Source organism: Triticum aestivum, chromosome 2D, assembly GCF_018294505.1.
Source record: "Triticum aestivum cultivar Chinese Spring chromosome 2D, IWGSC CS RefSeq v2.1, whole genome shotgun sequence".
Classification (NCBI taxonomy): domain Eukaryota; kingdom Viridiplantae; phylum Streptophyta; class Magnoliopsida; order Poales; family Poaceae; genus Triticum; species Triticum aestivum.
The window spans coordinates 72,776,181-72,848,269 of record NC_057799.1 but is presented as its reverse complement, the minus strand read 5'-3'; the positions used below and the strand labels follow the sequence as shown (position 1 = coordinate 72,848,269).

General features: G+C 45.2%; 3 protein-coding genes and 1 pseudogene across 3 annotated transcripts; all 4 read right to left on the bottom strand.

The window, feature by feature from the left end:
• Positions 1 to 21,063: 21,063 nt before the first annotated feature.
• LOC123055663 (uncharacterized) lies at positions 21,064 to 21,755 on the bottom strand. The gene is made up of 2 exons (XM_044479577.1): positions 21,513 to 21,755; positions 21,064 to 21,405 (listed from the first exon to the last, which is right to left on the bottom strand). Exons 1-2 carry the CDS (start codon positions 21,690 to 21,692, stop codon positions 21,064 to 21,066), a joined length of 522 nt encoding a protein of 173 aa, XP_044335512.1. The 5' UTR covers positions 21,693 to 21,755.
• Positions 21,756 to 31,824: 10,069 nt separating this feature from the next.
• On the bottom strand, positions 31,825 to 33,514 carry LOC123048770 (probable pectinesterase 66). The gene is made up of 3 exons (XM_044471804.1): positions 33,450 to 33,514; positions 32,723 to 32,920; positions 31,825 to 32,641 (listed from the first exon to the last, which is right to left on the bottom strand). Exons 1-3 carry the CDS (start codon positions 33,512 to 33,514, stop codon positions 31,825 to 31,827), a joined length of 1,080 nt encoding a protein of 359 aa, XP_044327739.1.
• A 2,199-nt stretch (positions 33,515 to 35,713) lies between these two features.
• Positions 35,714 to 36,805, bottom strand: LOC123048769 (probable pectinesterase 29; annotated as a pseudogene).
• A 1,507-nt stretch (positions 36,806 to 38,312) lies between these two features.
• On the bottom strand, positions 38,313 to 39,811 carry LOC123048768 (probable pectinesterase 66). The gene is made up of 2 exons (XM_044471803.1): positions 39,469 to 39,811; positions 38,313 to 39,395 (listed from the first exon to the last, which is right to left on the bottom strand). Exons 1-2 carry the CDS (start codon positions 39,747 to 39,749, stop codon positions 38,594 to 38,596), a joined length of 1,083 nt encoding a protein of 360 aa, XP_044327738.1. The 5' UTR covers positions 39,750 to 39,811; the 3' UTR covers positions 38,313 to 38,593.
• Between the last annotated feature and the right edge of the window lie 32,278 nt (positions 39,812 to 72,089).

Here is a 72,089-nt window from a genome sequence, read left to right as displayed (position 1 = left end):
CCGTGGTGCGTACGAGGATTTGAACGCATGCCCGGTATGCGGTGCATTGCGGTATAAGATCAGACGAGATGACCCTGGTGATGTCGACGGTGAGCGTCCCAGGAAGAGGGTTCCTGCGAAGGTGATGTGGTATGCTCCTATAATACCACGGTTGAAACGATTGTTCAGAAACAAAGAGCATGCCAAGTTGATGCGATGGCACAGTGAGGACCGTAAGAAAGATAGGAAGTTGAGAGCACCCGCTGACGGGTCGCAGTGGAGAAAAATCGAGAGAAAGTACCGGGCTGAGTTTGCAGGTGACCCAAGAAACATATGGTTTGGTTTAAGCGCGGATGGCATTAATCCTTTCGGGGAGCAGAGCAGCAATCACAGCACCTGGCCCGTGACTCTATGTATGTATAACCTTCCTCCTTGGATGTGCATGAAGCGGAAGTTCATTATGATGCCAGTTCTCATCCAAGGCCCTAAACAATCCGGCAACGACATTGATGTGTACCTAAGGCCATTAGTTGAAGAACTTTTATAGCTGTGGAATGGAAATGGTGTACGTGTGTGGGATGAGCACAAACAGGAGGAATTTAACCTGCATGCGTTGCTGTTTGTAACCATCAATGATTGGCCTGCTCTCAGTAATCTTTCAGGACAGACAAACAAGGGATACCACGCGTCATTTCAATCAAAAGGCCCTCAATAAATTAACGGTCACTTGCTACTGTCTGTAAGTACTACTTCTGTCATTAAGTCTCTATATATAGCTCAGCTCTTTCATTGCATGTATATATAATTATCCTCACTATATTATGCAGATTGAAAATCGTCGAATGTAGAAAAGCAGAAATCTATGATATTGGGTTCATTAACACAAATCTCATAGACGAATTTACGGTTTAATTTCATCCCAAAGAAACCGAGGCCAACTTGCTGCGATCGTTGGTAATAAATCAAAACAAAGATAAAAACTCTTTCTTTACAACTTCAAGTGAGTGTTACTGTCTTGTGCATATTCGTTTTCCCTTATTACTCGAGGTTATAGTAATGTAATTGATGAGTTATGCATGCGTGCGCAGTTTCCACTATATTCTCCTAGAGATTAAGCTTGAGCAGGGACTAGTAACCGTCTTAGACTCGAGACGAAAAGATCCCGAGGACTATGCGGACATGACTAAAATGCTCAAGTAGTAAGTTCAATTGATTATTATCGCACCATATCGGCAACTTTTTTCATTTCCTGATATGAAGTAATTGTTTTTTTTGTCTCGCAGGGTTTGGAAAGTATTCACCGCACAAGCTCCGGGACTGCCGAAGGAGCTGCGATTTACATACCCGAAAGTAAGTACTACTAGCTAGCTAGTTCCGCGCATCTCCCGTTGATTCTAGCTACTTTCATCAATGCCATTTATAATGCTTTATTATCAATTTGATTGACCTCTATTTCTCGTAAAGTGCTTGTGGCAGGAACCCGGGAATAATTACCGTGGATACTACGTTTGCGAGTTCATCTACAACGCGACGGCCAAGAATAAGTGGGGCTACTCTAAAAGACAATTTGAAGTGCGTAAGCAATAATATTCACAATTTCATTTTATTACCATCATTTGTGTTGAGTTTCATTCATATATATGTATTGACCCCCTTCTTCAAATTAGATGTGGCAGATGCGGGATGAACTCTTACCACAAGATCGCATAAAAGCAATTCAAGAGGAATTGGCGGGATTCTTTCTTGACCACGTCATCAGTAAAGCCGGAAAATACCATGTGGAACTTGAGTTCCTATGCTAGGGGATTGTAAGAGATCTTATATTGTATATATGTAGCCAGTAGCGTCGGTTAGATATACGAAAACTTGTTGTTCGACCAATCTCGAGAAGGAGTGGTCGATCACTTCTCTCTGTATATGTTCATGACGATCGACTTAATGGTTTCGTTCATTTGCTTACTAGTTAGCGTGTCGAGTCCTCTCTATACGTATAGTACGTAGCGTCGATCAAGCACGGAGATAAGAGAGGACACTTCTCTCTATTAGCTAGCTAACACAATATATGAAACCCCTAAATTAACCCTACAAAACCCCCCAAAACCCCCAATCCCCCCACCCCTTTCAGAAAAAAAACAAAAAGCCTAACCCCTGAACTGCTGACGCGTGGACGCCTTTTGTTCCCGGTTGGTGCTACCAACCGGGACAAAAGGCCCCTCTGCCTGGGCAAGCCGCAGCGGTCACATGGAGGCCCATCTGTCCCGGTTGGTATAAGAACCGGGACTAAAGGTATTGGGCTTTAGTACTGACCCTTTAGTCCCGGTTCGGTAACCGGGACAAATGGGCCTTATGAACCGGGACAAATGGGCCTTTTTCTACTAGTGTAATATAAGAGGTAATTTATGAAATTGGGTGCATCATGAAAATGTCTAGTATCTATGTATGTTGATGAACACCGTGTGATGATTTTTGGAGCAATTGATTGCTCTGAAATTCAGCACTAGAAACTGAAGGCATGTATGTTTACAAAATTGTGTTTCTGTGTACTTGAGAAAGCAGAGGATCATTTGGCTGGCAACCATGAGCTAGTCTGGAAGGCCATTGATCTTGTACTTCTTGACATACATACATACAACTCCTCTGTTTCTTTCCCACGATCTGATCGAGCTAACGCTGCTGTGGATTATATAGACCCCACATTCTTTTGTTTAATTTGTTATGAATCCAACACTGCAATAGCATGCATACAATGAGAGTTCTCTTTTCATCAGTGCATTGTACATGATGGTCGTTGCACCACCACATCGGCACCACTGCATGCTGCTCCAGTTCAGGCGCCCGCCACTACTTCACAACGAACAGAAAGAATGATAAGGTTTATGCTCCTCTCATGCCGCAAAAGACTAACAGAACACACACGCGCACGAACCAATCAAGAAGGTGGTCCAAAGCAGCACCAATTCAAGGCCAGTAAATAGTAAGAAACCTCGATGATTTGGAGCGTGGCACGTGGCCTGTTCTTGAGGTCGACCTACACGCAAGGGGATGGAGGCGACGAGCACCCATGCCGTGAGGAAGAGGATGGGTACTGGACCCTATCAAAATTTCTTAGACTATGAAAAAAAACATACATCTGAGTTGAAGTTAATACAATAAATATCATAGACCCATGTATACTGGACCTTATCAAAATTTGCTACTTGTAGCTTCACGAACACTTGAGTAGTGGATATATAACGCAGAACCAGAAAGCATGAAAGTGTGAAACTATAAGATAATCTCATATTTACAGTGACAGGCAAATTTGGTTGAAGTAACACTTATGAGCAAGTATTACATGCTCTGAGGAAATTGTGGAAAAATGTATATACAAACCATAAATAAAGAAGACCAATGTATTCCACGTATCTAAGTTGGTATCTACTGGGAACGAGTTCTTCGAGACTAATTAATTGGGGAGTAAAATCAGAAAACGCATAGCATCTGAGGAACTGGTAGCGAGTTAAGGAAAATATAAGGAACTGGTAGGTAGAAACTGAGGGAAGGTCTTACTCTACTGACCTAACCCAATGGGCAGTATACGTAATATGTGACTTCCAAGTTGATTAACGACATAGCACCTGCAGAATTCATAACACATAGTCCCTGCTGAAAATTAAAAAACTGTTATATTCCACCGCTGATGCAAGCAGAGGGATGGTTCTACATGTTGGGGTACATCACAATACACATTTCTGAAACCAGTTATCATTTAGGGTACTTAATCAGAACACCTAGCATCACAACGAACAGAAAGAATGATAAGGTTGTTCAAATGCTAATACCTGGTTCTTCACAGCCTTGGCCATCTTGCAGAACTCCTTGTGCATGACAGTCTAATGGTCGAAGGCGACAGGCTTGTCCTTCTATTCTCAACCAGAGAATCTCCTTATCAGCAACTACTAGCTTCTAATCACCGTGAGTTGAAGAAATATAAACATAGTTTGTAACCACCGTGAGTTGAAAAAATATAAACATAGTTTGTAACCACCGTGAGTAGAAGAAATATGAATAATACACTCGTTGCCTGCTAGTGGCTATCCAATCAGCTTTCATTTGCGCATGTGTTGCTAATCAATCATTCAAGCCACCGGCTAGCTTTGGGTAGTTAGTCTACCATAAGATTCAATCCATCTCATGGCAAGTAAGGTTTGCTACGTGCATGTATTGTCATCTGCCAAAGGCACCGACCAGGTTAAACAATGTTTTCAGAATTTTATATATGCTAGTGCTTTTATATATCTTGACCAAGGATTTTCTGATATGAACCTGTTTGTTAGAGGGACAAATGATCCACCTATTACATGTAGGTATAACTTCACAACTTGTTACCATTACAGGTAACGCAAACATGTTTCCAAACATTTTATCCAAAAACATGATAAATTATATTAATAAAAGAAAGGTGTAAGCCTTTTCCAGGTTCATAACTATTAAGGATTTTTTATTTCAATTTGCAGGAAATAATTATTGATCCAACAATTCTCAATGTGTGTTTTTACAATGGTTTTAATCAATCTGCTATCAGACCCAGGGCATATATTTCTGTTGAACAAAAAAATGCTGAAGAATCATTTATTCTCCACTTGATCTGAAAATCATTCCTCCACCGAAATTGCAATCTGCACCAAATTAATCTCACGACACAACTCCGAAGTCAAAACGCCCAATCAATCATGGTTGTTTCAAAGACAAGGCAAGGAAGATCCCACTAAACATTTAAGAGGTAGAGGATCACACGGTGTGCTACTGGAAGAAGATAAGAATGGCACAATTTATCGAAATTTCTGGAATGCAAGAGCATCAGGCGCTACACGCACGGGCAGGAGAATCACAAAAACAAATGTGAGGATCGAGATCAACGCACCTTTGACATCACGTCCTGAAGTCCGGGTTGTTGGTCTGCCTAGCGGCACACGCCTTCACCGCAGCTACCGGCGAGATGCTGTAAGCACATGCGGGTTGGCTTGCTTGGTCCCTCTTGATGGCTCCGACAAGTGTAGCCGGGCCATGGGTCTCGGTGAACTTGCCGACTCCTCTATCTGCAGCGGAAGACGTCTCGGGGCAAGTGGATGGCGGGAGGAGACGGAGCAGGGGTCGGCGGCGTGGAAGTGAGTGGCCGTGGGTGGGGCGAATAGCTCCCATGCGACGTCGTTGGTGTGAATTGTCTCTCATGCGACGTCGTTGGTTGTAATAGCTCTCATGCGACGTCTCCCAGCGCAGAAATAGCTCAAGCAAGACAACCCGTTTACGCGGCTAGTTGGCTGTTAGTTAGGCTGAGGTTTGGTTAGGACACCGGGGGTTATGTGCTCTGACTGGTGGGGTCCACCTAGAGCCACGTAGTCAAGAGTCAACCGTCCACGACTCGACCGGTGACTGTGTGACCGTGCCCGTGCTGGACTGGGCGAGCGGCGCCGCCGTAAGCATCTTCTCCGGCAGCGGTTTCTTCTCCGCGGTGGTGGAGCGCATTTCTCGGTAGCGGCAGAGCTATTGCGAGTGAGCCCGAAACCCTAATCCCACTTCCCAGAATTTTGGGGGATCTGTGGCCTCATGCTGCCCCTCTGTGCCCGTTTCTTGGCGATTTAGAATCTTGATTGGATCCGGGGGCTGTTTCTTCTCCGCGGCCCGCCCGGTGGTGGAGCGCCTTTCACGGCAGCGGCTATTGCGAGTGAGTATTTTCCAAATTCTAGTCCCATTCCCCAGAATTTTGGATAAATCTGTGGCCTCATGCTGCCCATGTTTCTTGGCGTTTTAGAATCTCGATTGGATAGGAGCGCGGGGGCTGAATGAGATGGAGCGAGGAGACAGTGCTTCAAATCGGTAATGCCGCCCTCTTTTCTATTTTAGCTGTTATCGAACTCGATTTGGTAGTGACTGTCGCTTACACTGCTGCCGCTGCCTGCCATTGACAAAACAAGGGAGGTTTAGGTTCTGCCACCACATTCGCAATTATAGTGGAATTTTTTCCCTGTAAATCCAAGCTCAATGATGGCAGTGTTCAAGACATTGATAGAGATACCACCGTGAGGTTGGATGTCGAATTTGCAGATGTTGATCCCCAGGAATTGGAGAGCATTGAAGGCCGTGGGCAATTTGGTGGAGAGAATTGGGGAGAGTATTGTTTGGGGTCCAGAACAAGAGGTATCTCTGCAACGTTTCGATAACTATAATGGTGAATATGTGAGAATTGAAGATGGAGAATCCATGGTTGCTGAAATTGATCAGCAAGAAGGGTGGGCAAGCAAACAAGTAACATTTTATGCTGAGCTAATTGATCTGCAAACTCATTCCAGAGTTGGTTATGTGCCATCAAAGATGGCTGCACAGGTGGAAGATAATGAGTGGGTTTCACAAAAAAAAGATGTTGGCATTGTTGACTGAACCAACTGTAGTACCTGAAGATACAGGGATTGATGCAGATGGAGAGGAGGGAACCCATGGTGCTAGGAAGATTGTTGTTGACTGGAATGTAGTAGAGTTGAATGAAAAAACAGATTTGGTCATTACACCAATATCTGACATTGATATGGCCGAAATGTTTGGCATTCAAGTTGATGACAAAGATAAGGAGAAGGATGACAGTTCTTTGCCTGCTGATGGTAACACATGCCCTAGAAATGCAAATGAGGATGAAGAAGAGCTGATGAGAGAGGCTGCAGATGATGTGGATGATGTAGATGATAATGAGTTGGTTTGTTTGTATGACAAAGAGAACCCAGTTATTGAGGTGGGAAAGTTGTAGCCAAGCATGAAGGAGTTTAGGATGTCTTTCAGGACCTATGCAGTGAAAAAAGAGTTTGATGCCAAGACTATGTGGACTGATCGAAAGAAATTTTATGCTCGGTGCAAAGGTTATGATGGTGGTGGCAATCCTTGCAAATGGTACTTGTCTGCCAGACTACAACCTGATGGAAGTACAGTAAGGGTAAATCAAATACCACACCAGCATACATGTATGACCACTTCACAGAGAGTTTCAAAGATGACATCACAGCTTTGGGTTACAGAGAAGATTACTCCTATTTTAGCCAAGACTCCAAACACTACTGCAAAGAGGCTTAAAGTTGACTTGGAGAAGCTGTACCCCATCCAGCTGCAATATACCACAGTGTGGAAAGCAAAACAAAGGGCCATGAAATCATTGTATGGTGACTGGGCAAATACATTTAGGATGTTGTATAGTTTTAAAGCAGAGGTGGAGAAGAGGTCACCTGGAGTGTGGTGGAGATAGATACAGAGGTAACAGAGGATGGCAAGGTTTTATTCAGCAAGTTTTTTATGTGTTTGAAGCCTTGCATAGATGGATTCAAAGCAGGTTGTCGTCCATATTTGAGCATAGACTCATCTTTTTTGACTGGAAAGTGGAATGGTCAGTTGGCTGCATGCAATGCTCTAGATGGACACAACTGGATGTTCCCAATTGCAATAGGAATGTTTCAATCAGAGACAGAGGCATCATGGATATGGTTCATGATGCAACTGAAAAGATGCATAGGGCCAGTTTCTCCTTTGGCCATCCACACAGATGCATGTAAAGGGTTGGAAAATGCAGTAAAAAATGTTTTCCCCCATGCTGAGCAGAGGGAGTGCTTTGGACATATGTGGATGAATCTGATAAAAAAATTCAGAGGAGATGAATTTGGGCGCATGTGGCCAGCAGCAAGATCCTACACCAGACAGACACATTCCTATCACCTTGGTAAGATATTGGCATCATGTAGTGATAATGAATTTGCTTCATGGTTGAACACCCACCATTCTCTGTTGTGGTATAGATCAGGTTTTAATACTGCCATAAAATGTGATCATATCAATAACAACTTGGCAGAAAGTTTTAACAACAAAGTGAAGGATTTGAAAGACTTGCCTGTGCATGACATGGTGGACCAAATAAGGATCATGATCATGCGTTTGTGGGAGTTGAGAGGAAAAATTGCTAATATTTTGGAAGGGGACAAGCTTCCAGCAGTGGTACAACAGGTGGTCAACAGGAGTAGAAATCTTTCACATCTATCTGTTGAGAAATCTTCCTTGTGGGGTGCTGAAGTTAGAGATACAAAGAGTGGCAAGAGGCATGTGGTAAATACTGAGTTGCATGAGTGCACTTGCCAAGAGTGGCAACACACTGGAAAACCATGTGAGCATTCCATACTTTTTTTGGCATCTAAACCCAGGTTAAATATGCACCCATATTTGCATGAGTATTATTCAGTACAAAAATTCAAAGCTGCATATGCAAGTCCAATTCCTGCACTGACTGACCAATCTCAGTGGCCTGAGGTGGAAATAGAATTTACCTTGTGTCCCCCTGTCACTAGAAGAAAGGCTGGGAGGCCAAAACAGAGCAGATTCAAAGCTTGGTTTGAGAAAGGTGGTTGTAGTAAGAAGGGGAAAAGGAAAAGGAAAAGAATGATAAGCCCAAAAGGGCTCAAAAAGGTAACAAAAATAGGTGCAAGTTGTGTGAGGTACTTGGGCACAGAATTGGTTCATCCAAATGCATCTACACTCCTCAGAGGCCAAAGTATGTTTATGTTACTGTTTTTGCAAGTTTTTGATTTTGCTACTTGTTCTAGTATCTAACCAAGTCAAATGCTTTATTTTTTAGGAGGAAGCGTGCAGAAAAAGCCCCACCTCTTGTTGTTGAACAATGCTGGCCAGTGAAAAAAGCAAGACTCAATGGCTTTAGAAGGAAGAGCACTAAGCAGATAATGTTTGGTGACAAAGATATGGAGCAACTGAAACTGTTACTGCTGAACATGAGCTAAGTGTTTCTGTTTTGGACGATGTGATGCATACTGAATCTGTTTTGCAGGCGCTAGGGCAATCTGAAACTGTTGCAGATGAAGCAACTGTTGTGCTGCCATGCGAATCTGCTTTGACAGCTGTGTTGCCATGTTTGGAGGTTGTGCTGCCAAGTGTTGAGTTGCAAACTGAAGTAGTTGAACAATGTGTGCCATCTACTCAATCTGCAGAAGTGCAAACTGAAGAAGTGGGACATGGTCAGGTGCAAAAGTTGAGGGGGCCTAGTGGAGTTGGCAAGAAAACCAAGGGGCCAAAAAGCAAGAGCATCAGCATCAACAAACTATGCGCCGTGGAACCAAACGGTGGAAAAAAGGAGAAGAAATCGAGTGGTAGAAAGAGCAAAAGAAATAGAGTCGAAATCATTCAAATTTGATGTGAAAACTTAAGTTTGTTGTCATTTGATGTGAAAACTTATGTTCTTTCATGTGAAAACTTATGTGCTATGATGTTGATTTGACTTGAAATAAAATTCAAATTTGAACCGACATTCAAATTTGAACCTATCTCCAATATTTTTGGAGTTCATTTGTTTGTTCTGTGATGTTGCATTGTTTTATGTACTACTATGCACTTTAGTTCATAAATCCAACCCTTTTTGTGAAGTCCAACTCATAGTCACTGAAAATGTTGTCCAAACAGGCTCCAAAGTAAGGGAAAACGGCCCCATTTCTAAGCAAGTTTTTTTCGACCTTCTCAAAATCACCCAAAAAAGATTTTCTTAGCTTATATTATACCTATATAGGATCAATACGAAGTCTCACCTTTTTTGAATAAGTATTCATATTATTTAATTTATTTTTGAAAAAACACCCTTTAATACAAAGTCAGCAATAAAACAAGTTTAAAAATTTAAAATGCAAAAATAACTTCAGATCCTCCTTAGTCACTCCAAAATGAAGCTAAGGTGAGGTTTTTGATTTTTTTGCATTTTCAAAACCTCAAACCCTCTTCTCACTCCTTTGAACTCTATGCAACCTCAGTCGAGATAGTCCAATTTGTGAAGGTTTTTTCATGAAAAGATCATTAGATCAAGTTTATCATTTTATATCATAACTATGTAACATAAAAAGACTATATGCGCAGGTTTTTCATTTTTTAGATTTTTTTTGAATTAGTTATACACATTTGAATGTTCGGTCAAACCTTTCAAAACCCCGTTGACTGCCTCCAAAACCCATGTAACCCTAGCGCCAAACGTCCACCGTCGATCTAACCCTAACGCCAAACTGCGGCCGTCGGATAGGCCTTTTAGAAGGATTCTGTGGGGGCGATCCGTGGGAGCCCTGATTCTCCAATCTGATTGGCCACCGTTTTTTCTCTCTGACGAACAGATAACGTTGAGCGGGGGAGCATCTCAGTGACCGTTGGGCCGAGCGGATCGGGCCCGGCAGAGCCTGGCGTGCGTGCGCACGGCCGTCGAGAGGGGGGGATGGGCTGCATGCGAGAGGGTCAATGACATGTGGGCCATCCCTGTCCCATGCATGCCATGCAACGTCGCAGCCTAGCTATTCTGTGCTCGTGAACGCTGTGACACAGCCTAGCCATTTGCATGCGGGCTTGCATGCACGCATCGACGCAGTAAAGCAGCGGCAGGGGCGCAGCGTATAGGTACGTCGCATCTAAGCTATTTTAACAAATGCATGTTTGAACCTGAGACGGAACGCGTCGGTGGTGCAGCTCCTTTTTCAGTGTCACGCGCGGATGAACGGGCTTGTTTCCCACGCGGCGTCACCGCCGATGCAACGCCGATGCAAGTGCACGAAACGATGCATCTCGCCTGTGCCGCCCGTGCCTCTTTGGATGCTCTGCCCGCCGTTTTTGAATTAATGCCCGCAATTACTTATGCCAGTACGAACGGAGAAGAGAAAACGATCGAGAAGGCACCATGTACACATTGACCACGGCTGCAACGCGGCTATAAAAGGGCACCATTTCCTCATCCCTCTCACACTCATCTCTCAAGCCTCCTCCGCTTCTTCTTTTCGAGCCAAATCCACCACTCGAGCCACCATGCAGTTCAACGGCCCTACCTACCGTCGTCCGCGCACCGTGCCGGAGAGGGAGTACCCGGCCGGAGTCATCGTCGAGAATAGCCTGAGGGTGTGGGCCATCTCAAGGTGGAGGGGCCCTAGAGAGCTGGCTCGCTTCTTCCTCCAAGCCGGCTACCGCCACCTCCCTCCGGGCACTCCGCCCATGTTCCACCTATTGGAAATATGCCCTAGAGGCAATAATAAATGGTTATTATTATATTTCTTTGTTCATGATAATTGTCTATTGTTCATGCTATAATTGTGTTATCCGGAAATCGTAATACATGTGTGAATACATAGACCACAACGTGTCCCTAGTAAGCCTCTAGTTGACTAGCTCGTTGATCAACCGATAGTCATGGTTTCCTGACTATGGACATGGGATGTCATTGATAACGAGATCACATCATTGGGAGAATGATGTGATGGACAAGACCCAATCCTAAGCATAGCATAAAAGATCGTGTAGTTTCGTTTGCTAGAGCTTTTCCAATGTCAAGTATCTTTTCCTTAGACCATGAGATCGTGCAACTCCCGGATACCGTAGGAGTGCTTTGGGTGTGCCAAACGTCACAACGTAACTGGGTGACTATAAAGGTGCACTACGGGTATCTCCAAAAGTGTCTGTTGGGTTGGCACGGATCGAGACTGGGATTTGTCACTCCGTGTGACGGAGAGGTATCTCTGGGCCCACTCGGTAATGCATCATCATAATGAGCTCAATGTGACTAAGGCGTTAGTCACGGGATCATGCATTGCGGTACGAGTAAAGAGACTTGCCGGTAACGAGATTGAACAAGGTATTGGGATACCGACGATCGAATCTCGGGCAAGTAACATACCGATTGACAAAGGGAATTGCATACGGGATTGATTGAATCCTCGACATCGTGGTTCATCCGATGAGATCATCGTGGAACATGTGGGAGCCAACATGGGTATCCAGATCCCGCTGTTGGTTATTGACCGGAGAGGCGTCTCGGTCATGTCTGCATGTCTCCCGAACCCGTAGGGTCTACACACTTAAGGTTCGGTGACGCTAGGGTTGTAGAGATATGTGTATGCGGAAACCCGAAAGTTGTTCGGAGTCCCGGATGAGATCCCGGACGTCACGAGGAGTTCCGGAATGGTCCGGAGGTGAAGAATTATATATAGGAAGTCAAGTTTCGGCCACCGGGAAAGTTTCGGGGGTTACTGGTATTGTACCGGGACCACCGGAAGGGTCCCGGGGGTCCACCGGGTGGGGCCACCTATCCCGGAGGGCCCCGTGGGCTGAAGTGGGAAGGGAACCAGCCCCTAGTGGGCTGGGCGCCCCCCATGGGCCTCCCCCCTGCGCCTAGGGTTGGAAACCCTAGGGTGGGGGCGCCCCACTTGCCTTGGGGTGCAAGGCACCCCCCTTGGCCGCCGCCCCCACCCTAGATGGGTTGTGGCCGGCGCCCCCCCTCCCAGGGGGCCTATATAAAGGGGGGAGGGAGGGCAGCAACATCACAGCCTTGGGCGCCTCCCTTCTCTCCTGCGACACCTCTCTCTCTCGCAGAAGCTCGGCGAAGCCCTGCCGACATCCCGCTGCATCCACCACCACGCCGTCGTGCTGCTGGATCTCCATCAACCTCTCCTTCCCCCTTGTTGGATCAAGAAGGAGGAGACGTTGCTGCACCGTACGTGTGTTGAACGCGGAGGTGACGTCCGTTCGGCACTCGGTCATCGGTGATTTGAATCACGGCGAGTACGACTCCGTCATCCACGTTCATTGGAACGCTTCCGCTCGCGATCTACAAGGGTATGTAGATGCACTCCTTTCCCCTCGTTGCTAGTATACTCCATAGATGCATCTTGGTGAGCGTAGGAAAATTTTAAATTATGCTACGATTCCCAACAGTGGCATCATGAGCCAGGCCTATGCGTAGTTACTATGCACGAGTAGAACACAAAGAAGTTGTGGGCGTTGATGTTGCCAATTCTTCTTGCCGCTACTAGTCGTTTCTTGTTTCGGCGGCATTGTAGGATGAAGCGGCCCGGACCGACCTTACACGTACGCTTACGTGAGACAGGTTCCACCGACTGACATGCACTAGTTGCATAAGGTGGCTAGCGGGTGTCTGTCTCTCCTACTTTAGTCGGAACGGATTCGATGAAAAGGGTCCTTATGAAGGGTAAATAGAAATTGGCAAATCACGTTGTGGTCATACGTAGGTAAGAAACGTTCTTGCTAGAAACCTACAAACCACGTAAAAACTTGCAACAACAATTAGAGGACGTCTAACTTGTTTTTGCAGCATAGTGCTATGTGATGTGATATGGCCAGAAGATGTGATGAATGATATATGTGATGTATGAGATTGATCATATTCTTGTAATAGGAATCACGACTTGCATGTCGATGAGTATGACAACCGGCAGGAGCCATAGGAGTTGTCTTTATTATTTTGCATGACCTGCGTGTCATTGAATAACGCCATGTAAATTACTTTACTTTGTTGCTAAACGCGTTAGCCATAGAAGTAGAAGTAATCGTTGGCGTGACGACTTCATGAAGACACAATGATGGAGATCATGATGATGGAGATCATGGTGTCATGCCGGTGACGAAGATGATCATGGTGCCCCGAAGATGGAGATCAAAGGAGCATAATGATATTGGCCATATCATGTCACTATTTGATTGCATGTGATGTTTATCATGTTTTTGCATCTTATTTGCTTAGAACGACGGTAGTAAGTAAGATGATCCCTTATGATAATTTCAAGAAAGTGTTCACCCTAACTGTGCACCGTTGCGAAGGTTCGTTGTTTCGAAGCACCACGTGATGATCGGGTGTGATAGATTCTAACGTTCGCATACAACGGGTGTTGACGAGCCTAGCATGTACAGACATGGCCTCGGAACACACGCAATACACTTAGGTTGACTTGACGAGCCTAGCATGTACAGACATGGCCTCGGAACACGGAGGACCGAAAGGTCGAGCATGAGTCGTATAGAAGATACGATCAACATGGAGATGTTCACCGATCTTGACTAGTCCGTCTCACGTGATGATCGGACACGGCCTAGTTAACTCGGATCATGTTTCACTTAGATGACTAGAGGGATGTCTATCTGAGTGGGAGTTCATTAAATAATTTGATTATATGAACTTAATTATCATGAACTTAGTCTAAAATCTTACACTATGTCTTGTAGATCAAATGGCCAACGTTGTCCTCAATTTCAACGCGTTCCTAGAGAAAACCAAGCTGAAAGATGATGGCAGCAACTATACGGACTGGGTCCGGAACCTGAGGATCATCCTCATAGTAGCCAAGAAAGATTATGTCTTAGAAGCACCGCTAGGTGAAGCACCAATCCCAGAGAACCAAGACGTTATGAACGCTTGGCAGCAGCGTGCTGATGATTACTCCCTCGTTCAGTGCGGCATGCTTTACAGCTTAGAACCGGGTCTCCAAAAGCGTTTTGAGAAACATGGAGCATATGAGATGTTCGAGGAGCTGAAATTGGTTTTCCAAGCTCATGCCCGGGTCGAGAGATATGAAGTCTCCGACAAGTTCTTCAGCTGTAAAATGGAGGAAAATAGTTCTGTAAGTGAGCACATACTCAGAATGTCTGGGTTGCACAACCGCTTGACTCAGCTGGGAGTTAATCTCCCGGATGACGCGGTCATTGACAGAATCCTCCAGTCGCTTCCACCAAGCTACAAGAGCTTTGTGATGAACTTCAATATGCAGGGGATGGAAAAGACCATTCCTGAGATATATTCAATGCTGAAATCAGCGGAGGTGGAGATCAGAAAAGAACATCAAGTGTTGATGGTGAATAAAACCACTAAGTTCAAGAAGGGCAAGGGTAAGAAGAACTTCAAGAAGGACGGCAAGGGAGTTGCCGCGCCCGGTAAACCAGTTACTGGGAAGAAGTCAAAGAATGGACCCAAGCCTGAAACTGAGTGCTTTTATTGCAAGGGAAGTGGTCACTGGAAGCGGAACTGCCCCAAATACTTAGCGGACAAGAAGGCCGGCAACACCAAAGGTATATGTGATATACATGTAATTGATGTGTACCTTACCAGTACTCGTAGTAGCTCCTGGGTATTTGATACCGGTGCGGTTGCTCATATTTGTAACTCAAAACAGGAACTACGGAATAAACGGAGACTGGCGAAGGACGAGGTGACGATGCGCGTCGGGAATGGTTCCAAGGTCGATGTGATCGCCGTCGGCACGCTACCTCTGCATCTACCCACGGGATTAGTTTTAAACCTCAATAATTGTTATTTAGTGCCAGCTTTGAGCATGAACATTGTATCTGGATCTCGTTTAATTCGAGATGGCTACTCATTTAAATCCGAGAATAATGGTTGTTCTATTTATTTGAGAGATATGTTTTATGGTCATGCCCCGCTGGTCAATGGTTTATTCTTGATGAATCTCGAACGTGATGTTACACATGTTCATAGTGTGAATACCAAAAGATGTAAAGTTGATAACGATAGTCCCACATACTTGTGGCACTGCCGCCTTGGTCACATTGGTGTCAAGCGCATGAAGAAGCTCCATGCAGATGGACTTTTGGAGTCTCTTGATTACGAATCATTTGACACGTGCGAACCATGCCTCATGGGTAAGATGACCAAGACTCCGTTCTCCGGAACAATGGAGCGAGCAACCAACTTATTGGAAATCATACATACCGATGTGTGCGGTCCAATGAGTGTTGAGGCTCGCGGAGGATATCGTTATGTTCTCACTCTCACTGATGACTTAAGTAGATATGGGTATGTCTACCTAATGAAACACAAGTCTGAAACCTTTGAAAAGTTCAAGGAATTTCAGAGTGAGGTTGAGAATCAACGTGACAGGAGAATAAAATTCTTACGATCAGATCGTGGTGGAGAATATTTAAGTCACGAATTTGGTGCACACTTAAGGAAATGTGGAATAGTTTCACAACTCACGCCGCCTGGAACACCTCAGAGAAACGGTGTGTCCGAACGTCGTAATCGCACTCTATTGGATATGGTGCGATCTATGATGTCTCTTACCGATTTACCGCTCTCATTTTGGGGCTATGCTTTAGAGACTGCCGCATTCACTTTAAATAGGGCTCCGTCGAAATCCGTTGAGACGACACCGTATGAATTATGGTTTGGGAAGAAACCTAAGCTGTCGTTTCTAAAAGTTTGGGGATGCGATGCTTATGTCAAGAAACTTCAACCTGAAAAGCTCGAACCCAAGTCGGAAAAATGCGTCTTCATAGGATACCCTAAGGAAACTATTGGGTATACCTTCTACCTCAGATCCGAAGGCAAGATCTTCGTTGCCAAGAACGGGTCCTTTCTAGAGAAGGAGTTTCTCTCGAAAGAATTGAGTGGGAGGAAAGTGGAACTTGATGAGGTGATAGTCACCCCTTCCGAACCGGAAAGTAGCGCAGCGCGGGAAGATGTTCCTGTGGTGCCTACACCGACTGGGGAGGAAGTTAATGATGATGATCATGAAGCTTCGGATCAAGTTACTACTGAACTTCGTAGGTCCACAAGGACACGTTCCGCACCAGAGTGGTACGGCAACCCTGTCCTGGAAATCATGTTGTTAGACAACGGTGAACCTTCGAACTATGAAGAAGCGATGGCGGGCCCGGATTCCGACAAATGGCTAAAAGCCATGAAATCCGAGATAGGATCCATGTATGAAAACGAAGTATGGACTTTGACTGACTTGCCCGATGATCGGCGAGCCATAGAAAACAAATGGATCTTTAAGAAGAAGACAGACGCGGATGGTAATGTGACCATCTACAAAGCTCGACTTGTCGCTAAGGGTTATCGACAAGTTCAAGGGGTTGACTACGATGAGACTTTCTCACCCGTAGCGAAGCTGAAGTCAGTCCGAATCATGTTAGCAATTGCCGCATACTATGATTATGAGATATGGCAGATGGACGTCAAAACGGCATTCCTTAACGGCTTCCTTAAGGAAGAGTTGTATATGATGCAGCCGGAAGGTTTTGTCGATCCTAAGAATGCTAACAAAGTATGCAAGCTCCAGCGCTCAATCTATGGGCTGGTGCAAGCATCTCGGAGTTGGAACATTCGCTTTGATGAGATGATCAAAGCGTTTGGGTTTACACAGACTTATGGAGAAGCCTGTGTTTACAAGAAAGTGAGTGGGAGCTCTGTAGCATTTCTCATATTATATGTGGATGACATATTATTGATGGGAAATGATATAGAATTCTTGGAAAGTATAAAGGCCTATTTGAATAAGTGTTTTTCAATGAAGGACCTTGGAGAAGCTGCTTATATATTAGGCATCAAGATCTATAGAGATAGATCAAGACGCCTCATTGGTCTTTCACAGAGTACATACCTTGACAAGATATTGAAGAAGTTCAATATGGATCAGTCCAAGAAGGGGTTCTTGCCTGTATTGCAAGGTGTGCAATTGAGCACGGCTCAATGCCCGACCACGGCAGAAGATAGAGAAAAGATGAGTGTCATCCCCTATGCCTCGGCCATAGGGTCTATTATGTATGCCATGCTGTGTACCAGACCTGATGTAAACCTTGCCGTAAGTTTGGTAGGAAGGTACCAAAGTAATCCCGGCATGGAACACTGGACAGCGGTCAAGAATATCCTGAAGTACCTGAAGAGGACTAAGGATATGTTTCTCGTTTATGGAGGTGACGAAGAGCTCGTCGTAAAGGGTTACGTCGACGCTAGCTTCGACACAGATCTGGATGACTCGAAGTCACAAACCGGATACGTGTATATTTTGAATGGAGGAGCAGTAAGCTGGTGCAGTTGCAAGCAAAGCGTCGTGGCGGGATCTACATGTGAAGCGGAGTACATGGCAGCCTCGGAGGCAGCACAGGAAGCAGTCTGGATGAAGGAGTTCATTACCGACCTAGGGGTGATTCCCAATGCGTCGGGCCCGATGACTCTCTTCTGTGACAACACTGGAGCTATTGCCCTTGCGAAGGAGCCCAGGTTTCACAGGAAGACCAGGCATATCAAGCGTCGCTTCAACTCCATTCGTGAAAGTGTTCAAAATGGAGACATAGATATTTGTAAAGTACATACGGACCTGAATGTAGCAGATCCGTTGACTAAACCTCTCCCTAGGGCAAAACATGATCAACACCAGGACGCAATGGGTGTTCGATTCATCACAATGTAACTAGATTATTGACTCTAGTGCAAGTGGGAGACTGTTGGAAATATGCCCTAGAGGCAATAATAAATGGTTATTATTATATTTCTTTGTTCATGATAATTGTCTATTGTTCATGCTATAATTGTGTTATCCGGAAATCGTAATACATGTGTGAATACATAGACCACAACGTGTCCCTAGTAAGCCTCTAGTTGACTAGCTCGTTGATCAACAGATAGTCATGGTTTCCTGACTATGGACATGGGATGTCATTGATAACCGGGATCACATCATTGGGAGAATGATGTGATGGACAAGACCCAATCCTAAGCATAGCATAAAAGATCGTGTAGTTTCGTTTGCTAGAGCTTTTCCAATGTCAAGTGTCTTTTCCTTAGACCATGAGATCGTGCAACTCCCGGATACCGTAGGAGTGCTTTGGGTGTGCCAAACGTCACAACGTAACTAGGTGACTATAAAGGTGCACTACGGGTATCTCCGAAAGTGTCTGTTGGGTTGGCACGGATCGAGACTGGGATTTGTCACTCCGTGTGACGGAGAGGTATCTCTGGGCCCACTCGGTAATGCATCATCATAATGAGCTCAATGTGACTAAGGCGTTAGTCACGGGATCATGCATTGCGGTACGAGTAAAGAGACTTGCCGGTAACGAGATTGAACAAGGTATTGGGATACCGACGATCGAATCTCGGGCAAGTAACATACCGATTGACAAAGGGAATTGCATACGGGATTGATTGAATCCTCGACATCGTGGTTCATCCGATGAGATCATCGTGGAACATGTGGGAGCCAACATGGGTATCCAGATCCCGCTGTTGGTTATTGACCGGAGAGGCGTCTCGGTCATGTCTGCATGTCTCCCGAACCCGTAGGGTCTACACACTTAAGGTTCGGTGACGCTAGGGTTGTAGAGATATGTGTATGCGGAAACCCAAAAGTTGTTCGGAGTCCCGGATGAGATCCCGGACCTCACGAGGAGTTCCGGAATGGTCCGGAGGTGAAGAATTATATATAGGAAGTCAAGTTTGGGCCACCGGGAAAGTTTCGAGGGTTACTGGTATTGTACCGGGACCACCGGAAGGGTCCCGGGGGTCCACCGGGTGGGGCCACCTATCCCGGAGGGCCCCGTGGGCTGAAGTGGGAAGGGAACCAGCCCCTAGTGGGCTGGACGCCCCCCCATGGGCCTCTCCCCTGCGCCTAGGGTTGGAAACCCTAGGGTGGGGGCGCCCCACTTGCCTTGGGGTGCAAGGCACCCCCCTTGGCCGCCGCCCCCACCCTAGATGGGTTGTGGCCAGCGCCCCCCCTCCCAGGTGGCCTATATAAAAGGGGGGAGGGAGGGCAGCAACATCACAGCCTTGGGCGCCTCCCTTCTCCCCTGCTACACCTCTCTCTCTCGCAGAAGCTCGGCGAAGCCCTGCCGACATCCCGCTGCATCCACCACCACGCCGTCGTGCTGCTGGATCTCCATCAACCTCTCCTTCCCCCTTGCTGGATCAAGAAGGAGGAGATGTTGCTGCACCGTACGTGTGTTGAACGCGGAGGTGCCGTCCGTTCGGCACTCGGTCATCGGTGATTTGAATCACGGCGAGTACGACTCCGTCATCCACGTTCATTGGAACGCTTCCGCTCACGATCTACAAGGGTATGTAGATGCACTCCTTTCCCCTCGTTGCTAGTATACTCCATAGATGCATCTTGGTGAGCGTAGGAAAATTTTAAAAATTATGGTACGATTCCCAACACCACCTCCACGAGCAGTACGATGGCAACGCCAACGGCTTCGGCATCGGCCTCTACGTCACCTTCACCAACCCCTACGACGCTCACCACCTCCTCGGCGAGGTGTTCTGGTGTGGATGCGAGTTTATCGCGTTCACGACCTACAACATCTTCACCAACTTCCACCACATCTTCCCTCACCCCAACGGCATGCACACCCTCCCCTACCAGATGTCGGAGAACGACGAGTGAGGGGCGCCGGCTAAGGAGGAGGGGCCAAGGAGTTGTTCGAGTGCGAGTCTTTCTATCTAACTAGCTTGTGTTTGTGTTGGTTCGGGCGTGTGTGCCCGTGTCTTCTATCTATCTAGTTTTAATTATTTTCCTTTCATGTTTTATGAACTATATGTTGTAAGGTGATGCCCCTCTATATGTTCTATCTATCTATGCTACTAGGGTACCCGATGCCCCTCTCTTGTGCTATCTATTAATGTTTTTTCGGGCCTAAAGTTTCTCCATTGCATTTTATTTATGTGGCCATGTGAACTAAAAAATGCACTAAAACATGATCCAATCATATAAGTTGTTGTTAGCACGTGTCTAGTTAATTATCTTCCTTTTATGTTTTATGCACTATATGTTGTAAGGGGATGCCCCTCTATGTTGTAAGGAGATGCTACTAGGGGCACACTAGATGTCTTTTTTTTTGAGAGGGGCACAACCTTTTTCGGTTGAAACACACGAGTAAAAACTTTGAAAACACCATAGCACAAATCAAATTTTTTAAAAAATGATGCTTGGTTGAAATAAACTAGAACCAAACAGTTGCAACTTTTTTGGTTCACAAAGACTGCAAGTTAGACTGCTAACTAGAACCAACCTTTTGTTTTAGCCGAAACAACACGGGACCCTACCATCGGACACGATAGCTTATGCATAAAAATAGCTCAAATAATTATCAGATGAGTTATCTCAAAAAAGGTGACTGCAGAAATTTAAAATTTGTGAAATAACCTAAAGCCGAAAAGATATATCGATGTCAATGACCGTGTGCACTTTTTTTTGCACTAGCTACACTTCTTTTATCAATGGGCCTGGGTATGTTCTATTCGGCCCTGCCTAACTTCTATATGGGCCTGGCCTTTTCGGGCAACTGTGGACGGACCTTTTTTTCTTTTCTCTCTCTATCACTGAAACTGAAACTGATGACGAACTGAAGAACTGAAAAAAGGGGCCGAAACAGAGTGGAGAAGACATGCCGAATTCGTACAGCGCAACACTTTTATTCAAATATCCATATCATTACGATTACAAATGATACCCAATCTATTCACTTACGACTAATTATCATCACATAAACAAATGCGAGAGCAATTACACAAACATAAAAAAGTCCGGCCATCAGCCCCATCAAATTGCCCTGCTTCTGCAACTTGATGAGTTTCTTCATCTGCTTGTTCAGCTTCTTCAGCTCTGCCGTCACTCCTGCATCCCCCACAGTAGCACCAATGGAATGGGCGGATCGAGGGGCCCCAGATCCAGACGCGCCCGATCCAAACTTGCCCAACTTCTCCGCCTCCAACGGTAAATCGAGCTCCCCTGATGCACCCTCCAGTTGAATCCGCTCTATGTACTCATCTAGCCACTCAAAATGGGTGCATTGCTTCAATTTCTGAAATCGTAAAGATGAACCCTAAATCCCAAATCCGATGAAAAATGGGAAAATATGAAATTGGGAGACAAAAATCAAAATTGGCATATTGAGAAGTAAAATCTCACCTTTCCCTGCTCTGGTTTGCTCTCGCATTTCACGAATTCCCGCCCAAGGTTGCCATTCTTGTCGGTGGTTATGACTAGCCGCTTCAGGGGTGCGATACGTGGGCATGCAGGGCACCTTGTCATGGGCACTGCGCCATAGCGCGGCCATGAGCGGCGGGAGGCTGAAGCGGAGCTCGACATCGCTAGGTCGCGGCCCGGAACGGCGTTGTTGCGCGTCGTCGCCGGAGAAGAAGAAGAACAACGGTCGGGTAGGGGGGGCGGGGGAGGATGGGCTCGGGTGCTGCACAGCTCGGTGTCCTCTTGTACCAATGCTGACCTGGATAAGTTAGTGGGTCCCACGCTGTGGGTCCCGCTCACCTAACCAATGCTGAGTTGGATAAGTTAGTGGGCCCCATGTTGTGGGCCCGCTCACCTGATTCGAGTTTTAAACATGTGTCTTTGGATTAGGCAGCAGTGTCGCGTTGGAGCTATTTTTTCCAACGCAGATGTCGCATGAGAGCTATTACAACCAACGACATCGCATGAGAGACAATTCACACCAACGACGTCGCATGGGAGCTATTCGCCCCCGTGGGTGAGAGGACAGAAGGAGACGTCGGATTGCCCGAGGCGAGCGAGGAAGGAGGAGGCCGACTGCAGCGATTTCTTTGGGATAGACACGGGATCGACATCGAGGTGGTTGGGATTTGGGGGCGATGGGGCACGACGAAATTGTCCCCGCCAACGAGAGCGGTGGCGCCCATCGACATGACATGGGCATTCTGGCAAGCGCACACTCCGCCGAGCCCTCCTCCTCCTCCTTGACCTGCGCGGCCGTGCCTCTCGTCCTAGACCTTCTTCGCTGCCTGCACCGTTGTGGTGCAGTGCCGGTCCCGACCATGCGTACCCTGCGGCCATGGCGAAAGGTCCATAGTTGCCGGGATCGGGGAACGAGGCAGCGACCCTTGAACCGGGTTCGTCGTCCCGCATCGAGGGTCGGGGTCGACGAGGGGAACGACCAGAGCCGATGTCGGGGACGCGACCCCGGACGCTAGGATACGGACCACTTCAGCGACAACAAAAATCAAAACATCTCGATTCCAATTTACCATCGCAGACAGAAACAGGAGGTATTGATTCATCGAGACGCTGAGATTTACCAGGAGTCCATGGCGTCCAGGCGTTGTGGTGCTTCCTCACCGCGCCGCTGTACGAGCTGCTGCGGCGCGTCGGGAGCCTCGTCGGCGAGGCGGCGCGCTCGGGCAGGGTGAGGGCCGGCGTCGCCGTAGAGCTCGAGCTGCTCACGGAGCGGAGCAACCTCTGGGACGCGCCGGCCGATGTCATACTGGGCTACGGCGCGCGGTTCATGAAGTTCATCCGCAGATGTCGCATGCTTTATGTGGCTTGCACTTGTATTTGGATGTTCCACACTTTCCTCGATCATGGAAAAAACAGCCAAGTATAGGTAACGTAGATAAGTGGCTTACCTACAATCAAGCCATGTAATTAGCGATCTGCTACCAGTATAATGGAATCAATCAATTTCATCCTTTTTTCTGTCACGGTGATTTATAGATTCCTAACTAATGCACCTCCTGCGTTCCTCGACACGCCCCATCATTCCCGGGTCATCGTTCCCAAATTGATTGGGTCACGTTCCACCTATCGATCAGTTTGCTCGAAAGATGTATACCCCCATCGTTCCATGCTATTCCTACCTGGCGATTCTCGACCCTCGTTCCCGTCCCTCGACCCCATCGTCCCGGGAACTTGGCAACTATGGAAAGGTCCACGGGCGGGGCGGCACATAAAAGATGGGCGTAGAGGGAGTCACTCGCACGGAAGAGGAGGTATCGGGGGTTCGCCGGAGAGTGCGTCGTCCTATGGACAGGGAGGCGCTTGGTGGGCGTGGGAGACGGGGTGCGGATGGGTCTTGTCTGGGGAAGCGGAAAGTCTGGGTGGAGTTGGAGATCGTGCGAGTCGAGGGTGGATGTTTCCTTTGATCTATTTTTGCGTGGGGTAGTATGAGGGAGATTCTTTTCCATATAAAAGTAGAGATTCTGTTTTAATAGTACAGATTTGATCTTCATAAATTAATTAAAGATTGATCACGATTTATTCTATTCCATATAAAAGTTACCAAATACACTGAAAATTGATCTTATTGGCAGATAAAATCGGTTTAAATAGATCGTGGGTAAAATCCTATTTAAATGTGTTGGCAGGATAAAAAAAACGGTGGGAAGAATTAACCGGAGTGAGGCGAGACTACCAACTCAGACATTAGGAGTTGGGCGCAGGAGACGGGGTGCAGATGGGTTGTGTCTGGGGAAGCGGAAAGTCCGGGTGGAGGTGGAGATCGTGCGAGTAGAGGGTGGATGTTTCCTTCGATCTATTTTTGCATGGGGTAGTACGAGGGAGATTCTTTTCCATATAAAAGTAGAGATTATGTTTTAATAGTATAGATTTGATATTCAGAAATTAATTAAAGATTGATCATGATTTATTCTTTTCCATATAAAAGTTACCAAATAAACTGAAAATTGATCTTATTGGCAGATAAAATCGGTTTAAATAGATCGTGGGTAAAATACAGTTTAAATGTGTTGGTGGGATAAAAAAACAGTGAGGAAGAATTAACTGGAGTGAGGCGAGACTACCAACTCAGACATTAGGAGTTGAGATATGACACTACCCATTATCTCTACTCCTAATGTCTCAGTTGGTAGTCTCCGTTCCGGGTTTATTTTCGTCCCACCAAACCCGGTTTTTTTTGTCCTCATTCCCCCCTCCCACGTACCAGCGCCGAACCAATAAAAAAGGACGCCGATAACTGCTACACGTGTGGGCGTTAAGGAATCTGCCCACACGTTCTGTGTGGTGCCTAAAAGGACCAGCCCACACGTCTGTGTGTGGGCAAAACAACTAGCGCCCACACGCCTCTTTTTTCCCTCCCGGTCCCTCTTACACGCGTGCGTGTGGGCGAAATAGATAACGCCCACACGCCCGGTACGTCAGGCCTCGTACCTCGTGGTCCCACACGCCCCACGTGACACTTTACCGCGCGCCCGCAGTTGCCATGGGCCGGACCCTCGTCCATGTTCGTTTAAGTGCAGTTGCCATGTCGCTGAACTACGGTTGCCATGTCGGACAACTACAGTTGCCATGTTTGCTCAACTGCAGTTGCCATCTCAGGTCAAAGTTCCAGATTGCCATTTTTTGGACAACTACAGCGGTTGCCATGTGTGGTCTGGTCTACTGCAGTTGCCATGATTTCAAAACTTTAGGAGTTGCCACCTACTAACACTAGGCAGTTGCCATGTATCGCTACAAAAAAAGGCATGAAAAAAAAACATGTTCGGGTAAAAGAGAGAGTTGCCATGTGCTCACAAGCACGCTAGGGCAGTTGCCATGTAAAAAGAAAGAGTTGCCATCTGCTTACGTGCACGCTAGGGCAGTTTGCCATGTACCATGCAAAACATATGGCAACTGACATGTTCGGGTAAAAAAAAGAGTGTTGCCATCTGCCTGCAATCACACTAGGGCAGTTGCCATGTACACTGCAAAACGCATGGCAACTGGCAGCTTGAGTGTGGGAGAGGAGGCGGGCGTGTGGGCGAGATGGCAAACGCCCACACACCAGCCCTTGTGCGTGACTGAAAACTGGTGTGTGGGCGAACTGCTAAACGCCCACACACCGGCCCCTCCGTGTGGTAAAACGGATGTGTGGGCGACCTCTCTCACACACCACACACGCGAGTTGTCCTACGTGGCATACAAAATCAACTAATTCGTGCCAAAATTCGTGCAGAAGTTACTGGACGGTGATGGAGGCGTGTGGGTGAGTTGGCTAACGCCCACACGTGTGGGCGTTACACTTTCCGATAAAAAAAAGATGCCCATGCGAGGTTCCTACACGCTTGATTCCCACCTCCCACACGGTCGATCCAGAAAAAAACCGGGGAAAAAAATCTAAAAAAAACCTACGAAAAAAAACCAACACTATCCCCACCCCACCCCACGCCACGCACTATCCCCTCCAGCCCACCCGCACGCACGTGTGACGATCCCCTCACCGCCGCCCCTCTCCGGATCGCCGCCACCGCCACCGCCGCTCCGGATCGCCGCCGCCGCCGCCGTCTCTCCGGATCGCCGCCGCCGCCGCCGTCTCTACGGATCGCCGCCGCCGCCGCTGTCTCTCCGGATCGCCACCGCCGTCTCTCGGAGCAGGTACGATGAATCCCTTACACTCTCACTTCTCGACTTGATTTGGTGCGCCTTTTGTGTTGATTTTGGTGTGATTTACTTTTTTGCTTGTAGGAGAGGCCAGGCTGTAGCAGCTGCGGTCGTGGCGTCGTGCGCGTGGCATCGACGCATGTGAGAATCTATCCATGGCTGTCTCGTGGGCCGAGCGTCAAGGTGATGGTCGCCGAGAGATCTCTCCACGCCCCCTCAAGGGATGGGAAGTGGCGGGCAGAGTACCTCCCCCGTGCATGTCAGGTTTCTGATCCACCCCTAATTCCATTATACACTGCTACATCTTATTTGCCATCTACTCACAACATTGCAAGATGTGGCATGGCCTAACAGGATGAGATTACAAAGACTGAGGTGACAGAATCTAGCCGTGTCATGGGCAAGCCGGTTGGCAACATTGTGACATGACATCAGTCGTGTGCGTTAAAATCACGAACGACGGTGCTTGCTTTCATAACCTAATATATTTCTCTCACATGGAAAATATATAAGTATGGTTGTTTATAACTATATGCACTGGACATGTGTTCTATCTCAGTAATGTGAATGTTTGCTGCATTACTCATTTACCCATTCTGGTAATATTTTCTCTGAGTTTTTAGTCCACAAACCAATGTTTAGTCTCTGGAAGAAAGTCAAGGTATTATGACGTATATATGTCTCATATCCTATAGATTTTGGTCTGCCTTTTTCTTTGCTTACGGGGATGCACCTGATTAGTTTGTTTCACCTGTTTGATAAATAGTATTCTTCACAATATAATTTTATTTCACGGTGTCTACTCAACGAATTGCTTGCGAGTGTGTGTTTTCACAAATGGTGCAGAATAAACTCCCAATTAAATCCTTGGATATGAGACATATAATTTTATTTTGCAGAGTTGCCCACACTTTAAATTGCAACTGTGTGGTGATCAGGACATTCTGTGTTGCTTGGACAACCGAGCTGAGATGGCGATGCCACCACCTATTTGTATCTGTACACGACCTCCGGTGATGATTTCTGTGAGTGCCTAAACATATATCCTATGCTCTTCAAATTGTAGGGTTTGAGGTTTTCATTCCTCCCCCCTTCCAGTTCTTGTGCTGAGCACCTTCAATTCCCCTTTCCCCTGCTCGAAGGAATTGGCATCTCCGTTAGTGACCCCGAGTAGTGATGCAAGGATGTATTGCTTGCTTTCCTTCGAACCTTCTCCAAAGATTTTCAAATAGTTATACTTTGATTCAGAGCTCGTTGTGTTTTACTGTATATGCAGTTTGTTCTTATGAATTTCTCCGAGCAGGTAGATCCTTTAGGGTTACTAACTTACTGTGAACAATTGTGTTGTCTTGTTCATGTAGTTTCCAAAAATGAAGAAGCTTGTCGTTCAACTGATGACAAAACACCTAGAGTACATGCAAAAATTACTACTTCCTCATTTACATCAAACTCATTGATACGACAAAGGGAAGATTTTGGGTGGCAAGGTATATGATTAGATCGTGTGTAATCTTCTAGATGCATTTATTCTATGCTTCCATTGTGTTCTTTAGACATGCCTCTTTTCGTTATTTTACATCAGTTAACTGAAGTTCATATTATTCTATTATCTGATTGTAGCTTCAAAGTTTGATTACAGCAGAGTCATTGATACGACATACACAGTTTGTGAATTTACCTACTACTACGAGTTACGTCATATAGCAATGTTTTGTTGCCTAGAAAAATATTGCATGAAACGCCTAATGTCTTGTGAATGTGTATAGTAGCTACCAGTAGGTGGTCAAACTGTACACCTTCTTTAAAGCATGAATAAGGTGCTAGCTTATGTGCTGCAGTTGCATTGTTCAGATGCAATGTGTTTTCGCTCAGCGGGAGCACTTCTTCTGATTATTTATAATTTTTAGTTTGCTTCTTATAATTCTAAGACAATTTTTGCGACTTGGAATCTATAGCATCCCCTTTTCTCACTGGAAATGACATGTAAGAACAAACCAGTTCCGGTTCTGGCATAGTTATGATGGTTGAAGTGTATGTCCATATGATTTAGTATATGCATGGGAGTACCTGCTAAACGATGAAGCATATTGTGTCGTGTTAGCTCCATCTAGCTTTACTCTGGAATTCTGTATCTAGCTTTTGTATGTTGTATTCCCTTTCGCCGCGTCTACATACTTGATGAAGCTTTTTTCTGATTGCAAAGTACGTGCAAGTCAGTAGTGAACACTCTATATCGTTGTTCCAGAAAAGTAAGTTTCAGCAATTTCCGCAACATTTCATGTCCGTTCCATGTAGTAGTTTTTGCGGAATTATATTGATGATTTCCTTTTACCTTCATATTTGCTTAGTCTTCTTAGCAAACACAAAAAGCTTTGCGTCTTGAAGCGTTGATAGAAGCGAACATAATTCATGATACAAGCCTAATACTCTGAAAATATTTTTACGGTTCACTATTCCTATGAGGGGAGTGAGTGGAGACAGCCATGAGTGCTCAACATGTCGAGCAGCTGCCGCCTATGAGGGGAGTGAGTGGAGACGGACAAATATGTGCGACGGAGGGGCGATAGAAGCTCGAACGGAAGGTTCGTCGCCAGCATCGAAGCAATCTATGGCCTGATCGACCCTAAAGCTCTTGCATGTATGCGAAGGTGTGTCATTATTAAGAAGTCCAATCTTTGGAAACTCAGCATGCTAGGAAATTCTCTCTAGCCAATTTTGTATGTAGTTGGGAGCATTGCTAATTTCTGTCAACACGAATGTTATCTGGACTATTTATATAGCTACCATGCGCTAAACAAATTGTTGGATTAATGTAACACTCCTGAATAGATTGGTGTGTGTGCCATGTCATTTCGTCTGGTTTACACTACCATAATCATTCTGTCAGTGCCTGATCTATTAATACTGATTTGAGAGAAAATGCTTCCAAAATGTTATCTTGACAGCAACATTGTAGCTATTTTGTTCCGGCATGTATGATAAGCATAGGTGCCAATTTTGGATAGATGATAGATTGTTAGCTATGTTGATTCCATATTTTAATGACTATTGAGAATTATGATGGGCTTGGATTAGAGGACTGGACTGTTGCAAATGGTTATGGTGTGAATCAGATTCATACTAAAGGGACTCTTGTGGTTGCAGGTGACCGGGGGCAGATTGTCGGCATTCGCCCCACTATGGGCAATCTATGTGATGATCTGCTCTCCGCAATGGAAGCCAGGAATGAGCGGCAAGATCTCTTCGGGGGAAGAATTGACTGCGGGGGAATGGTGGATCTTGGTGGAGTTTGCTTTAGCCGGTGAGGGACGAGCTTGAGTTGTGTAGGGGAAGGAAAGAGCTTAGGTTTCCTGATCCAGCTAATAAAGCAAGCAGTCCATTTAACAGCAAGACAATGACATATCTATATGTACCTTGAGCGCTACATTTTCTAGCAGCAAGATAATAGCACATCCTTATGCACCTTGAGAATTTCATTTTCTACATGCGCTTGTACTACTATTCCGGGACTTACCAACCGGGACAAAAGCCCCCTTTTCTACTAGTGCAGGTGGTGGCCGAGGATGGCCACGAGCAGTTGGGTTGGGCATTTGTCAACGTGATGGCGTCGTTGCTCAAGGTACCAACACCCTTGTTTTGACCCAATGTTTCTCGGCTAGCTGTGCATGGCTGGGACTGTTTCGTGCATCTGGGCGACGGCTCATGCCATCCACTTCCAAAGCAATAAGGTAGCCATCCATGTCACGGTTGCTTGTTGTTAGTGTTTTTTTGGATTCCATAGGTGTTCCTTAATGCAACAATCATTTTCAATTAGGACGGGAGTCTGAAAAATGTTGTAAGGTTATCGCCATTTTTTAAAACTACAGAAGTCTGAAGATTAGAAGCATGATCTTTTATTTTTCATGTTGCTCTACCTCTGTTGTGTCAAATCGTAGGAACTTTTATCACATATGTTCGTGCGCAGTATGCTAATTTATCCTTGATGGCAAATAATCCGAACAAAATATTCGGAAGTACTGGAGGCCTCGCCAGAGTAGGGGGAAAACTGTGGGAGTGGACGCACATCATGTAGGCGAGACGACAGAGTTTGCGGTCATACTGGCCATGAGTGGGCATAAACGAGTTTACACTAATTACTTTACATTAATATATTGTTGTTTGCAGACTTGAAAGGAGAAAATATTGGCAAAAAGCCCCTCAAAATTCATAGTGTGGGTGTAGAAGGTTTGGGGATTTTGAGCCGGATGGGCCATTGATGGTTGCGGTTGGCTTGGATAGGAAAGGTAAAGATAGTAAGTGAAGAGGAGCAGGAGCAGGAGAACGAAGACAAAGTGGTTTATAGGCAGAAAACAATTAAGAATGTTGCTTAATGTGCATGAGGATCCATACAATGTATATTTGACACGATTAAAGTTGACTCATGTCGAGCCAGGGAAGGTAGAGATAGTAAGTGAAGAGGAGCAGGAGAACGAAGACGAAGAAGAACAGTGGTTTATAGGCAGAAAACAATTAAGAATGTTGCTTAATGTGCATTAGGATCCATACAATGTATATTTGACACGATTAAAGTTGACTCATGTCGAGCCTCAGGGTGGTGGTGGAGCGGTCATGGTGGACGGGTGGCTGCGGCCGCCGTGTAGTTGTGGAGCAGGTCCTGGGAGAGATGTGGTTGGCGAGCCCGTGCTGGAAGGAAAGTGCCGCCGGTAGGCAAGGTAGGGTGGATGGTGACCATCATGCTGTTTTCGAGTGAGCGAGGTGTCCGCCATCGCGCAGGCAAAGAAGTCGAAGCCTGAGTCAAGGTTGGCCACCGTGGTTGGCGTGAAAGTTGACGGACCCGAAGGCCGGTGAGGAAGACATTTTTATTGTAATTGCTCAAATATCGTGTGAATGAAACTAAAGACAATATTTCTGATATTGTGCAAGAATTTGTTAAACGCATTAAATAGATATTAATTTGTAACAATTTTTTAGTTCGATCATTGCTCTATATGTATGCATTGTCAAATTGCCTTTTGTTAACAATTTACAATGTAAGTGAAGTGGACTTAAATTATTATTCGATTATACCTGTGCTATCTTTTTTTAGTGTGAAATATAACATGCATTATGTTTACATAATTCCAGCAAAATATTTCAAAAGCCCGTGGCAACGCACGGGCATTGTACTAGTAAAGGTAATAACATAGACTAGTAACATATACATGTTACTAGTCTATGTACTCTTACTCTCCACTATGACCAGCCTTATGAGACGATAAAACTGTATAAGTGAGCTACCAATGGCTGAACTTATTGCAGTTGGTAGCTAGTTTATCTGGTGGCAATGATGAAAGTTTATCAAAGGTGAAACATTCCGTCAACCAGATCGAACGGCAATGTCCATCAAAGTTCTAGCAACAAACTTTCCCCATGCTGCAACTCCTAACCGACCAGTGATGAAACGTGATCACATGTGGCAAAAATCAAAGAGAGGGATAGTTAAAATTAATGTGGATGCATCCTTTTGTGCGGAAAATATGACGGGAGGTACGGGTGCAGTAGCTCGCGATGACCATGGCTTAATTTGTCGTGGTAGCCTCATGCTTTATACCGCATGTCCCTTCTGTGGATATGGCAGAAATAATGGCTATTCGCAATGGCTACTACATGCCAGCGAAGATTTGGTGCAGCTCACTAATCCTCGAATCTGATAGTTTGGTTGCTGCCGATGCACTAAATCAGGAAGAGTATTTAGGAGCGGAAGTGGTTGTGGTTTTGGAATGCAAAGAACTGGTGCTAAACTTGTCCGTGTCTGAAGTTATAAAATGGTCCCGTGAGGGTAATGGAGGAGCGGATAGCATTGCAAATTTTTTCCATAGTAGTAGATCTTCTAAAGTTGGGAATTGTTCAATCCCCCGGATTTTATTTCTCACCTTACTGTAAATGACCTTTCTATTGTTTGAGAAATAAAGTCCTTTTCCTGTGAAAAAAAAGAAGGCCCGGCCCCTTCCTCTCTAGACCGCGCGCAAGGTGAAATGAGTGTAAGCTCGCAATTCATCCTGCTATTTCCTATGCTATATGCGTGCAGCCAGCTACTCGTGATCCGATCAATCCCCGGCTATGGCTGCTTGCTTAGCCAACCGTCGTCGATGAAGCAGCTCATGTCCACGAACTTCTTCACCTCTGCCTTGCTGAGATGCTTCTCCCATGGCACTCTCCTGGCCATGTCTGACCCGGGGCCGGTGCACCCAACCTCTGCGAACAGGACATCGTTAGTATTGTTGCCGGCGTACCACGGAGCCCACCCCTGCGGAACGACGACGCTGGACATGTTCACGTGGTAGTAGACGACCGTGGCGTATTTGTTCCACGCGCGTCCGAGGTACTGGCGCCCGGTGCCTCGGAGCTCCCCACCCTTGAACACAAAACCGCCGGGGTCACCGGCGTGGCGCCTGGCGTGCGCCGTCACCCACCCGGCACGGCGGCGGCCGTACCACGAGGGTATGGTGGACACAAGGGTGCAGCCGTCGTAGATGGACCGGGCGTAGCCGAAGATGAAGTCGACGCCGCCCTTGATGAAGCATTCACGGAAGTAGTGCCGGCCGGTGTTGTCGCAGAGCGTGTCCTCGAAGCCGTTGAAGGCGCAGCGGTGGAAGGCGATTCGGTCACCGCCGACCAGCGCCGCGAGCGCTTGGGTGACGTGGCTTTTGTTGACGCGGTTGTGCGTGTTGGTGAAGGCGACGTCCCGGGCAACGAAGTCGTCCGCGTAGACACTGAAGGTGGCGGTCTCGTGCGTCAGCATCGCATCGGCACCGCGGCGCATCAGGCCGTCGGTGCTGCCGTGGGCGTGGTCGTCGAAGTAGATTTCCGTGCTGGAGTGGCCCTCCCCTTCCAGCAAGGTGTAGCCTTTCGTCTTTGGGATGGTCACCTTCTCCCTGCATGCACCACGTATACCATCATAACCATACTTGCTTACCACATCTTGAAGCAATACCGAACTGTGTAGCAAGACGTACCTGTAGCCCCCTGCCCGGACGTGGATCCTGACCCACTGGCGGTTGCCGTCCGGGATGAGGTTCACCGCCGACTGAATGCTCCTGAAATCTCCTCCCCCTTTACTGTCCACGGTGATGGTCCTCGACACCGGCACAGACGCAGAGCTCAACGCCGGCCACCGGAGCAGCAGCACGAGCACGAGCACGAGCACGACCGAACTAACAGTACGGTGGCACTCCATTGTTCCTACTCACGTATCTTGGTCGTTTTGCTATGTGGAGGACAGTAATCGATCCCACCAGGCGCATACGAATCCCGTACGTATTAATACAGCCCTTTTTTCACCGTTTGGCTGGTGATTATATACGCCTTAAGGTACTACCTCTAAATGAGTAGTATGAAAGGAAAACTCCATGCAAAAAAATATATGAAGGGAAACATTACCGTATAATTTTCTGTGCTGGCAGGTATTAATTTTTTTAGAACAAGGTATTAATTTATTTTTTATCATATGGGAATATATCTATTGAGTATTGTATAAAGTATAAACATGGCGATATTTTATTAAGAAAATGCATGGCAATGCGATGAGAAATCGGTGGTTTCAATTTATCTCAAAGCAGCTCCATTTAGAAATGAAGGTTTCGAAGAAAAAAAAATCAAGCTACCACTTGCTGGATAGATTTTTTTTTCTTCTTCCATTCATTCTCGAGCCATTTCCGATCTTGTCGGACACGACGGATTCACTGTCGAACTTGTACATTGTCCTCATGCCTAGAAGCACTTGTCACGGTGTAGCTACTTGTCTTCATCTTGGGGAACAAGGGGAGTGGGGCATCACTAACTTGTAAATCCAGACAAAGGCACAAGGGATACGCGACTAGCAAACCAGTGTCCTATAGAGAATGGGAAAGTGTGTAAAGTGGTAATTAAGACACAACCAGTGTCGTACTGCTGTCATGACATCAATTGCAGTGACGAAGCATGAAGAGACAAAGGGGGAGTGAACGCATATTTGTGATCGCAGGGAGAACATATGGTGGTGACGATAACTATGGATCTAAAGTGGAAGGAAGAGGATGAGAAGTGGGAGGAGAATATGAATTTGACATGTTTTAAGAATGAAAATGCATGGTTACCGGGAGGATGTATTTGTGGTTGTTCACTGAGAGAATGTGTTTTGGTTGAAGGGACTAGATCATGTCGTATGATAGTGTTATGTCAGTCCCACAGACGAGACACAACACAAATAATGTGGTGCTTAGACCTGGACATGTCATTTTTTTTACACGAGGGCCATCTTTCTCTAGTATGTTTGGCCCTATCATCCCTTATTATTGCTTCATATATGGAGATGTTGTTTCCCATATGGGGTACATCTTTCTCTAGTTTGTCCGATCTCATCATGCCTTTTGTTTGCTTCTAGCATTCAGTTCCATGCTCTCCCTTTTTTGCGAATAGTTCCATGCTCTGCCTTGATTCCAACCATCCTTTTCCACTATAGCTTCTCCTATCTGTCAGCCACCACAGTCCTGCGCTCTCTGGTATTTATGGCCATGCTATCAACTAACACTAGCCTTCCCTTGGTGTGAACTCGTTAAAGTGAGACGAGAAAGTTCCAGCGATGAGATCAAGTTGACGTGATTAAGCTATAGTAAGACAAGTTTGTAGTTGAGGAATGCACATCTTATATGGCGAGTGACGTGACCAAGTCTGAGTAACATGTTGCACGTCTCGATGACCGAGACAGGCCTATAAAAAGCATCTCAAATACTAAAATATATGTACATGTTCTAAATTTGCTTAGAGTGTCACCAAACTTATGTGGTTTAAAGTGCGCCATCTCACTCTAAACAACTCAATCCAGAGCCGATTGGGAAACAAACCTCCTAGTATTCAAAATATATAATCAATTGTCTTTGTAAGATAAGCACAAACAACCTCTAATTAATATTGACCACTACAAGAAATATATTAATCCATGATGGATTTTCAGTTACGTTCTCAGACACTGTCATAAATTGGCCTAAATTTGTGAAGGTTTTTAGATTTTTCATCTTGCACATATCAAATGTGGACTCAGAGGGGCCATTTGTTAATGATTTTTATGAGGAAATTGTCGCGGATTAGTATTACCACCGGACAGGCCATGTCATGATAAAGCAACTAAGGCCAGCCCAATAAAGATTTATTCTTTTCCTTTTTCTATTTCTGTCTTTCAGTAAAAACTATAAACCAACACAGTCTTGTAGATAATATTATCTTTTCATAACTATAAAAAGTTTTGTTTAAAATCACAAAAATATGAATAATATATGAAAGTGTATGTTATAATTTAAAGACTCTGCCAGATCTGAAGAAATTTGACTTAAATCAAATGAGAACTTCTATTAATTTGAGAAGGGAGAGCACACAGTTTTCCCTCTTTTCACACTTTTTGTGCCATTTGCACACACAAGTGAGCAGGGAGCAAGAAGACCCGGACCTCTCTAGGCCTGATAAATGTTGATGTTGCAACGTTAAGGGTTGGGCGTTTTGGCACATTTGAGGCAGTGTGCCGTGATAAGAGTGGCGCCTTCTTGGCAGCATCGGTAGTTGTGTTCAGTAGCATTGAAGATCCTACAACACTCGAGACTTTGGCAGTGAGAGAAGCTTTGGCGCTTGCAGATGATCTTTATATTCAGAGGATTTTTGTAGCATCGGATGGCAAGGCGGTTGTTGAAGCCATCAAGGACGGAAGCTATGAACATTTTGGTGCTTGCGCATGAAATAATAGATCGTTCTGCTGCTTTTATTTCTTGTAGTTTTAATCATGAGTTTCGAACCTCGAATGTTAAGGCTCATAATCTTGCAAAACATGCTTTTGCTTTAGGGGTTTGGGGTTAGGACAACCCAGTTTCGTCCCTGTGAATATTGTGAGGACGTAGTAAAGATTGCATGTTTGCCTCAGAAAAATGTCTGCAACTACTCTTGATCCGATCCCCGGCTATGGCTGCTTGGCTAGCCAACCGTCATCGATGAAGCTGATGTCCACGAACCTCTTCACCTCCACCTCGGTCAGCTGCTTCTCCCACGGCACTCTCATGGCCATGTCTGACCCCGGCCCGGTGATGCCAACTTCCGCGAACATCGTATCAGGGCCGATGTTCTTCGAGCCATCCCATCCTTGCGGGATAACGACGCCGGACATGTTCACGTGGTAAAAGACGACAGTGGCATACTTGTTCCACGCGCGACCGAGGTACTGGCGACCAGTCCCCCCGATCTCGCCGCCCTTGAACACCAGCCCACCGGGGCTGCCGGCGCCCAACCTGCCGTGCACCGTCACCCACCCGGGCTGCCGGCTGTGCGACATGGGCACGTTGGACACGACGGTGCAGCCGTCGTAGATGAACTGGCCGTAACCGAAGATGAAGTCGACGGCGCCCTTGATGAAGCAGCCGCGGAAGTAGTGCCTGCCAGTGTAGTCGCAAAGTGTATCCTGGAAGCCGGTGAACGCGCAGCCGTAGAAGGCGCTCCGGTCGCCGCCGACCAGCGCGGCCACCGCCTGACTCACGTTTCGCTTGTCAAAACCGTTGTGTGAGTTCATGAAGGCGATGTCCCGGGCGACGAAGTCGTCGGCGAGGATGGTGAAGGTGGCACTCTCGAACGTCCCTGACGCGTAGGCGCCCACGCTGCCGCCGCGCGTGAGCAGGTCGTCGACTGTGCCGTTGTTGCTGGCGTCGTAGTAGATCTCCGTGCTCGAGTGGCCCTCCCCTTCGAGCAAGATGTATCGCTTCTCCTTTGGGATGGTCACCTTCTCCCTGCACGCATGCAAACATCAACATATACTTTGAAAAGGAGTACAAAAATGCAGTATGGAATTTTGCGGCAGGGTCGAACTTGTAGTGCCCTGCCCGGACGTGGATCTTGACCCACTCCCGGTTGCCGTCAGGCACGGAGTCCACTGCCGGCTGCACACTTCTGAAATCGCCTCTCCCTTTCTTGTCCACGGTGATGGTCCTGGACACCGACGCCCATGCAGAGCTCAACGCCGGCCACCGGAGCAGCAGCACGAGCACGAACACCAGCAAACTAACAACATGGTGGCGGTCGCATCCCATTTCTCCTACGCACACGTATATCATGGCCGTTTTGCTCTATGGAAGACACGATCCATCCATACGATTTATAAAATCCTTTTTGACCCTTTGCAGTATCTTTAGAGATTTTTCTGGAAATCTTTTAGAGAGATTTTTGGATAGAAAGAAACCATGATCTTGCATAAATGAGCAAGTGGTTATTGTCTTCATTATGATGCATGGTAAACTGGGGCCATATATCGTGATGGCAGTTGTTAATTTTTACCTTGTAAGAATATATTTTTTGGAAAAAGGGGACTCCCCAGCCTCTGCATCAGATCGATGCATACGGCCACACCTTGTAGGAATATATGTATTGATAACTCTATAAACACTATGATATTCGGTGCTCCCTCCTTTTGAAAATGTAGTGTCCATAGAATTTATTTAGAATAAAGAATGACTGACTTGATAGAGAAAATTATCAACATCAATAATACCAAATGAATGCAATATAAGAATATATTTCACCGTGTATATCTTGCGATAGTTATTTGGTAATGTAGATGCAAATATTTTCTCGATAAATTAAATCAAACTTTAACTTCTAAAAAGATATGCATTATGTTTGAGGTGTTTAGTACTTCTTGTGAATCCCGCAAAAAAATAGTACTTCTTGTGAACTTTTACAATAGCTTTGGATCTTTTTCGCAAAAAAAAGACAAAGCCATATGGTGGGTGGTTTCGATTGATCACAACGGATCTTGATTTGAATCGAAGGCTTGAACTAAAAAAAAACTCCCCACTATCAATCGTTGGGTAGACTTACATTTTTCCCGACCTCTGAAAGACGGGTTCCCTATCAGCATGATAATGGAACAAGCGTAGCCAGTGGATATACTCGCCCTTCCCTTGCCACGTGTAGTTATGCTCTAGCTTGCCTTGAAGGGCCCAACCTCATGTCACGGGAGATGGACATTGGAGTTGAGACATGCCGATGAAGGTGTAGTTCGGCTGATGGTGGTCCAGACACCAATCACCATAAAAGGCTTGGTGACACTGATGAAACATGTATAGTAAGAAAATGTGTTTTTATGATGAAACCTGATAGAACTAATCTGATGTTACAAATGCTGATGCGTTTTTTTAGACTTAATCGACCCGAAAGAAATTTGACTTAAGATAAAACTAGAACTTGAATTAATTTAAAACCAAGAGAGTATTGAGTTACTTTCTTCTTCCACACTTCTGGTGACATTTAAACACATGAACGGGTTGTGGAGGAGGAATGTCCGGCCCTCTCTTGGCCTGATGCAACCGCGCAATGCATAATGAGTGTAAACTTGTAACTCATACTGGCCTCTCTCTTCCCATGCCAAAAATATCAGGTGCTTTCAACACTTACATGCTCCTATGTTTAAACAAAATATTCAAATCTGAATGTCTTATTTTTTTAGGGAAATATTGGAAATGTTCATAAGACATGTGACAAAACCCCTGAAAAATCAATTCCAAATTGAAAATACAGAAGAAGAAATAAAATAGACAAATTTAGCATTATAGTGTGACAGAAATGCTACAGCAAAAAATGCCACTATTCATATCTGGATTTCGATGACGTTTTGTTGGTGGTGGAACAATAGTATGAGTTGTTTTTGCTTGCGTCTATATACTTTGTATGTTTTCCTAAATACAGATGCTATGGTGTATATTTACAAACAAACAAAACAGATTGGTGTTACAAAGTTTTCCTTTTTGATCGAGCACTTTTCCAGCCACTTGCACACATGCAGGAGTGAGTTGTAGAAAAGAAGGCCCGGCCATGTCATACTAGTATGGCTGCTCGCCTATCCAACCGTCGTCGATGTAGCTCATGTCCACGAACTTCTCCACCTCCAGCTCGCTCAGTTGCTTCTCCCACGGCACTCTTCCGGTCATGTTCGATCCCGGCCCGGTGCACCCAACCTCTGCGAATACGACATTGTTAGTCTCGCCGTCGGCTTTCCATGCCTCCCATCCCTGCGGGACGATGATGCTGGACATATTCACGTGGTAGTAGACGACCGTGGCGTACTCGTTCCACGCGCGTCCGAGATACTGGCGCCCGGTGCCTCTGACCTCGCCGCCCTTGAACACAAAGCCGCCGGGGTCGCTGGCGTCGACCCTGCCGTGCGCCGTCACCGACCCAGGGTTCTGGCCGTAGGACGGCGGCATGTTGGACACGATGGTGCAGCCATCATAGATGGACTGGCCGTAGCCGAAGATGAAGTCGATCCCGCCCTCGATGAAGCAGTCGCTGAAGTGGTGGCGGCCTAGGTCGTCGCAGAGCGTATCCTGGAAGCTATGGAAGGCGCAGCCATAGAAGGCGTTCCGGTCACCGCGGACCAGCGCCGCCACCGCTTGGCTCTTGTTGATCTTGTCGTGAGCGTTGTGCGTGTTCTTGAAGGTGATGTTCCGGGCGATGAAATCATCGGCGAGGACGGTGAAGGTGGCGCTCTTGTACGTCGGCGACGTGTCTCCGCGGCTGCGGACGTGGGCGCCGGCGTAGTCGTTGAAATTGATGTCCGTGTTCCAGGAGCCGTCCCCTTCCAGCAAGATGTAGCCTTTCTCCGCCGGGATAATCACCTTCTCCCTGCACGCGCCACGTGACCAACATAAACATCTTGGAAGGAGTACAAAAAAATAGTTGAGCAAGGACGACGGACGTGTAGCTCCCTGCCCGGACGTGGATCCTGACCCACTCCCGGTTGCCGTCGGGCACGAAGTTCACCGCCGACTGCACGCTCCAGAAATCCCCTCCTCCCTGACTGTCCACCGTGATGGTCCTCGACACCGGCGCCTGCGCAGAGCTCAAAGCCGGCCACCGGAGCAGCAGCACGACCGCGACCGCGACCAGACTAACGACACGGTGACACTCCATGAATTTCTCCCACGTACGTATCTTTGGTCGTTTTGCTCCGTGGAAGACACGAATCGACCGATCCATTTATCCATACGTGTCCCGTATTAATACAACTGTTTTATGACCGTTTGAAGGGTTTTGTAGAAAGAAACACGCACAACGGACTTTGTAGGAAGAAACACGCACACGCACAACCTTTTATCTATCGCTTTTATGATCTTGCGTAGGAAGAAACACGCACACGCACACGCACAGCTTTTGAAAGATGCATGTGGTTACGTCTTTTTTTTTTGAACTTATGCATGTGGTTACGTCTTAATTTCCTAACAAAACTATGATGGTATAGAGCGGTACCCACTAACGTTTTCGCCCTAGCAGGTGTTAATTTTTACCATAAGGGGATATATGTATTGGTTATATAAACTTGGCGATATTTCCTAAAACAAACAAAGACATGCCAATATGGTGAGGAGGAATGGGTGGTTTGGATTGATCACCACGAACCTTCAATTTTTCAAACGGAAGTTTGAAGAAAAGAAAAGAAACAGAAACAGAAAAAAAATATCCACATACCACTTGACTTTTTTTCGAAAAGGGTTTTTATCATTTATGCCACTAGTTGTGTCTCACTACTCAGTTTTGTCATTAGAAATTACAACTGCTCAAAAATGCCATCGCTCCGTAAGATGTTTTCTCAAAAATGCCATTGTTCCATTAGATATTTTCTCTGAAATGCCATCAGACATCGTTATTGTCAGGTCAAACTCATTGACCATGTTATGACAAAAATAACCCTATACCCACATGTCAGCTCTCTCTATCTCACAATAATAAGTGTGGACCCCACTTGTTTGGAGTAAGCAAGCGAATAATTTAAGAGAAAATAAGAACGTTGTTGGGATCAAGTTGGACCCACACTTTATTGTAGTGAGATAGAGGGAGAGCTGACATGTTGCTCTATAGTTATTTGGGTCATTATGACATGGCAAACGAGATTTGAGCTGACAATCATGGTGTCGAGTGGCATTTTTGAGCATGCACCTAACGAAGCTATGGCATTTTTGAGCAGTTGAAATTCATAGTGGCAAAACTGAGTAGTGAGTGACAACCAGTGGCATAAATGATAAAAACCCTTTCGAAAAAGGAGGGTTTCCCCTTCCCTATGCATTAGACAATGCACCACTTGCTAGATAGACTTACTTCTTTTCCGCCATATGATCTCACAAGGATGGTTGGTGCGGATATGGTCATTGCTATAGTTTGCCGATCGCAGATCTGATTGCTATCGGGTTTTTATATTTTCCGCCTAAGCATAGCTTTGGTCTTATACGACTTTGCTAGTTGTTGGCCTGTTTGTGTGATGGTGCCGGCCGTGTGTATCCTAGCTATGAAGAGGCCGAGTGTGTAATCATCGTGTGTATATCCTCTTGATGCTTCATTTTGAGTAAATAAAATTCACCCTTTGTCAAAAAAAATATGATCTCACAAGGACGGGTTCCACTGTCATCATGATAACAAAAAAGGCCTAACCAGGATAGGCTTAATGGACACTCACCCTTCCCTCTCCACGTGTGATTATGCTCTGGCTTGTCTGAGGAATTTGATCTGGCGTTTTGGGATGGAGAGCGGAATAGGGTTTGCTGGTGACCAGAAGGTTAGAGGGATGGTCATTCTGGGCAGACCATGAGTGCAGACAAATCGCGGATGACAAAACTGTGGTTAGTGGTGGTTAACACACCAAGCGTCATAAGAGGATGAGATATAATGGTGAATCAAGAGGGACGAAAGGGGGAGGGCAAGCACTAATAACGTTGAAATTGCTATGATAATAGCTTTGGATCTAAAGGGGAAGTAGGAAAAGGAAGTGGATGAGAAGTGGGAGAAAAGGAACGTGTTTGAAGAATGAGAAAGCATTGTTACCGAGAGGACGCATTTAAGTTTAAAAAACTAGATCACTAGGAAAATACATTTGGGTTGAAGAGTGTACGTCAAGTTGTATAGTAGTGTTCGCGTTCACATGTGGGTCCCACATGTGACAATACAAAGACAATGGTCCTCATGCCTGGACTTGTTCGTCGCCACATGGAGCACATCATTCTCTAGTGTGTTTGGTATTAATAATCATTTCTTAGGCTTGCTTCAAACTTGGAAGTGTTGTTTTCCACATAGGATGCGTTTTTAGTACGTATGATCTTATCACCCCTTCTGCTTGCTTTTGGGATTTCGCAACATGCTCGCTAGATTTCAACCTTTCGCTGCATGTTCATTCTTCTTGCTTTCTTCGACTTGTTAACTGTCACTGATCTATTTTGCTATAACTCTGGTATCAACTAAGCCTAGCCCTCCCTTGATGTGTGTGCTGGTAACCCACAAGTGTAGTATCATAAAAATCTTTGATGAAAAGTATCACAACCCAAATTTAATGATTCAACACGAGGGGATCCAAAGAATACTTATAAGGTTTAGCAGTTGAGTTGTCAAATCAACCAAACCTGGAAACAGAGTACTTACTCAAGAGAACTTATTAGTAGCAAATATGATGAAATGTTGATTGTTTGATTGCGGTTGAGTAACAAAAGCAGTAGTACTCAGCAGTTGCCAGGTACAAAATATATTTAAATAGAGAAAGAAAAGGAAGTGGATGAGAAGTGGGAGAAAAGGAACTTGTTTGAAGAATGAAAAGGCACTGTCACCGAGAGGACGCATTTAAGTTGAAAAAACTGGGTCACGAGGAGAATACATTTGGGTTGAAGAGTGTACATCAAGCTGTATAGTAGTGTTCGAGTTCACATGTGGGTCCAACATGAGACATGAAAAAGACAATGGTTCTCATGTCTGGACTTGTTCGTTGCCAGATGGGGCACATAATTCTCTAGTGTGTTTGATCTTAATAATCATCCTTTAGGCTTGTTTCAAACTTGGAAAGTGCGTTTTCTAGGATGCATTTTTAGTACGTATGATCTTATCACTCCTTCTGCTTGCTTTTGGGCTTTCGCAACATGCTCATTGGATTCCAACCTTTTGCTGCATGTTCATTCTTCTGGCTTTTTACTACTTGTCAATTGCCATTGCTCTATGCTTTCTATAGCTCTGGTATCAACTAAGCTTAGCCCTCCCTTGATGTGTGTGTTGATAACCCACAAGTGTAGTGTATCGTAAAAATCTTTGATAAAAAGTATCACAACCCAAATTTATTGATTCGACACGAGAGGATACAAAGAATGCTTATAAGGTTTATCACTTAAGTTTGCACTTCAACCAAACCTGGAAACGACATACTTACTTGAGAGAATTTATTAGTAGCAAATACGACGAAGTGTTGATTGTTTGATTGCGATTGACTAACAAAAGCAGTAATACCCATCAGTTTTCACGTACGAAATATCTTTAAAGAGACCAAGAATTATGAAAAACGCAGGTATCAGGATGGATAATGGAATGTTTCATGGATATAATCGATCATGTAATAGCATAAACATAGGGCATATATAGTCAACTAGCTCAACATCTTCAACTTATGTAGGCATGCATGTATTATGTATGTAGTTGTACGTGCTTCCAATAAGGACTTGCATAGCTTTTTTTGTTCTACCCTCGTGTTTGAGCAGGATCCTAATAGAAATTAAGGATAATTAAGTTACTCAATTTACAAAGCACCAAAGCAAAGCATTAACACTTAACAAATACATGTAATCCCCAATTTACAGTCATTCCCATTGATATTCCAATTAATGTCACTTCGGGGTTTCGACTTCAGAAACTATAATAAGTGCATACAAGTTGTAGGTATAGTTGAAACACATAGATAATCATGAAAACAAATACGGTTGATATCTGATATCATATCACTCGGGCCTAGTGATAAGCATTAAGCATAGAAAATTCATAACAACATCAATCTCATAACATAACGGATCTCATCCAATTCCCATCTGTCCCATGTTACTATAGAGAATTACTCACACATGGATGGGAAACATGAGGTTTGTTGGGGAATGTTGCATGAAAAACAAAAACAAAAGTCTACGCACACGCAAGATTTAGCCATGGAGATGCATAGCTACACTACTAGGGAAAACCCTAGTAGTAGCGCGGGTTTTGAGGCTATCAGCAGCGCGGGCAGCCGCGCTACTAATAAGGCGCTACAGCTAACTGTTAGTAGTAGCGCGGTCTGTACCCGCGCTACTAATATTGACTATATCAGCATCGCTTTTCCAGAACACGCTACTATTAGTTAGCCGTAGCGCTTTCCTAGCCCCGCGCTACTGCTATGTGTTCAGTTTCAATAAACTGCAATTTCCAGATACAAGGTACTACTAGATATCAATTTCATAAAGCATTATAAGTATTAGGTAGTACTACCTCCGTTCCAAATTACTCGTCGTGGTTTTAGTTCAAATTGAACTAAAACCACGACGAGTAATTTGGAACGGAGGGAGTACTAGATAAAAATTTCATATATAGTCAACATGCATCCTCAAGCAGTATAAGGTGATATCGACGACGATCATCATATGTAGTTCTAGATGATATCGACGATGATCATCATATGTAGTTCTACATGATATCGACGACGATCATCATATGTAGTTCTAGATGATATAGCCACATAGACATATGTAGTTCTACATGATATCGACGACGATCATCATCCTCAAGCCTGGGCGGTGGGTGTTCCTGATAGTAATTAGGATGGCCTGTCCAACATGAAGATTCTTGCCAATGAGGAATCTCTTCCACCCAACCGAGTTTAAGTGTGTGCGACCGTCCGTGTCCATGCGGTAAGTACAGGTGTTGACGGAGCCCCTTGCGGTAAGGCGTAGTCCAGCTGAGCCTTCTTCATCAGGCTCGATACCACAACTCACAGATAGGCTCTTTGGCAATTTCTGAATAAGAAAAACATATCAATTAATAAATAGCCTCGCACATACTTTTGCAAATATATTACTATTAAGTATAGATTTCTACACTATATATCAAAAGACACGGTACTACACATTTGTACTAAGCATGAATTCTACTAATAGGTATATCTGGATTATCTACACTATTAATAGTTCCTTGGATTCTACACTAATAAGCATGTGATCGGACTCTACACTAAAGCATATCATCGACTAGATTGCACACAACATATCATTGGACTCTACACTAAGCATATCATCGGACAATTTGCTTTTGTAAGTATAACATACCATATCATGCCGATCGACCATGGTACTAGTCAGGCGGGTCACGAATGGCACCCCAACAAAGTAATCACGTGGCGGAATTATGTCCCATAGGTTGCACACCTCCTCCTCGCTCAACCTCATTCTTTGAGCTACGATGGCTTCATGAAGTGGGTTAGCATCATCTTCATCGAGTGGGTCCTCATTATCTTCATCATCTTCCTCATCTTCCTCATCTTCCACCAGGTTGATATAAATGACAGCCAGCTTGGGTCTTTCTGCTCTGAAGGAGAAGCTGATCAACTCACCACCAGTAAGACGCATGCGGGTGAGGAAACGGGCCCATCCATCTCCTCCAATCTGTGACATATTGCGTCCTTTCTCGACCTCCATAGTGTACGCCCCCCAGGAGCCTCAAATGTCACAGTGTCTCCTATCAGCTTGTTGAATTTCAACCTCACATTGCATGGGACGATATGTGTAAAAAAAGCAAAATGGCACAATGAAGTAATGCCAACACTAAAAATAAAATAGTTGTTACATTTCATATAATTTCTTACTGCCGCATGACGAAAACTCGGTTGGAAGTAGATGCCGAACAGCTTGCCAGTTGCAAGGCTATTGGTGCACCTTGACTTGCACAGTCGACATGGTGGTGGTGGTGGTGGCGCCATTTTCCTAAAGCAATATGAGCAAAGGATTAAGTAAATCGAAATGTTCTATAAATCAACTAAATCAAAATGTTCTATAAATCAACTAAATCAACTAGCCTACTAAATCAACTAGCCTACTAAATCAACTAAATCAAAATGTTCTAAATAAACTAGCGTACTAAATCAAAATGTTCTATAAATCAACTAAGTCAACTAGCCTACTAAATCAACTAAATCAAAATGTTCTAAATCAACTAAATAAACTAGTCTACTAAATCAACTAAATCATATAACCTAAATCAAAATGTTGCATATGAACTAGCCTACTAAATCAAAATGTAGCAGGGAGGAGGGGTTGTGGATGGAGGAGGGAGGAGGGAGGAGGGGCGACTGGAGGGGGAGGAGAGAGTAGGACGGAGGAGGAAGGCGGAGCGAGGAGGGGCCGGCCGGCGGTGCACGGAGGAGTGGAGGGAGGACGGAGGAGGAGGGCGGTACCGAGTCCAGCGAGGAGGAGGAGGTGACGGCGGCACAGAGGGAGGAGGGGTAGGTGACGGCGGTCGGTGGGGGAGAGGGTGGCCGGCGGGGGAGGACCGGCGCGGGGGGGGGGGGGAGTTGAGGGGGAGATGGAGTGAGTATGAGTGTGAGTGGATCAGAGAGAGGAGACTGAGGGGGGAAGATAGAATGGCTTAGCAGTAGTGCGCTATAGGAAAAGGCGCTACTAGCAGTAGCGCCTTTCTCTCAGAACGCGCTACTGCTACGTGTCAGCATGTAAAAGTAAACATAAAAAATACATTAGTCATCAACGATCTTTTTGTCTAGAATTTAAATTGTCAATAGGAATCTTCCCCGGTTTTTAAGAACCGGCGAAGATTCCTATTGCGGCCACAGATCCTACACATAGAGTTCAATGAAGACCAAGTGCTTGTGATAGTTTTTGAAGTAACATATTTAAGGTGGTAGAAAATCTCTTCGCGGAGCGAGGTGGGACTACTTTTTAGTAAACTTAGCAGTAGCGGGTATTACAGGAATGCTCTACTGCTATGATCTATAGCAGTACCGCTCTTCGTATTAACGCCTTGCTGCTAGAACTAGCTTCGAGGCGGGGTCGTGGCAATTATAGCAGTAGCGCGGCTTACAGGAGGTGCGCTACTGCTACTTTTATTTCAGCAGCGCGTTCTTCTGGAGCGCGCTACTGCTATATAGCAGCAGCGCTTTATTTTAAAACGCGCTGCTGGTAAGATTCTGTGTATAGGCTTTTCCCTAGTAGTGCTAGGAGATGGGTGTCGTGGGAGTAAGTCTAACAGAAGAGTAGGGGTTACGTAGGAGGAGGCAAGATCCTAGCTACGATGAGGTTGTGCACGCAAGATTTACGAGTTCAGGCCCTTCATGGAGGAAGTAACAACCCTACATCTCGGTGCCCGGAGGCATGGTCGACTGGATTATGCGTGAAGTTACAGGGGGTGCGAACCCTTGTGCCAGTGGAGGGGGTGGCTTATATAGAGTGCGCCAGGACCCCAGCCAACCCACGTTACAAAGGGTTCAATGTACATTAAGGTGAGACATTACTGGTAACGCCAATAATAAAGAGGTATAAATGATCTTTAAGACTACAGGGTGAACGCCTGACCGTTGCCATCCTAAGTGACGTTAGGCCTTCTCTACTCCGAGTGGTTTCTTGTATCGTCGGGTGACTTCGTATTGGTCGAATGGAATTGGGATATCCGAGTGAGGTTAGAGGTCGAGTGGATCGCACTCCTTGATGAACTCAGTCGCTTTCTCTTCTTGTGCTTTGAATGTCTCTGAGTGTAGGGAAATGTCCTTGGGTAGGGTGTCTAGGTCAGGCCTATGACACTACCCTAGGTACATGTCATCGTCATTAGCCCCCGAATGGATTGAGGTCCGAGTGGAAAAAGAGCTGAAGCTGACTCCGACTCGATTCCATACTTCGGTGGCATGTCATCTGGGTTTGTCAGTCGTGTTGCAGCTTCGTTCTTGTTTCAGTCGCCTTGATCGATTCAGAGGTTGTCGAGTGAACTTATTGACAGTCTTCGAGTGTTGGTATGGTACGAAATCTTCGGTGCAATTGGTTGCCCCGCGGTTCCCGGATCTCACGGGATTCAAAATTTCGGGGAAGCGCGCGGGACGGGGTGTGCCGCAGTAAACGGAGTGGATAGACAGAGGTGCCTCGATTCTTGCGCCACCTTTTTCGCCATGTATCCGGCGCGCGACTATTGCGGGATTTGACAGGATCACTTGGGCCTACGAGTCAGCCACTCGGAAACATCCCCATAAAAGGCATCGAAGCCGATGTGTTGCACAGTGCGCCCTATTCCCCTTCTTCTTCCTCCGCTTCTCCATCGCGCCCGCCTCCACTCTCAACACCGCTGCCCTGCCCGTGCGCAATCCGCCGCGATGGGGAAGGACAAGACAGCGGCCCTGGAGCGCGCGAAGAAGGCGACGGCGGCGGCGAAAGGCAAGAAGACGTGTCAGGGGAGGGGGGTCGTCGTCGAGTTCCGGTCTGCCGCCTGGCTGGATCCAGGGGGACTGGATTCGTTCCACTATCCAGAAGGAGGATCTGGCCAGCGGAGGCTTGATCGCCTACGGGTCATGGAGGCTGCCGGGGAATGAGTCCGAACCCCAACCGCAAGAGGGTGAGCGCGTTCTGCTTGCCACCCACGTCGACTAGGGTTTCACTCTGCCTCCCCATCCTTTCTTCCGGGGTTTTCTGAACTTCTTTGGTGCCCAACTTCACCACTTCTCTCCCAAAACAATCACACTCCTTGCCGCGTATGTTTCTCTGTGCGAAAACTTCTTGGGCTGTCGACCGCATTGGGGTCTGTTTAAGCACATTTTTACTTGCCTCTCCCAGACTGTGAAAAAGGCAAATCCGAGTGACAAAAAGACGCGAGTGATCCAAATGTGCGGAGGTCTAGGGATTCAGACGAGGGGCAGGAGTACTTTTCAAGCCATGACCCTTCCCGACTCAGTTAGAGGCTGGCAGTCGACCTGGTTCTACTGCCGAGACGTCCCGACTCCGGGTCAGCCGACCGGCCTTCCTCCTTTCTCCATGGACCGAGTCCAACAACCTTCTTCGCTTATCGTGACTCCAGCAGAGAAGGGAGAGGTGTCCATGTTAGTCGACCGAGTGGTCCAGCTGGTTCGTGATGGTGTGACTGGCATGGACTTGCTGGAAGTGTTTTTCAGTAGGCGCATCCAGCCCCTTCAAGCCCGCGATCACCCGATGTGGTTGTATTCGGGCCCCAACGACACCACTCGGGTTGACCCAGAGGAGGTTTCCGAGGAGACAGTGGAGCAATGGTTGTGGAGCATCACTGGTAATAAAGACAACCCAGAGGGTCCAGGAGAGTCGTTCCCTTCAGCGCCGAGAACGAGCCGGAAAAGGTCTGACTTCTGTTACCGAGTGCATCTTTATTCTGATTTGCGGCTGTCTTTGAATCTGACCGGTGTCCGTCCAACTTTTGCCTTGCAGATTTATACCGAAATGTACTCAATGCCGAATGGAGAGCAAGTCCAGGAGGGAGAGGCGAGCGGAGGTGAGAACGCCGACTGGAAATCTGAAGAAGAGAGCGATGATGACGATGACGACTCGAGCAGCAATGAGGAAGTCGACTCACCGCCTTGTTCTGAAAGACGTTGCAAGCAGACGCATGACCCAGCAGGTGGACGCGGTAAAGCGGTTGCGTCAAGCATGCAGGTGTTGAAGCGCACTCGAACATCCACTCCCGAGCCGACAGAGAAGGCCCCGAAGTAGCCCAAGGTTGGGCCTGCCAAGACTCGGAAGGCTTTACGAAAGATCAAAGTGGACGTCCCCGTTGCCTCTGTGTAAGTATTTTGCTTCGTTTGGAAACTTCTGTACTTCAGTCGACTCATTCTCCAGCTTGACCGAGTGAATTATGAAACTTGCAGTGCTGCTACTTCTGGGACTTCCATTTACAAGGATGAAGATGATCAGGAAACTGAAGATGCGGCCACTTCCAAAGTAGGTATGACTTTTGCCATATTGCCTTCATTTTGTCGATTGATTTATAAGTCGACTAAACTCTTGCGATCGAGTCTTTTGCAGCGTCGTAGAATGTTATTGAACTTCCAAACGACGATGAAGATATGCCCAGAAGCCTACAGGAAGGAGGGGCAGGACTTCGTGCAGGAGGGTGCCAGCCAGCAAGGTACGTCAGACGACGTCAGTGCTAGAACCAGTGATCCAGCAGTCCAGAGACCTCAATCAAGCTTTTGTTACTTTTGCCAATCCTGTGTGGACTGAACATCCTTTGGGTCGACTGTCCAATTCCCTGCTTCGTTCGTGCAACTCCATGTCTCAGATCCCCAGGCTGCTGCAACTGTTCCACCAACTCCGCTTTTCGTCGCCCATCATGTCCCGGAGGACCAGGTGAGCGCTGCCAAGTTAGCTATACGCCAGGCAGGCCTTATGAAGGTGGTGTGCGAGGCCAGTCAGGCTGCTTATGACACCAGCTCAACACTTCAGACTAACGTTGAGGTTAACTGATTTCCGACGGATCTTTATCTTGACGCTTGTTCTGTTAGGATATGGTACTTGAAAACTGCTGCTTTATTATCCGTAAGATGTCCATCGATGAGTGTTTTAGAACCTTTAAAGTGCATCTATCATGCGTCTGCACCTTGCATCTGTCCACCCACTGGGTGTTTGAACTTTTGCTGAGTAGTTTTTCCACTTGAGTCGACTAGGTTGCGTCGAGTGTATCTTTGAACTAGTGGGGGCACGCAGAGTGCACCCACTGGGTGTAGTCCCCGAGGCCACCGTCGAATGTTTGATTCGGCGGGGGTCTTGAACAAAATGCCTCTTGACAGTTCTTCCACTCGGTCTGGGCGGACCATGTCGAGTGGAATCTGGACCAGTGGGGGCACGCTGAGTGCACCCACTGGGTGTAGTCCCTGAGACCGCAGTCGACTGCGGGCAGTCGGCTGTGGTCTGAGAATAGGACCAAGTCGATTGAAACGTCGAACCAGTGGGGGCACGCTAAGTGCACCCACTGGGTGTAGTCCCCGAGACTACTGTTGAATGTATGATTCGGCAATAGTCTTAGAACTCTTTTTGTCGTAACGAATTGAACTTGTATTTTATCGCTCGAAAGCAATCAAATCTTTGTTCCTGTCGACCGATTGTCCACTGACTGCAGAGATCTTGCGAGCTCGGGGCCCGGTTTGCTGACTTGGAGCGGAATCAAATTCAAATCAACCTTGATCTGGAACTGGCCAAGAAAATCCTGCAGAAGGCCAAAGATGAAGCAGCTGCTATGGGAGGTAACCACTTGTCGACTATTTGATTTGTCAGCTTTACTTTTCACCTTTTGAACCGAGTGACTCCACTCGAACAGATGTGCGTAGTGAAAACAGACGACTCCAAGCTCGACTGAAGAATGTTATTTCTTTAGAGAAAATGAAGCAGGCGCTAGAGCAGAAGGACCTTGACCTTGCCGCGGCTCAGAAGATGGCGCGGGAAAAAACTGAACTTGCTGACAAGAAGTTGGCTTCAGTCGGTAAGTTAGAAGAAGAAAACGCCAAAATGAAGACTGCCATCAGCGAAGCCAACAAGGAAGTCGTGCAGCTGAAGAAGGACAAGGTGACTCTGACCGACAAAGTTGGAGATCTCACCCGAAAGAGGGACGAACTGGAGGTTTATCTGGAAGGACTCGCCAAGAAGCTATTCCTTATGCTTGAAGGTGCTTTCCCTTGTTCGACTGATTTGCCACTGTCGACTCTATATAGTTGTCGACTCATTATTTATCTGTGTGTGCAGAATTCTGCCAAAACTTTGAGGAAGATACTAGGCGAATTGAAACGAGCTTGGACCCCATCAACTCCCCTATTAAGGATGAAGCTGCTATGAACGTGCTCCGACTGGAATCTTGTCTTGCCAGCGCCATGGACTATCACGCACGACTGAAGGTGGCGGTGTCGCGGATTGACACGGCGCTCTGGCCAAGGGTGACATTCCAGAATGATCTCGAGTCTCTGATGACTTGACTCAGTGAGATCCCCGGTCGAGTGCAGGAATGGAAGAAGTCATCTGCCCGATGCGGTGCTAATGTGGCTATGTCTCTAGTTCGCGTCCAGTGCAAAGAGGCCAAGGAAGAGAAGCTAGCAGCGCTCAAGGTGGCCAACACCAAGAAGCTTCACTTCCATTCCTTCATGGAGACCTTCATCGAAGCAGCCACCCGCATTGCGGACGGAATCGACCTGGACAAGTTCGCCGAGCCTGCCAGCCCTCCTCCTGCGGAGTGAACAAACTTTACGCCTTGATTAAATTTGCCTCAGAATGCCATGTGATTTTGTAACCGTTGCTTCGGGCCTGATGCCCAAGCACTTTTATCCGCGGCACTGAACCTCGCAAGATTTATCCGGACTTGGTTTTTCTTTTCAACATGGTTGCTTTGCTTTTGCTGCTATCAAATCTTTTAACTCCGATTGAATCTTGATTCTTGACTCAGAATAGATGTTGTTTTCGCGACGCAGCTCGGACGAGAGGGTTGTGGGCATGAGCACTAGGTGTTGTACACGACCTGCACTTCATCGTCCTTGCGGATCAGGATGGAGCATACATTGTACTTGTGACACAGCTCCGTTGAGAGGGTCATATGGACAAGAGCATCAGGTGTTGCACACGACCTGAACCTCGTCGTCCTTGTGGATCAAGATGGAGCATACATTGTACTTGTGACGCAGCTTCGTCGAGAGGGTCATGGACAAGAGCATCAGGTGTTGCACCTGACCTGCACCTCGTCGTCCTTGCGGATCGAGATGGAGCGTACATTGTTCCTGTGACTCGGCCACTCGGAGTGGTTTTTAACTTAGGCGAATCGGGTTCGCAGCTAAGCCTCCGAGTGGGAGGATTTCTCTCCACTCGGAGGATTTTTTAACTTAGGCGAGTACGGGGGTCGCAGCTAAGCCTCCGAGTGAGAGGATTGCTCTTAACTCGGTAGGATTTTTAAAACTTAGGCGAGTACAGGACTGCAGCTAAGCCTCCGAGTGAGAGGATTGCTCTTCACTCGGTAGGATTTTTGAAACTTAGGTGAGTACAGGACTGCAGCTATGCCCCCGAGTGAGAGGGTTGCTCTACACTTGGTAGGCTTTTTAAAACTTAGGCGAGTACAGGACTGCAGCTAAGCCTCCGAGTGAGAGGATTGCTCTTCACTCGGTAGGATTTTTCAAACTTAGGCGAGTACAGGACTGCAGCTAAACCCCCGAGTGAGAGGGTTGCTCTTCACTCCGTAGGATTTTTAAAACTTAGGCGAATCAGATTAGCGGCTAAGCCCCCGAATGAGAGGATTGCTCTTCACTCGGTGGGATTTTTGAAACTTAGGCGAGTATAGGACTGCAGCTAAGCCCCCGAGTGAGAGGGTTGCTCTTAGCTCGGTAGGATTTTTAAAACTTATGCAAATCGGATTCGTGGCTAAGCCCCCGAGTGGGAGGATTGCTCCTCGCTCGGAGGATTTTTAGAACTTAGGCGAATCAGATTCGCGGCTAAGCTCTCAAGTGAGAGGATTGCTCTTCACTCGGTAGGATTTTTGAAACTTAAGTGAGTACAGGACTGCAGCTAAGCCCCTGAGTGAGAGGGTTGCTCTTCACTCGGTAGGATTTTTAAAACTTAGGCGAATCGGATTCGCGGCTAAGCCCCCGAGTGGGAGGATTGCTCCTCACTCGGAGGATTTTGAAACTTAGGTGAGTACGGAACTGCAGCTAAGCCACCCACTGGGGGATTTGAACATGTGTGTTTACCGGATAACAATCATTAAGATACTGCAAAAATCTTGTCTTTGATAAGCAAACTGAATGATTCTTATTACAACTCGTCGACTCGAGCATTTAGGTATAAAAACGGCGGAGCAGATCCGCATTCCACGAGCGTGGCTCGTCTACTTTCTTGGCCACGTTGTAAAGGTGATAAGCTTCGTTGTGGAGCACCTTGGTGATGATGAAGGGGCCTTCCCAGGCTGGAGCGAGTTTGTGAGGTCGTTTCTGATGTACTCGGAGAACAAGATCTCCTTCTTGGAACGCTCGACCTCTGATATTACGAGCATGGAATCAACGCAAGTCTTGCTGGTAAATGGTTGACCTGATCGAAGCCATCTCGCTCTCTTCCTCCATGAGATCAACTGCATCTTGGCGTGCCTGTTCAGCTTCAGCTTCTGAGAAAAGTCCTACTCGGGGAGCGTTATGCAATAAGTCACTCGGAAGCACAGCCTCAGCGCCATACACCATGAACAAAGGGGTCTGGTCAGTCGACCGGTTCGGAGTTGTTCTCAGTCCCCATAAGACAGACGGCAATTCAGTCACCCTAGCTCTAGCAGCATGTTTGAGATCGCGCATCAGTCGGGGTTTCAGCCCATGCAGGATCAAACCATTCGCCGTCTCTGCCTGCCCATTCGACTGCGGGTGCGCGACAGACGCGTAGTCTACCCGAGTGCCTTGGGAAGCGCAAAATGCTCTGAACTCATCAGAATCAAAGTTGGAGCCATTAACTGTGATAATGCTGTGAGGGACTCCATATCTGAATATCAGCTCTCTGATGAAACTGATAGCAGTGCTTGAATCGAGATTCTTGATAGGCTTGGCTTCGATCCATTTAGTGAACTTGTCGACTGCTACAAGCAAATGAGTGAAACCACTTCTGCCGGTCTTGAAGGGTCCAACCATACCCAACCCCCAAACAGTAAACGGCCAGACGAGTGAAATAGTCTTCAAGGCAGATGCAGGCTTGTGGGACATGTTCGAGTAGAACTGACAACCTTCACACTTGTCAACTATATCTTTTGCCATCTCATTTGCTCGTGGCCAGTAGAATCCCGCTCGGTATGCTTTGGCCACGATGGTCCGAGCCAGTGGGTGCACTCAGCGTGCCCCCAGTGGTCCAGATTCCACTCGACATGGTCCGCCCAGACCGAGTGGAAGAACTGTCAAGAGGCATTTTGTTCAAGACCCCCGCCGAATCAAACATTCGACGGTGGCCTCAGGGACTACACATGGTGGGTGTACTCTGCGTGCCTGGTTCCTGTCGACCAGACCTTGTACAAGGATTGACCTCGCATCAAATCCAGGTTCTCTTGGGTCGACTCAGACCCTCCGCTCATCGCTATACGGGCGCCTGTCGTCATACTGTCGGGGCACATATGACCCGCCCCTCGGAGGGGGCGTAGGCACTCGACGGCGGTCATCACAGCCGAGTCAATGATCGTACTGCTCATGATTCCGACCCGGGTACTGATCCTGGCGGTGCCCACATCCCTCACGCCGTAGAGGCGATCTTGTGCTATGAGCCGACTGGACTGTATCTGCTACCACGGACCTGTTGTGGATCCTGTTACGAGACTGAGAAACGGCTGTGTTCTGCTCTCCTGCTGCCCTGAGCAGTGCTCGGATCTGCATCAAGCCTCTTCCAGCCTCTGATTGGGACGGCTGAATCGACTCTGCTATACGGGTTGCAGCTGTAAGATTCTGAATCGGGGTGCGGTATACCTGAGGTTCAGGCGGGAACAATTGTCGCTGACGTCGACTGGATTCGGGGATCTGTCGTCGAGCGGGCTCGTCGAGTGAATGTTGAAGGTTCTCCAGCCGCGCGCTCAGTGATGACCCACAATTATAGGGGATCTATCGTAGTCCTTTCAATAAGTAAGAGTGTCGAACCCAACGAGGAGCAGAAGGAAATGACAAGCGGTTTTCAGCAAGGTATTCTCTGCAAGCACTGAAATTATAGGTAACAGATAGTTTTGTGATAAGGTAATTTGCAACGGGCCACAACTAACAAGTGTAAATAAAGTGCAGCAAGATGGCCCAATCCTTTTTGTAGTAAAGGACAAGCCTGGACAAACTCTTATATAGAGAAAAGTGCTCCCGAGGACACATGGGAATTATCGTCAAGCTAGTTTTCATCACGCTCTTATGATTCGCGTTCGGTACTTTGATAATTTGATATGTGGGTGGACCGGTGCTTGGGTGCTGTCCTTACTTGGACAAGCATCCCACTTATGATTAACTCCTATTGCAAGCATCCGCAACTACAAAAGAAGTATTAAGGTAAACCTAACCATAGCATGAAACATATGGATCCAAATCAGCCCCTTACGAAGCAACGCATAAACTAGGTTTTAAGCTTCTGTCACTCTAGCAACCCATCATCTACTTATTACTTCCCAATGCCTTCCTCTTGGTCCAAATAATGGTGAAGTTTTATGTAGTCGATGTTCACATAACACCACTAGAGGAAAGACAACATACATCTCATCAAAATATCGAACGAATACCAAACTCACATGACTACTTATAGCAAGACTTCTCCCATGTCCTCAGGAACAAACGTAACTACTCACAAATCATATTCATGTTCATAATCAGAGGGGTATTAATATGGATAATAGACCTGAACATATGATCTTCCACCAAGTAAACCAACTAGCATCAACTAGAAGGAGTAATCAACACTACTAGCAACCCAGAGGTACCAATCTGAGGCTTTGGGACAAAGATTGGATACAAAAGATGAACTAGGGTTTGAGAGGAGATGGTGCTGGTGAAGATGTTGATGGAGATTGACCCCTCCCGATGAGAGGATCGTTGGTGATGACGATGGCGATGATTTCCCCCTCTCGGAGGGAAGTTTCCCCGGCAGAACAACTCCGCCGGAGCCATAGATTGGTTCCGCCAAGGTTCCGCCTTGTGGCGGCGGAGTTTTGTCCCGAAAGCTTGCTTATGATTTTTTCTCGGACGAAAGACTTCATATAGCAGAAGATGGGCACCGGAGGGCCACCAGGGGGCCCACGAGGTAGGGGGCGCGCCCAGGGGGGTAGGGCGCGCCTCCCACCCTCGTGGCCAGGGTGTGGCCCCCCTCTGGTGTTTTCTCCACTCAGTATTTTTTATTAATTCCAAAAATGACTTCCCTGAAGTTTCAGGACTTTTGGAACTGTGCGGAATAGGTCTCTAATATTTGCTCCTTTTCCAGCCCAGAATTCCAGCTGCCGGCATTCTCCCTCTTCATGTAAACCTTGTAAAATAAGAGAGAATAGGCATAAGTATTGTGACATAACGTGTAATAACAGCCCATAATGCAGTAAATATCAATATAAAAGCATGATGCAAAATGAACGTATCAACTCCCCCAAGCTTAGACCTCGCTTGTCCTCAAGCGGAAGCCGATAACGATAAATATGTCCACATGTTTAGAGATAGAGGTGTCGATAAAATAAAATACGGACATGAGGGCATCATGATCATTCTTATAACAGCAACATATTTGAATATTGTCATATGATTTCTTATGCTCAAGTAACAATCTGTCCACAATGTTAAGTATGAATCTGAAACTTCATTAAGAACTAACAAACTATAATCTCAGCCATTGAGGCAATTACAATTTATCATAACATCAGAAAGAATCAATATAAGAGCTTTTCAGCAAGTCCACATACTCAACTATCATTTAATCTTTCACAATTGCTAACACTCACGCAATACTTGTGGGTATGGAGTTTTAATCAGACATAGAGAAAGATAGGGGCTTATAGTTTTGCCTCCCAACTCTTTACCTCAAGGGTAATGTCAACAATAATAGCTCATGCCAACATACATCCAATTGGATATATATATATATATTTATATATATATATATATATATATATATATATATATATATATATATATCAGGATCTTTTCAACACAATGTGCTTGCCAAAGGATAAAATGTAAAAAAGGAAAGGTGAAGATCACCATGACTCTTGCATAAAGGTAGAAGATAAAAGTAAAAGATAGGCCCTTCGCAGAGGGAAGCAGAGGTTGTCATGTGCTTTTGGTTGGATGCACGAAATCTTAATGCAAAAGAACGTCACTTTATATTGCCACTTGTGATGTGGACCTTTATTATGCAGTCCATCGCTTTTATTTCTTCCACATCACAAGATCGTATAGAGCTTATTTTCTCCACACTAATAAGTCATACATATTTAGAGAGAAATTTTTCATTGCATGCAACAATGACAACTTACTTGAAGGATCTTACTCAATCCATAGGTAGATATGGTGTATTCTCATGGCAAAACTGGTTTTAAGGGTATTGGAAGCACAAGTAGTATCTCTACTTGGTGCAAAGAATTGGCTAGCATGAGGGAGAAATGCAAGCTCAACATGTTGGATGATCCATGACAATATACTTTATTTCAAATATAAGAAAACATAACCCATTACGTTGTCTTCCTTGTCCAACATCAACTCTTTAGCATGTCATATTTTAATGAGTGCTCACAATCATAAAAGATGTCCAAGATAGTATATTTATATGTGAAACCTCTCTTTCTTTATTACTTCCTATTAATTGCAACGATGACCAAAGCTATGTTTGTCAACTCTCAACAACTTTTAATCATCATACTCTCTATATGCGAAGTCAGTACTCTCCATAGGATCAATATGATCTCTTTATTTCTTTCTTTTTCTTTAATCCCCTCACGATCATAGAAAAATAATCAAGCCCTTGACTCAACACTAATCTTTATTATATATCTCACGGACTCGATTACATAGAGGGATCATAAAGCAAAACTCAAAACTCAAAGCTAAAACTTTATTATACTAGATCAAGATATTACCAAATGGATTGAACTAAGAAAAATGGTAAAGATAGGAGTGTGATGGTGATACAATACCGGGGCACCTCCCCCAAGCTTGGCAGTTGCCAAGGGGAGTGCCCATACCCATGTGATTATGTCTCTTTTGCTGATGAAGGAGATGGAGGTGATGATGGATAGTCGCACATCGAGCGTAGGAGGTCCTCCAATTTGCGGATAATGCCCTTGAGTGCGATGATATGCCCCTTCAACAAAATATTTTCACGTGTGAGATACTTGTTTTGTATAGGAGCTAATTCAATCATCTTGAAAGCTTCGATCTCAGTTGGGGTAAGAAGATTGTGATCAAGTTGAAGGTTGTCTTCTGCTGCCGGAGCTTGGTCCTCCGTGGCCTTCTTGATCCCTTAATCCTTGTTGATCTCCATGGGTTCTTCCCTCTTCAGCTCTATCTTCATTAGCCAAGCATCATTGTCACCATTGTTGGAGGAGGGGGACGACATGATGCCTGGCCTTGACAACCCTGACAGAAAACAGCTTGAAACAAGAACAGAGGATAATTGCATGATACAGTGGTCAAAACCTTCGGGAGAATATATAATGAATTTTTACCGACCAAAAGAAGTATTGTGCAAGAAAACGGAGTCCAGAGAGCACACGAGGTGCCCACGAGGCAGGGGGCGCGCCCAGGGGGTAGGGCGCGCCTCCCACCCTCGTGGAAGCCTCGTGTCCTTCCCGGACTGCTTCTTATTTTCCTATTTTCTTAAATATTCCAAAACAGAGAAAAATTGCCATTAGAACTGTTTTGGAGTCGGTTTACTTACCGTACCACGTACCTATTCCTTTTCGGAGTCTGAAACGTTCTGGGAAGTATCCCTTATGTATTCCTCCGGGGTTACGGTTTCAATAATATTAGTTTCAACATTTATGGGATTACCTGAGATATAATGTTTGATTCTTTGACCATTCACCACCTTCGGATTTGTCCCTTCGAAGTTGTTGATTTTTATGGCACCGGATGATAGACCTCCTCGATAACGTAAGGACCTTCCCATTTAGAGAGAAGTTTTCCTGCAAAAAATCTTAAACGAGAGTTGAATAGCAACACATAATCACCTACATTAAACTCACGCTTTTGTATCCTTTTGTCATGTCATCTTTTAACTTTTTCTTTAAACAGTTTGGCATTCTCATAAGCCTGGGTTCTCCATTCATCAAGTGAGCTAATGTCAAATAGCCTCTTCTCACCGGCAAGTTTGAAATCATAATTGAGCTCTTTAATAGCCCAATATGCCTTATGTTCTAGTTCGAGAGGTAAGTGACATGCTTTTCCATAAACCATTTTATACGGAGACATACCCATAGGATTTTTATATGCAGTTCTATAGGCCCATAATGCATCATCAAGTTTCTTGGACCAATTCTTTCTAGATCTATTAACAGTCTTTTGCAAAATTAATTTGAGCTCTCTATTACTCAATTCTACTTGACCACTAGACTGTGGGTGATAAGGGGATGCAATTCTATGATTAACATCATACTTAGCAAGCATTTTACGAAAAGCACCATGAATAAAATGTGAACCACCATCAGTCATTAAATATCTAGGGACTCCAAACCTCGGAAAAATAACTTCTTTAAGCATCTTAATAGAGGTGTTATGATCAGCACTACTAGTTGGAATAGCTTCTACCCACTTAGTAACGTAATCAACAGCAACTAAAATATGTGTATACCCATTAGAGGAAGGAAACAGTCCCATGTAATCAAAGCCCCAAACATCAAATGGTTCAATAATGAGTGAATAATTCATAGGCATTTCTTGACGTCTACTAATATTACCAATTCTTTGACATTCATCACAAGATAAGACAAACTAACGGGCATCCTTGAAGAGAGTAGGCCAATAAAACCGGATTGCAATACCTTATGTGCAGTTCTATCTCCAGCGTGGTGTCCTCCATAAGCTTCGGAGTGACACTTGCGTACGATCTGTTCCTGTTCATGCTCAGGTATACAACGTCTAATAACACCATCTACTCCTTCTTTATAAAGATGTGGGTCATCCCAGAAGTAATGTCTTAAATCATAGAAAAACTTTTTCTTTTGCTGGTATGTGAAACTAGGTGGTATAAATTTAGCAACAATGTAATTAGCATAATCAGCATACCATGGAGCAGTACGAGAAGCATTTATGACAGCTAATTGTTCATCAGGAAAGCTATCATCAATAGGTAGTGGGTCATCAAGAACATTCTCTAACCTAGACAAATTGTCTGCAACGGGGTTCTCAGCTCCCTTTCTATCAATAATATGCAAATCAAATTCTTGTAGCAAGAGAACCCATCTAATAAGTCTAGGTTTAGCATCTTTCTTTTCCATAAGATATTTAATAGCAGCATGATCAGTGTGAATAGTTACTTTAGAATCAACAATATAAGGTCTGAACTTATCACAAACAAATACAACTGCTAAGAATTCTTTTTCAGTAGTAGCATAATTTCTCTGGGCACTGTCGAGAGTTTTACTAGCATATTGAATAACATTTAATTTCTTATCAACTCTTTGTCCTAGAACAGCACCTACAGCATAATCACTAGCATCACACATAATTTCGAAGGGTAAATTCCAATCAGGTGGCTGAACAATAGGTGCAGAAATTAATGCTTTCTTAAGTATTTCAAATGCTTCTACACAATCATCATCAAAGACAAAAGGTATATCTTTTTGTAATAGATTAGTCAGAGGCCGAGAAATTTTTGAGAAGTCCTTAATGAACCTCCTATAAAACCGGCATGACCAAGGAAACTTCTTATACCTTTGATGTCCTTGGGACACGACATCTTTTCAATAGCATCAACTTTAGCTTTATCAACTTCAATACCTCTTTCAGAAATTTTATGCCCCAAGACAATTCCTTCATTAACCATAAAGTGGCATTTCTCCCAATTCAAGACAAGGTTAGTTTCTTCACATCTCTGCAAAACTCGATCAAGGTTGCTCAAGCAATCATCAAAAGAGGATCCATAAACGGAGAAATCATCCATGAAAACCTCACAAATCTTTTCACAAAATCAGAGAATATAGCCATCATGCATCTTTGAAAGGTAGCAGGTGCATTACATAAACCAAAAGGCATACGTCTATAAGCAAAGTACCGAAAGGGCAAGTAAAAGTGGTCTTTGCTTGATCATCAGCTGACACAGGTATTTGAGAGAAACCAGAGTAACCATCTAGAAAGCAAAAATGTGTATGTTTGGGTAATCTTTCTAGCATTTGATCAATGAAAGGCAAAGGGTAATGATCTTTTTTAGTAGCTTTATTTAATTTGCGAAAATCAATTACCATCCTATAACCTGTAATAATTCTTTGCGGGATCAATTCATGTTTATCATTAGGAACGACGGTAATACCTCCCTTCTTAGGGACACAATGAACATGACTTACCCACTCACTATCAACAACTGGATAAATTATACCTGCTTCAAGGAGCTTTAATATTTCCTTTCTTACCACTTCTTTCATCTTAGGATTTAGCCGTCGTTGGTGATCAATAACTGGTTTGGCGTCTTTCTCTAGATTTATTTTGTGTTGACATAGAGTGGGACTAATGCCCTTAAGATCATCAAGAGTATATCCAATAGCAGCACTGTGCTTCTTCAGAATTTTCAATAATTTCTCTTCTTCATGCTCTGAAAGGTTAGCACTAATAATAACATGATATATCTTCTTTTCATCAATATAAGCATATTTAAGAGTATCAGGCAATGGTTTAAGCTCAAACACGGGATCACCCTTGGGTGGAGGAGGATTCCCTAGGATTTCAACAGGCAAATTGTGTTTCAGAATAGGTCCCTGTTTAAAGAATACTTCAGCTATTTCCCTTCTTTCATTCATAAACATATCATTTTCATGATCAAGCAAATATTGTTCTAAAGGATCATTAGGAGGTACGGCAATAGAAGCAAGACCAATAATTTCATCCTTACTAGGCAATTCCTCATCATGGGGTTGTCTACTAAATTTAGCAAAATTAAACTCATGAGACATATCACCCAAACCAATAGTAACAACATCCTTTTCGCAGTCTATCTTAGCATTAAAAGTGTTCAAGAAGGGTCTACCAAATATAATGGGACAAAAGCTATCTTGTGGGGAACCGAGAACAAGAAAATCAGCAGGATATTTAACCTTCCCACACAAGACTTCAACATCTCTAACAATCCCAATCGGTGAAATAGTATCTCTATTGGGAAGCTTAATTGTAACATCTATATCTTCTATCTCAGCAGGTGCAATATCATGCATAATTTCTTTGTATAAGGTATGAGGTATTGCACTAGCACTAGCACCCATATCACACAAGCCATGATAACAATGATCTCCTATTTTAACAGAAATAACGGGCATGCCTACAATAGGTCTATGTTTATCTTTAGCACCAGGTTTAGCAATTCTAGCAGTCTCATCACAAAAGTAAATAACATGCCCATCGATATTATCAGCCAAGAGAACTTTAACCATAGCAACATTAGGCTCAACTTTAACTTGCTCAGGGGGTTTGTGTGTCCTAATATTACTTTTGTTGACTACAGTTGAAACTTTAGCATGATCCTTTATTCTAACAGGGAAAGGTGGTTTCTCAACATAAGCAGTAGGAACAACACGATCATTATAAGTGATAATCTTTTCTTCAACTTTAATAGGTGTAACTACTTTTACTTCTATGGGAGGATTATATTTAAACCACTTATCCTTAGGGAGATCAACATGAGTAGCAAAGGATTCACAGAAAGAAGCTACTATCTTAGAGTCAAGTCCATATTTAGTGCTAAATTCACGGAAAACATCGGTATCCATAAAAGATTTAACACAGTCAAACTTAAGTGTTATACCTGTCTCCTTACCTTCGTCGAGGTCCCAATCTTTAGAGTTGTGTTTAATTCTTTCTAATAAATCCCATTTGAATTCAATAGTCTTCATCATAAAAGAGCCAGTACAAGAAGTATCGAGCATGGAGCGATTATTGAGAGAAAGCCGAGCATAAATTTTTTGAATAATCATTTCTCTTGAGAGCTCATGATTGGGGATGAATATAACATTGACTTAAGCCTCCCCCAAGCTTGAGCGATACTTTCTCCTTCGCGAGGCCTAAAATTATATATATAATTTCGACCACGATGAACAAGATGCATAGGATAAAACTTCTGATGAAATTCCAATTTCAATCATTTGTAGTTCCATGATCCCATATCATCACATAGCCTATACCATGTCAATGCATCTCCCTTCAAAGATAAAGGGAAGACCTTCTTCTTGATAACATCATCGGGCATACCTGCAAGCTTAAATAATCCACAAACTTCATCCACATAGATTAAGTGTAAATCGGGATGCAATGTTCCATCTCCTGCAAAAGGATTAGCTAGCAGTTTCTCTACCATACCCGAAGGTATTTCAAAGTAAACATTTTCAGTAGGTTCAGTAGGTTGAGGAGCAACTCTTTGCTCTACTGGTCGGGGTGAAGATACCCCGAACAAGCCCCTCAGAGGATTACTTTCCATAGTAACAAGTGACAGTAAATTTCAGCACACTATATAAATTTTTCCTTACCAAATTCCACCTACCAAAGGCGCTTCACTCCCCGGCAACGGCGCCAGAAAAGAGTCATGATGACCCACAAGTATAGGGGTTCTATCGTAGTCCTTTCGATAAGTAAGAGTGTCGAACCCAACGAGGAGCAGAAGGAAATGACAAGCGGTTTTCAGCAAGGTATTCTCTGCAAGCACTGAAATTATAGGTAACAGATAGTTTTGTGATAAGGTAATTTGTAACGGGCAACTAGTAACAAGTGTAAATAAATTGCAGCAAGACGGCCCAATCCTTTTTGTAGCAAAGGACAAGCCTGGACAAACTCTTATATAGAGAAAAGCGCTCCCGAGGACACATGGGAATTATCGTCAAGCTAGTTTTCATCACGCTCTTATGATTCGTGTTCGGTACTTTGATAATTTGATATGTGGGTGGACCGGTACTTGGGTGCTGTCCTTACTTGGACAAGCATCCCACTTATGATTAACTCCTATTGCAAGCATCCGCAACTACAAAAAATGTATTAAGGTAAACCTAACCATAGCATGAAACATATGGATCCAAATCAGCCCCTTACGAAGCAACGCATAAACTAGGGTTTAAGCTTCTGTCACTCTAGCAACCCATTATCTACTTATTAGTTCCCAATGCCTTCCTCTAGGCCCAAATAATGGTGAAGTTTTATGTAGTCGACGTTCAAATAACACCACTAGAGGAAAGACAACATACATCTCATCAAAATATCGAACGAATACCAAATTCACATGACTACTTATAGCAAGACTTCTCCCATGTCCTCAGGAACAAACGTAACTACTCACAAATCATATTCATGTTCATAATCAGAGGGGTATTACTATGCATAATAGATCTGAACATATGATCTTCCACCAAATAAACCAACTAGCATCAACTACAAGGAGTAATCAACACTACTAGCAATCCACATGTACCAATCTGAGGCTTTGGGACAAAGATTGGATACAAGAGATGAACTAGGGTTTGAGAGGAGATGGTGCTGGTGAAGATGTTGATGGAGATTGACCCCCTCCCGATGAGAGGATCGTTGGTGATGACGATGGCGATGATTTCCCCCTCCCGGCGGGAAGTTTCCACGGCAGAACAACTCCGCCGGAGGCCTAGATTGGTTCCGCCAAGGTTCCGCCTCGTGGCGGTGGAGTTTCGTCCTGAAAGCTTGCTTATGATTTTTTTTCTTGGACGAAAGACTTCATATAGCAGAAGATGGGCATTGGAGGGCCACCAGGGGGCCCACGATGCAGGGGGCGCGCCCAGGGGGGTAGGGCGTGTCTCCCACCCTCGTGGCCAGGGTGTGGCCCCCCTCTGGTGTTTTCTCTGCTTAGTATTTTTTATTAATTCCAAAAATGACTTCCGTGAAGTTTCAGGACTTCTGGAGCTGTGCGGAATAGGTCTCTAATATTTGCTCCTTTTCCAGCCCAGAATTCCAGCTGCCGGCATTCTCCCTCTTCATGTAAACCTTGTAAAATAAGAGAGAATACGCATAAGTATTGTGACATAACGTGTAATAACAGCCCATAATGCAGTAAATATCAATATAAAAGCATGATGCAAAGTGGATGTATCACTCAGCCAAAGTGGCCAGGCACGCAGCCTCCAAAGCCCGAGCCTTGGAGGTCTCCCCGATGATGGGAGTGTGGAGCGCCTCCACGTTGCGACGGTGCAGCTCCTCCCTCTACTGCGAAGTGAGGGCTTTGGGGCGATATTCCTCGTGAACATGCGATGGATCGCCGCCACCTGCCGTCGCCGCTGCGACGGGAACCAGGTGGGCTGCGTGGCGTGTCGACCATCAGGACTTCCACCGCAGGGTCGCTGCTGTCGCACTCGGACAGGGTCTCTACGGAACCAGTCGACAGGTCGAATAGTCCGTAGAGAGATTCGTCGGGCTCGATTGCCGCGACTTGAGGGGTGGCCGGCTGACGGGCCACCGCATGATTTACCCACCGCTGAAGCCGCGACCAACCAGATCGCTTGCAACGACGAGCAGCGGGGAGTGAAGACGCTGCGGGAACCGACCGATACTAAGTCGACTGTTGCCACAGAAGGACGCCACGAACGCATGCACGAAAGTGCGTCGCCCCACGGACGGGGAGCGTCTCGACGTCGAGGTGGGCCTCCTGGAGCCAGACGGAGTCGTCGGCGATGAAAAGGAGCGCGCCGAGATGGATCTCGCGGCCTTCAGCCAAACCGCCGCCGGAAACCATGATGATGGAGATCGAGAAAATTGCAGCCTCATCGGAAGTCTCTAAGACACCTGCCCCTACGGTGGGCGCCAACAGTCGTGTGAGTAAGTCTGATAGTAGAGTAGGGGGTACGTAGGAGGAGGCAAGATCCTACCTACGATGAGGTTGTGCACGCAAGATTTACGAGTTCAGGCCCTTCGCGGAGGAAGTAACAACCCTACGTCTCGGTGACCGAAGGCTTGGTCGACTGGATTATGCGTGAAGCTACAGGGGTGCGAACCCTTGTGCCAGTGGAGGGGGTGGCTTATATAGAGTGCGCCAGGACCCCAGCCAGCCCACGTTACAAAGGGTTCAATGTACATTAAGGTGAGACGTTACTGGTAACACCAATAATAAAGAGGTATAAATGATATTTAAGACTACAGGGTGAATGCCTGACCGTTGCCATCCTGAGTGACGTTAGGCATTCTCTACTCCGAGTGGTTTCTTGTACTGTCGAGTGACTTCATATTGGTCGAATGGAATTGGGATATCCGAGTGAGGTTAGAGGTCGAGTGGATCACATTCCTTGATGAACTCAGTCAGTTTCTCTTCTTGTGCTTTGAGTGTAGGGCAATGTCCTTGGGTAGGGTGTCTAGGTCAGGCCTATGACACTACCCTAGGTACATGTCATCGTCAAGGGGAGAGTGTGTTTACGTACCCTTGTAGACCGTTAAGCAGATTCGTTTTTCAATGTAGTTGATGTAGTCGTACACCTTCACGATCCGCCCCTATCAAGTACCGACCGTAAGACACCTCCACGTTCAGCACACGTTCAGCTCGATGACGTCCTTGCTTTCTCGATCCAGCAAGAGAGGCGAAGTAGTAGATGAGTTCCGTCAGCACGACGGTGTGGTGACGGTGGTGGTGAAGAACAATCTCTGCAGGGCTTCACCAAGCACAACAAAAACTATGACGGAGGATAAACAAAAGGGGACGGGGTTGACGGCACACGGTTTGGTGAATCTTGGTGTGTTTTGTGTGCTCGCCGTGCCCCTCTATTTATATGTTGAGCCCTGGGGTCGTTTCTTGGAGAAAGAGCCTCCTCAAAGTCGGTTTAGCCCGCAAGGCAAGAGTCCTTCTCAGAATCCAGGACCAGACGCTAGGGTCCTCGGCGTCTGGCCCAAGACGCCATGGTCCCTGGCATCTAGCACCTGGCCTCCGCAAAACTTTATTTTTCACCTTCCTAAAGCCATGTGGGCTTTACCCCTTGGCCCAAATAAAGTGTTCTCGCACCAGAACATTTCGGGAAACATCTGGAATCCCTTCCGGTGAATTCCGGAACCCTTTCGGAGACCAAACACTATTATCCCATATATCAATCTTTACCTTCGGACTATTCTGGAGCTCCTCGTTATGTCCTTGATCTCATCCGGGACTCCGAACAACATTTGGTCACCAACATACATAACTCATATAATACTATATCGTTGCTACATCTTGAGCATGCGTTGGTTTTCCCTTGAAGAGGAAAGGGTGATGCAGCAAAGTAGAGTAAGTATTTCCCTCAGTTTTTGAGAACCAAGGTATCAATCCAGTAGGAGACTACACGCAAGTCCCTAGTACCTGCACAAACAATTAAGAACCTTGCAACCAACGCGATAAAGGGGTTGTCAATCCCTTCACGACCGCTTGCAAAAGTGAGATCTGATAAAGATAATAAGATAAATATTTTTGGTATTCTTGTTGTATAGATTGAAAAGTAAAGATTGCAAAATAAACAGCGACAGAAATAGCTAGTTGACGGGAGATTAATATGATGGAAGATAGGCCCAGGGGCCATAGGTTTCACTAGTGGCTTCTCTCAAGATAGCATATTTTGTGGTGGGTGAACAAATTACTGTCGAGCAATTGATAGAAAAGCGCATAGTTATGAGAATATCTAGGCATGATCATGTATATAGGCATCACGTCCGTGACAAGTAGATCGAAACGATTCTCCATCTACTACTATTACTCCACACATCGACCGTTATCCAGCATGCATCTAGAGTATTAAGTTCATAAGAACAGATTAACGCATTAGGCAAGATGGCATGATGTAGAGGGATAAACTCAAGCAATATGATATAAACCCCATCTTTTTATCCTTGAGGGCAACAATACAATACGTGCCTTGCTTCCCCAGCTGTCACTGGGAAAGGACACCGCAAGATTGAACCCAAAGCTAAGCACTTCTCCCATTGCAAGAAAGATCAATCTAGTAGGCCAAACCAAACTGATAATTCAAAGAGACTTGCAAAGATATCAAATCATGCATATAAGAATTCAGAGAAGAATCAAATATTGTTCATAGATAATCTTGATCATAAACCCACAATTCATCGGATCTCGACAAACACACCGCAAAAAGTATTACATCGAATAGATCTCCAAGAGAATCCAGGAGAACTTTGTATTGAGATCCAAAGAGAGAGAAGAAGCCATCTAGCTAATAACTATGGACCCGAAGGTCTGTGGTAAACTACTCACACATCATCGGAGAGGCTATGGTGTTGATGTAGAAGCCCTCTGTGATCGAATCCCCCTCCGGCGGAGCGCCGGAAAAGTCCCAAGATGGGATCTCACGGGTACAGAAGGTTGCGGCGGTGGAAAATAGGTTTCGTGGCTCCCTAGGATGTTTTCAGGGTATAAGAGTATATATAGGCGAAAGAAGTAGGTCGGTGGAGCTATGAGGGGCCCACGAGGGTGGGGGGCGCGCCTACCCCCTAGGTGCGCCTCCCTGCCTCGTTGCCACCTCGTTGCTTTCTTGACGTCCACTCCAAGTCCCCTGGATTGCGTTTGTTCCAAAAAGATCCTCACGAAGGTTTCATTCCGTTTGATATTCCTTTTCTGCGAAATACTGAAATTGGCAAAAAAACAGCAATTTGCACTGGGCCTCCAGTTAGTAGGTTAGTCCCAAAAATAATATAAAAGTGCATAATAAAGCCCATTAAACATCCAAAACAAATAATATAATAGCATGGAACAATCAAAAATTATAGATACGTTGGAGACGTATCAAGCATCCCCAAGCTTAATTCCTGCTCGTCCTCGAGTAGGTAAATGATAAAAACAGGATTTTTGATGTGGAATTCTACCTAGCATAATTCTCAATGTAATTTTATTTATTGTGGCATGAATGTTCAGATCCGAAAGATTCAAGACAAAAGTTTAATATTGACATAAAAATAATAATACTTCAAGCATACTAATAAAGCAATCATGTCTTCTCAAAATAACATGGCCAAAGAAGGTTATCCCTACAAAATAATATAGTCTGGCTATGCTCTATCTTCATCACACAAAATATTTAAATCATGCACAACCCCGATGACAAGCCAAGCAATTGTTTCATACTTTTGATGTTCTCAAACTTTTTCAATTTTCACGCAATACATGAGGGTGAGCCATGGACATAGCACTATAGGTGGAATAGAATGGTGGTTGTGGAGAAGACAAAAAGGACAAGATAGTCTCACATCGACTAGGCGTAACAACAGGCTATGGAGATGCCCATCAACAGATATGAATGTGAGTGAGCAGGGATTGCCATACAATGGATGCACTAGAGCTATAAGTGTATGAAAGCTCAACAAAAGAAACTAAGTGGGTGCGCATCCAACTCGCTTGATCACGAAGACCTAGGGCATTTTGAGGAAGCCCATCATTGGAATATAAAAGCCAAGTTCTATAATGTAAAATTCCCACTAGTATATGAAAGTGACAACATAGGAGACTATCTATCATGAAGATCACAGCGCTACTTTGAAGCACAAGTGTGGTAAAATGATAGTAACATTGTCCCTTCTCTCTTTTTCTCTCATTTTTTTGTTTTGTTTGGGCCTTCCTCTTTTTTTATATGGCCTCTTTTTTTCGTCCGGAGTCTCATCCCGATTTGTGGGGGAATCATAGTCTCCATCATCCTTTGCTCACTTGGGACAATGCTCTAATAATGATGATCAACACACTTTTATTTACTTACAACTGAAAAATTACAACTCAATACTTAGAACAAAATATGACTCTATGTGAAAGCACCGGCGGTGTACCAGGATATGCAATGAATCAAGAGTGACATGTATGAAAATCATGAACGGTGGCTTTGCCACAAATACGATGTCAACTACATGATCATGCAAAGCAATATGCCAATGATGGAGCGTGTCATAATAAACGGAACGGTGGAAAGTTGCATGGCAATATATCTCGGAATGGCTATGGAAATGCCATAATAGGTAGGTATGGTGGCTATTTTGAGGAAGGTATATGGTGGGTGTATGATACCGGCGAAAGGTGCGCGGTATTAGAGAGGCTAGCAATGGTGGAAGGGTGAGAGTGTGTATAATCCATGGACTCAACATTAGTCATAAAGAACTCACATACTTATTGCAAAAATCTATTAGTTATCGAAACGAAGTATTATGCGCATGCTCCTAGGGGGATAGATTGGTAGGAAAAGACCATCGCTCGTCCCCGACCGCCACCCATAAGGAAGACAATCAACAAATAAATCATGCTCCGACTTCATCACATGCCGGTTCACCATACGTGCATGTTACGGGAATCACAAACTTTAACACAAGTATTTCTCAAATTCACAACTACTCAACTAGCATGACTCTAATATCACCATCTTCATATCTCAAAACAATCATAAAGAATCAAACTTCTCATAGTATTCAATGCACTTTATATGATAGTTTTTATTATACCGATCTTGGATGCTCATCACATTAGCACTAATTTTTTTAACCAAAGCAAATTACCATGCTGTTCTAAAAGACTCTCAAAATAATATAAGTGAAGCATGGGAGATTAATAATTTCTATAAAATAAACCACCACCGTGCTCTAAAAGATATAAGCGAAGCACTAGAGCAAAATTATCTAGCTCAAAAGATATAAGTGAAGCACATAGAGTATTCTAATAAATTCCGATTCATGTGTGTCTCTCCAAAAGGTGTGTACAGAAAGGATGATTGTGGCAAACTAAAAATCAAAGACTCAAATCATACAAGACACTCCAAGAAAAACACATATCATGTGGTGAATAAAAATATAGCATCGAGTAAAGTTACCGATAGACGAAGACGAATGAGGGGATGCCTTCCGGGGCATCCCCAAGCTTAGGCTTTTGGTTGTCCTTGAATTTTACCTTGGGGTGCCTTGGGCATCCCCAAGCTTAGGCTCTTGCCACTCCTTATTCCATAATCCATCAAATCTTTACCCAAAACTTGAAAACTTCACAACACAAAACTCAACAGAAAATCTCATGAGCTCCGTTAGCGAAATAAAACAAACCACCACTTGAAGGTACTGTAATGAACTCATTATTTATTTATATTGGTGTTAAACCTACTGTATTCCAAATTCTCTATGGTTCATACCCCCTGATAGTAGCCATAGATTCATCAAAATAAGCAAACAACACACGAAAAACAGAATCTGTCAAAAACAGAACAGTCTGTAGTAATCTGTATCAAATGCAAACTTCTGTAACTCAGAAAATTCTGCCAAAATATGAAGACCTAGATAATTGGATTATTGATCTACTGCAATTGGAATCAGTATTTTATCACTTTCTGTTGATTTTTAACAATTGTTTTCATGAGCAGAAAGCTTCTATCTTTTTCAGCAAGACCAAATAATTATCATCCAAGAAGATCCTATAGGTCTTACTTGGCACAAACACTAATTAAAACATAAAACCACATCTAACCAGAGGCTAGATGTATTATTTATTACTAAACAGGAACAAAAAGAATGGAACAAAAATAAAATTGGGTTGCCTCCCAACAAGCGCTATTGTTTAACGCCCCTAGATAGGCATAAAAACAAGAATAGATCTTGGTATTATCATCTTTGGTATGCAATTATTCAATTGAACACTTATAACCTTTAGGAGTTTATTTCTTTATTGATGATCAAACTCCTAGGCAAGAAATCAAGAAATTTATTTGTAGCAAAAGGTTCCTTAATGATAGCGAAAAAGTTGGGGTGAACACTTATTGATTTGAGATCCGCACTCTCCTTACTAGAAGATTCACACTTATTTTTAGGAACATACATAAACATGGCAACTTTGGTAGGAGGAGGGTGTGAAGTATTTCTTACGGCAGAAAAGGCAGACTCTAAGTTGGTAATAATATCCTCAAGTTTAT

Coding starts and splice junctions, on each gene's coding strand:
- LOC123048768 (XM_044471803.1), bottom strand. CDS start 39,749: ATGGATCGGTCGATTCGTGTCTTCCACGGAGCAAAACGACCAAAGATA. Junction 39,396..39,468: donor GTCCGGGCAGGGAGCTACAC/GTCCGTCGTCCT, acceptor TGGCGCGTGCAG/GGAGAAGGTGATTATCCCGG.
- LOC123048770 (XM_044471804.1), bottom strand. CDS start 33,514: ATGAAGACAAGTAGCTACACCGTGACAAGTGCTTCTAGGCATGAGGAC. Junction 32,921..33,449: donor GACAATGTACAAGTTCGACA/GTGAATCCGTCG, acceptor CCGTACTGTTAG/TTCGGTCGTGCTCGTGCTCG. Junction 32,642..32,722: donor GTCCGGGCAGGGGGCTACAG/GTACGTCTTGCT, acceptor TGGTGCATGCAG/GGAGAAGGTGACCATCCCAA.
- LOC123055663 (XM_044479577.1), bottom strand. CDS start 21,692: ATGTCGAGCTCCGCTTCAGCCTCCCGCCGCTCATGGCCGCGCTATGGC. Junction 21,406..21,512: donor GCAAACCAGAGCAGGGAAAG/GTGAGATTTTAC, acceptor TTACGATTTCAG/AAATTGAAGCAATGCACCCA.